This window comes from Melanostigma gelatinosum, assembly GCF_949748355.1.
Source record: "Melanostigma gelatinosum genome assembly, chromosome: 10".
In the NCBI taxonomy this organism is placed as follows: domain Eukaryota; kingdom Metazoa; phylum Chordata; class Actinopteri; order Perciformes; family Zoarcidae; genus Melanostigma; species Melanostigma gelatinosum.
Genome location: NC_136643.1, coordinates 17,606,863 through 17,678,740, shown reverse-complemented (window position 1 = coordinate 17,678,740; position 71,878 = coordinate 17,606,863). Strand labels below are relative to the sequence as shown.

At 43.3% G+C, this 71,878-nt stretch overlaps 4 protein-coding genes across 5 annotated transcripts; 1 reads left to right on the top strand and 3 right to left on the bottom strand.

Moving 5' to 3' along the window:
* Positions 1-442: 442 nt before the first annotated feature.
* Positions 443-11,210, bottom strand: LOC306783847 (UPF0524 protein C3orf70 homolog B). Its single transcript, XM_079277665.1, has 2 exons — positions 10,699-11,210; positions 443-2,907 (listed from the first exon to the last, which is right to left on the bottom strand). Exons 1-2 carry the CDS (start codon positions 10,880-10,882, stop codon positions 2,216-2,218), a joined length of 876 nt encoding a protein of 291 aa, XP_079133791.1. The 5' UTR covers positions 10,883-11,210; the 3' UTR covers positions 443-2,215.
* Positions 11,211-11,731: 521 nt separating this feature from the next.
* On the bottom strand, positions 11,732-19,754 carry ehhadh (enoyl-CoA, hydratase/3-hydroxyacyl CoA dehydrogenase). Its single transcript, XM_079277726.1, has 7 exons — positions 19,572-19,754; positions 18,798-18,901; positions 17,360-17,529; positions 16,974-17,085; positions 16,317-16,421; positions 13,763-14,104; positions 11,732-13,421 (listed from the first exon to the last, which is right to left on the bottom strand). Exons 1-7 carry the CDS (start codon positions 19,643-19,645, stop codon positions 12,169-12,171), a joined length of 2,160 nt encoding a protein of 719 aa, XP_079133852.1. The 5' UTR covers positions 19,646-19,754; the 3' UTR covers positions 11,732-12,168.
* Positions 19,755-21,136: 1,382 nt separating this feature from the next.
* On the top strand, positions 21,137-27,592 carry tmem41aa (transmembrane protein 41aa). Its single transcript, XM_079276554.1, has 5 exons — positions 21,137-21,350; positions 21,964-22,114; positions 22,585-22,746; positions 22,863-23,001; positions 23,291-27,592. Exons 1-5 carry the CDS (start codon positions 21,175-21,177, stop codon positions 23,509-23,511), a joined length of 849 nt encoding a protein of 282 aa, XP_079132680.1. The 5' UTR covers positions 21,137-21,174; the 3' UTR covers positions 23,512-27,592.
* A 115-nt stretch (positions 27,593-27,707) lies between these two features.
* On the bottom strand, positions 27,708-71,463 carry igf2bp2a (insulin-like growth factor 2 mRNA binding protein 2a). Of its 2 annotated transcripts, XM_079276388.1 has the most exons (16): positions 71,103-71,463; positions 69,887-69,947; positions 42,688-42,736; positions 41,380-41,431; positions 38,958-39,021; positions 38,390-38,680; positions 37,874-38,008; positions 35,544-35,666; positions 34,027-34,162; positions 32,262-32,399; positions 31,649-31,717; positions 30,815-30,937; positions 30,347-30,421; positions 30,012-30,143; positions 29,680-29,793; positions 27,708-29,122 (listed from the first exon to the last, which is right to left on the bottom strand). In XM_079276388.1, exons 1-16 carry the CDS (start codon positions 71,275-71,277, stop codon positions 29,024-29,026), a joined length of 1,836 nt encoding a protein of 611 aa, XP_079132514.1. In that variant the 5' UTR covers positions 71,278-71,463; the 3' UTR covers positions 27,708-29,023. The 2 variants fall into 2 exon arrangements, with proteins under 2 accessions (XP_079132514.1, XP_079132515.1); XM_079276389.1 differs by lacking the exon at positions 31,649-31,717 and having other exon boundaries at positions 30,815-30,931.
* Positions 71,464-71,878: the final 415 nt, after the last annotated feature.

The window sequence follows — 71,878 nt, the reverse complement described above, 5'->3', positions numbered from 1 at the left end:
ATTGTGGGTCAGAGGTGGAGGGGCTCGATTCTAACCGGCATTGTATTTCTTACACCGTAATATATACACCATAAAATTGAGGCACAGGTTATCTTAACTCCACCACCTCCACTCTTCCTCTCACTTCAGTTTTGTTTTTCTCTTGCTCTGTTGTGATTTTTCTACGCCAGCGCAGTGCAAGAAAGTAAAGGTTACAAAGGAGGGAATGTGCGAAACAAGAACAAAGAACATTCGTCGAGACATTTCAAAAGCAGGAAAAGCAACCACAGCTAAAGTAATGACTCAATTTTAGTGCATCTCTCACTTTGTTTTGCTATTACACTCAATCTCTGGAGAGCATTCGTCATCTGTGTGTCAGGAGAAGGAAGTTATTCAAAGAAGATTTAAACTTTCTCCACACTGACTACAAAAGACAAGTTGAGGGAGAGAAAGTGTGTCTCATTTGGATTTATTCATATGAAAATAATATAACAATAATAAGAGCATAACATGAGTTTCAGATGCATTAAGAGGGATTGTGTTCAGTGTCAAGGTTCCTGAATAAGAGAAAAACATTTGAATGACAGATATGATTTGTTCACTTTTTTGAACACTCTGAACCACAAATTTGTTAAATTGTGTTTTTTACTCGAGGGACTTCTGCAAAGGAATGCAGTCATGCAAAATGACTCCTTTTGAAAAAGAATGTGTTTACATCTAGCATATTGTAGCAATACATATTTGTGAAGATTTTAGTGATTTTTGCAGATAACTCTCCAGGAAATAACACTTGAAACATTAAAATGTTTTTTTTTTTTTTTAAAGAACAAGCCCATCTTCATTTTACTAACTGACTAATAAGGGTCTGTCTCACAAACATTATATCTCAGTGCTTTTCTTATAACATCACAACACACTCAGCAAGCTATTCCATACTTCTCCATTAAAGGCGCATTAAGTGACATTTTTCTGCCCCATAACACAACATAGCTTTACCAGACTCCCTTTCAGCTGGCTTCACGGCACATTTCACCGTCAAGCCCAAAAAGCAAATAACAATTCAGTTTTATTGTTGTATAAGGTTATATGTATACATATATTAGATATATTCCCTCATCCCGAGGTGCTCTTTGCTAGTTTCTGCTGTAACAACGTGACTCCTTCTTTTGCCACTGTAGCTCTGCCAGAGACACGTCTGTGCTATTTCATTTCTTGGCTGCTAATAGAGGGCAATACAAGTCATGTTGTGCTTAACGCCCCATTTAACCCAGACCAGGTTGACCAGAATATGTGGTCAGAACAATGCGTTAATGTCTGATAAATGCTTTGATAAGAGTAGCCTTGCCCCTCGCTGGCAGGAACAGTGTAGCAATGTGCTTCTTGATTGTCAAACACTGACCGACCTACCTACCTACCTACCGGCTGCTGTTGGTGTCAGTAAAGTGCACACAAACTGTCGGCCCGGAATCTTTTTATTAACGGGACGGAAGCGGTCGTGTCCCAGGAGCCCGGAGCTGAGTGGTTAACGGGCTGATGTGCTTTAGGCCCATGAGAGGTAGCTGGCCTTGTAGCTATTATGCTGAAGTGTCAGAATTACTAATACGTGTGGGTGGAGTCACTGACCAGAGAAACTAGAAATGGGACACATACGTATCTGCCTCTTAAAAGCTGAATTAGAATAAAGTCTGTCTGGCAGCCTGACGACTGGAGAACACTAAGCATGGCCTAACTGCTCATTATCATCAGGAAACCTACTGATACCAACTATGTTCATACAAAGTTTAGCTCCAGTAATATATTCTAAAATCACAGAGAAAAGTCTCACTTTTTCTCTTACTTTCCTCTGACTGAAGTGCACCTACGATTGAGTCCTTGTGTATTTGAATCTTTTCAGTGCGTATGTACCACGTACAGGAGGTCTATATTTGGTCCACTGTGCATGTGCTTAATATTCTTGTGCTTGTGGCGTTCTTCTGTGTTGTAATAAACTCGAGAAATTCACTCCATGCAGGGGATGTGGACAGATTACGTGATGTGTGTGCGAGCGCGGACGCAGTCCTCGACCACCTGCCGGAAAACTAATTCAACCAAACAACCGAGCAAAGCCCAGCTGAAGCATCAGAGAGGGGTTTGTGTCCTATTAGTCTTTGTAGAATAAATCCTTAAGTGTTATTCTCATTAATTCTGCTCTGTAGCTCTCGCTCCCTCACAGCTGGTGTCCATGTCGATTGTGTTGTTACACAGTTGTTTCAATCTTTTCGATGATCTCTATCAAAGACTTGGAGGGGGAGAGCAGAGAACAGTCGTCCTGATCCCAGAAGCTGCCGGGGCTGGAGTTCCCATCTGTTCTCAACTCGTCATCCTCCTCCTCCTCCTCCGTCTCCTCCTCGCACGACTCCAGGTAGTGCAGACCCAACGCGTTGATGCCGGAGTCCTCGGAGCTGGACGGAGAGGAGCAGTGGTCCATTTTGGGGCCTTTTATCTTATCCACAGTGGTAGGATGTTTGTGTTCACTGTGCACTTGCTGGACCGGCTGCAAAGGCGCAGGTCCGTGTTGGGTTGGTGGTGCAGGCTTCACTGGTTTCCGAGGCTGAGCGGGGTTTTGGGGCTTCTGAGGCGTAGAGGGAGCAGGTGGGGAAGGGGTGGGAGGATGAGGAGGTTCTGGTAAGGGAGGCGGAGGGCGCTGCACGTAGCACATCTTTCCGTTGATGCGTTTGACAATGTAGTCATCCACAAACAGATCGGCAATGACGCAGTACTTGGGCGACTCCAGGTGAGGCGGGGACTGGAAGCTTGGGGCGAGTTTCAGGAAGCGCTCGGCCAGAGAGACGGACAGGTCCATGGTGTTTCTGTAGTCCGTCTCAACAGCTGGCACGCTTGTACTGGGCAGCTGGCACACGTTGGTCATGGGCTGGTACACATACTTGCCTAAAGGGCGGGAAAAAAAATGAAAGGATCTGATTAATTCACTGTACGCTTCCCTCTCAACACCAAACAGCAAGCCGACATATTTCTGGAGTTGTTAGACACCAAAACAAAGCTAAAAGAAGAATGAATATTGGATCTATTATGCCTAATAATATGTTCACCACATCAACTTAAAAGGTGATTATATGTCAGTGTTGTGTTTCCAGCTTGTTTTCCCACTGCCCCAAAGCAACTAAAAAACACTTAATGCAGGTTTTAATCAATAAAAGAGTAAACTCCAAACTGGCACCATGTGGAGACATTTGGCAGGAATCGCGACAGCAACAAGAAAATGCACTGAGAAAATGTTAATTAAAGCAAGCTTTGTTTTAGAAGGCACAGCGTAATAAAAATACATTTTACAAGTGGTTATCCTGAGTCTCAGCCTCAACTGTTCTGTTCACTGCACCAAATACATGTCCCAAACTAAGTATTTTTGAGTCATCTGGAAACGGATAGGCCAAATAGATGACACTTGAGGGCGTATACAGCCATCCATCCAATCAAGTGTAAAGCCACAATGTAAAACTGCACTTGACCCCTCAGCTCACACAGCGTTCGTTGTAGCAAAGAAATATAATTGTAATATATTAGTAGTGAATAAACATGTGTTTTCAGTCAGGTTCGATCAAGGACAACGTTTTTTGATGTCAAGAAGTGTGGGAGACATAAGCGTGTCTGTGATAACCTATCATCTGTCCTTTCTTAAAGTGGTAGCGGTAGCAATTATCACATCACAAAGGATGTTGTGCTGCCAAGGGCAGAAATACCTGCCTTGCAGGTATTTCTGCCACAGGCTCAATTACCATTGTGTTACCTCTTTCAGCTATAGACAGTGACTAAACAGACATTTATTGAAATGAAAATCTTCAAGATTGCCGCTTAAATCTTTATTTACTGCCCACAAGAATGGTTAAATTAATTCAGGTGACCACATCTTTATTAAGGACACAAAACTGCATCATCCACCCATGTGAAACCATTAAAAGAGGCTTAATGTCTGTATTCTTTGTAAACACAGGAGCTTAGAACGATACAGACAAAAGAGGAGGAACAGTAGCAGTCCTCTGTTTAATGAGACAAACTCAATGGTCCATGCTCGGAGTGAGATGAGGCCATTCAGGCAGACACGATAGCGGCAACAAATGAGAGCTAAAGCTGTAGATGGCAATGTGTACGGCATTTAGTTTTTAGCATATTACATCTAATTGCATTCATCCATCTGGAGTTGCAGATACCAAGAGCAATACTGGGGGAGAGACAGACGCATGGGCAGACAACAATACAAGACATACGGGGCAACACAACACCAACGCCGGTTGTCCTCAACAGCCTTGCAGAAGGAACACAGCCTGTCTGTAGATTTGTGTGTAGAATGCCCAATTAGTTTGCAATAAATTGCAAATATGACTGTTTTAAACAGCCCCAGAGGACTTTGCTTGATGTGTGAGAGTAATCTTAGTCTAGCAAAAAGGAGAAGAGGAGGATCATCATGTTAACCAAAATACAACTTTCTGATTCCAAATACTTGAACTGCATGCTCTAAGATACTCCGAGTTAGATTCTTACAAATGCTGCACATTAACAAATACTAGTATTATAACAAATAGTGGTAGTTACTTAAAAGATGCTTTGTTTTCAGTCTCTATTAAGAAGAATCAATCGTGAAAACATTTGTTTGTTTTAACCCTAATGGGATTATTTTCTTTCACACTCTGACTATGATCATTTAAAGGTACCGTGTGAAGTTTTGACCACTAGTAGCGCTACAGAGCAATGTTTTTACAGGTGGGTTCCGGCATGCTAACATGATCAATGCAGCCACAACGGCAGAGAAGAAGACTGCAAGCTGGCATACATTAATGAACAAGGTGCACAATTTACACTTTGCAAATGTTGAATGAGGGAGAAAATGCAGCACGTTTGTCAGGCCTTAAGGCTGTATGCACGATACATTTTGGTGAGTTATAATGGTTTGTTTACAAGTAAACTCAAAAGGGCACCTTTCATTTAAAATTCCTTTTAAAATGTTGGTTGCTACAAGTATACAAACACTGACCGACAGCCAGTGAACACTGTCCATGCAGCTTGAATGATATTCAGTTGTACTCTATCCTGTGTTTCCCAGTGCTGGAGCCCCCGCATTACAATGTCGGTTGTTAAGCGGCCTCTGCCCTGTGTGTGTGTGTGTGTGTGTGGTGTGTGCGTGTGTGTGCGTGTGTGTGTGTGGTGTGTGTGTGTGTGTGTGTGTGTGTGTGTGTGTGTGTGTGTGTGTGTATTTCTATACCAACAAAGACCAGATGTCCTCACAAAGAAAGAAAAAAAGGCTCAATCCACAACACTGAGGACATTTTGCCACCTCTCACTTAGTTTAGGTTCAAGACATGAAAGGTGAGGCTGGAGTTATACTCGTTCATATCGCCAACCAATTCCATAAAAAAGTAAAAGTAACATGGGTGGATGGATCTCAGCCACCCACCCATTTGATTTTCTAAGACGAGAATTGTTGAGCTCAATTTAAAAAAAGAAGGTAAATTATTTTCTAAAACAGCTGGGCAACATGGCTTTAAGCAAATGTTGCTTAAGGGCAATAAGAGGCGGTGGCAGATTTGTAGGGGACTATTCTCTGTGGATTAATACACATTTAGTGGGCTGAGAATGTATGGCAGTAGGACAGTGTGTGTGGGATTGAATCAAAATGAACATAAAAACTTTTATTTTTTATTTTTTTAAAACCTTTATTTAACCAGGTAGTCCCATTGAGATTAAAAATCTCTTTTGCAAGATGTAAGCAAGATGTAAGTAACAATACTACATGACATTAAGGAGCAGGTTTTGTTTTTTATGCTTGTGTTGCTAAGAAGACACCCCAGAAGACGGGTCTCTCAGGTATCGTTCCATCATTGTTCAAAGTCAAAGAATAACTTCATGATGTTAGTTGTAATGAATAAATATATTTTAAAATAAAGTACATTTCTCTGGCATTTATAGTTTTCTACTGTACCGAAACGTACCGAACCGTGGCTCCACTGTATCGTACCGAACCCAACCGTGAATTTTGTGAACCGTTACACCCCTACTGGTGATATATCTTATATTTGTTGTGTTTATAGTTTTCTTCCTGAAAGATAACTGGCCACAGACAGACAACATGCCGTCACGAGACATTTCTAACCCTGCTGCAATGAAGACTGATAGAATAAAAGAAACACATCAACAGACACGTTTTCTCTGCAGACCCGGCACTTTACAACTACAATCTTGCTCTGAAAAATCAACTGCAGAGGAAACACAGGCACAATGTCTGACTGCAGCAACAATAGACCAGAATAATATGCAGCCTCAGGGCATTTTGCACTTTGAGTAAAGCAAATGACTCCTTACTTGTTTTCTCGACTGGAAAGCTTTTCATCACATTATAATTAAGAGCCGCTGAAAGCAAGAAGTTCACCAGAGACTGATGAAAGGCATTCTGGGGGATGTAGGAGATCACGGACTAGACGGGATGTAAATGAGGCTGTAGGGTACATCAAAAGGGGAAGCAGCAGCTCTTTGTTATAAAAATGTAATTATAATTTCAGGCGCTTTTTTAAAGCAGTGGAGGTGACTCTTTCCCCTGCTTTCACAGTTAGGGAGTGAACTTCGTCAGTGGAAATACAAATAAAAGTGTCTAAAGATAGCAAAATATCATAAAATGTCTATAATAAAAATGAGGGAAATTTGAGATTAATTATTCAAGCGTAGGAATCACTTAGTTTAATTTAAGTGAATGTTATATACAGCCAAAAGGGTTTTATAAAAATATTAATTGGTAAAGATGAAGAGTTCAAGAGGTTAATGAGACGGCGGGTGGAGGAGCTGAAGTATGAGTAGCTCCAACTCCTCTGCCTCCATCTTGCATGCCTTTCTCTGCCCTCTCTCTCTCTGTGGCCTGTGGCTGGCCGACTCCTGCACAGTCTAGTTTAATACAGGAGATCGTCTCTCTGAATAATGCAGCATGTAGCTCCTCAATGTCTCTCTCTCTACTTAAGGTTTTTTATTATCGACAAATTCCACATGTAGTGAAAATGAATTGGCATGACACACAGATTATTTCATGTCAATAACAGATTATATCAAAGCCTCAGTAGTAACTGAGTCCTTAACAACCCCCTCTATTTGAGCGAAAGCCAGAAGTCTTCATGTGCAGTCGGAGCAAATCTTAATCTGAGCAAAATGCAACACACCAGTTTAAAGCAATGTGTCGGCAAAATCAGGTGAACAAAATCATTTTAGCAGATTGTTTTCATTCATCAACAGCTGCTGCACCCATTTGGCCGGTGGATACGGCCCGCGCACACATCCGCTGCGTTACATCTGTCCAAGAGGCTGCAGGCGGCCGAGGCAACAACATAAGTTTCAGGTTTCAGAGAAGGGGATGGACTGACCCAGCATCATGGGAAACTCCTTTCCTGTTTCATGCCTCCAGAGGCAAACGGCTGTTCCTGACTTGCAGCCAGTTTGAAATTCACTCTTAAATCTGTCATCATGGTGAAGAAATGCAACTCTGTGGACTGTTTTTCCTGTGCAGGGTGAGCATTACGCTATAACTCCTGTGAAGGCCTTAAAGGATAGGTTCGGATTTCTTGAAGTCTGTCTCAAGGAAATACTCACATGCCCAAATGTACTTTTAAAGAATGCACTTCCTTCACAGCGATCTGCTCTAAGGATCTAACAATAACAATAACATCAACAATGGCTCTGTTCTGTTCGTGTCCCAATATGCCCTGACAGAGAGCCAGCAGGCACAGAAGACCCTGAAACTGAGGAAGCTAATTGGAATTCAGCCATCATTATGTCTCTATCATTTACACCTGTGCTTCTCCAACTGTGACATGTCTAAATGTCCTCCTGCGTAAATTGTTGTTCTCTTGGTTAATGTGTGATGAGCATATACACCAAACCACTTGGGTTCAGCACTATTGCATGGCGAGAGAGAGCATCGTGGATAAAGGTGGTGTTGTTTGCTGCCTTTTAAAAAAAAGACATGACCACAACAACAAGGCTTTAGTCACCTGTTAGCTTGTCACAGTGAGGTAACCAGGATTAATGAAACAATAATAATGCTACGTGGGTTTTAATATTCAAATCAAGTCGATTTCTTTGAAGAAGTGACCTTGTTGCAATGAGAATATGCGTTCTAAAGCTCTGCTCAGATACTATGAGGCTATGTGAGAGACATTAGGTGGGTATCTTTTATGTTGCAGTCTTTTTTCTACATTTCTTCCACTTTGAGTGCTTCCATTTGCTGAGGCGCAATGAGGGGATACTAAGACAAACAAATCACAAAAAGTGATGACAGACCTGAAAACACTCTACAATAATCCTTTAAAAACGTGTTGAACTTTAGTTTGGAGCTGCCCTGTTTCCAGCATTGACAGACCAGCAGTTCAAAGTTAAAGTGGTTCCCAAACATGAACAACCAATCAATCCCCTTTGGCCTGTGCTAACAATGTATCGACCCTTTAATAATAGCTGAAGCTTTTTATGATTCAGCACTGCAGCTAATTTTGAATTGGTCAGCAAATCAATCAATGTAAGGCAGAGCTTTATCCAACAACCCTCCATTTTCCCTTTAGAAATGCACCTACAAGAGAAGTACCGGTACACTTTGTAATGTACAAAATTGGAACTGGCAGAGAACAAGCAGACTGACAACCGTTCGGGACTCGGTTAGACTTTCTTAATGAGTAATTCATTGGTCTGCCTGGTGATTGTAATCAGTTCGTAAAGGATAAAAAAAGAGAGAAAACATATTCAGACCAGGTGGTTCCAGCGTTGCTGTGAGCAGAAGCTCTCACCAGACATGACATATTGGCGGTGACACTAAACATAGCTAATTACCACTGAGAGGTTTGGACTGATGTTGTCACCAGCTGGGAACACTGCCTCCACATACATCCAATTCAAGTTTTCCCAATTTCCTCAGCCAAAAGGTTTAACAAAGCTACAACTGAGTGGAAACCACTGGAAGGCCGCCAAAGCATCACTTTCTAGACAAAAAGTGAAGTCTGGAAGCAGCAAATGAGAGGAAGACCACATGAAAATGGTTTGCTTGCAACGGCACAAGGACGGAGGAAAAGCCAGAAATGAAGTCACAGGTAATCGCTGCTCCACAAGTACGATAATGGAAATAATTTGAGTTTGACAATTCAAATGCTGTGTCAAAGTCTCACTACGCATTGACCTTTTGTACTTGTTTGCCTGGAAACCTATTAAAAATGTCATTAAAAAAAAAAGCAGTCTAGCAAGGCTCCCAGTGGTGAATGCACAATTATCAGCCTCAGAACAAGCTTATACTCCGGACGACAGTCAAAGCAGCATTGAAAATGAAAAACTGACGAGATTATGGGGCGTTACAACATTTCACTCTTTTGCATCCAGCGCCATTAGCTAGAAAGGAGGGTGTGAGCTGTAGGGACAGCGGGTGGGCATTGCATGCGGAAGCACGCTGCTATACTTTTCTCACTGCCCGGTTTCTGCCTGATTCAGCAGTCTAAGCTGGTTTATTCTCCCTGTGGTGCATGAGTGTCCTGTGAGGGGAACCTGCAAATTGCAGTGGACAGAGATGTGAAGGTGAGAATCTCCTTCATGACATTGCTGGCTTTTTCTAGCCTGAAACCAAAAATATTTTCCAAAACAGCTGGGCACTGTAGTTTTTAGCAAACATTACTCAAACAGGAATACATATTGCATTTGTTGGGGACTATTTTCAGCCGTGGATTAATACACATTTGGTGCTGTCGTGTATTCACTTTGTGTATGTGGGATTGGCTCAAAATAAACTCCATGTTCATAGTGATGTGAAAGGATGTGCTTAAAATAGGAGAGGCATACGATACGTCAGGTTTTGGCAACACAAACAACATTTCTGAGTAGAAAAAAAAGAATTATTGGTTTTTGGTCTTTTACTGTATTTGAGACATTCGGAAATATATCACAAGACATATCCTTAAAAGCAGAAATGAAAGTGATGAAGTGTGATGTCACTTGTTCAAGTATCTCCATGAACAGTGAAGTAAAGGAAGGCTGATTATGTCCGTGCACTCCTTTTGATGGTTTTACATCATATACTCTGTCTCATATTTAAGATGCAAGACAGACAGATGCAGTCATAACAGGCTAGCATATGCTACAGTATCAGCCAAAGGCCTACTTGGGAGTTCAATACCGTTCAATTGGAAGACACTGGAATACCAAAAGCATTAAGATTATTTTACTTGTTCAAGTGTTTCCCACTCCTAAATACCTTTAAAATTGAATACGTTATCATTAACAGGATACATGCGCTTCCAGAAAGACAATTCAACTCAACAGCATCATAATAATCTGTGCTCTTTAACTTTAACACAACATTACAACTGACAGCTCAAGATTCAAACATTATGGCTGCATGAATGAAATCTGTTTTAGTCACGATACATTGTCCTGGCCTGCACTGAACAGCATACTGTATCACGGCAGTTTGGGTTGTAAATAAAAGATGAACACAAATAAAATAGTCAAAATAAAACCAGTGGAATATAATTAAACACCAGGACGTTGAAACATATATTTCCCTGCTTCTGCATTTTTGCAGCCTCCACTGTTTAAACTATTGAATACTCGGGCGTCTCTTCGAAGGTCTCTGATCAAAGATAGTTTAGCAACCACAGTGACCGCGAGAGTCCTGGCAACACAGAAAAGCTATTCAAACCACGTAAACAAACTTACAGTGACACCAGCCCAAGTGGCAGCACCAGTGCAGCTTGAAGCACTTCCCGTGGCTGTGGGTAGCGCAGATGGAGAGCCCATCGCAAGGCAGGAAGTCTGGTCTCCCCGCGCAGCTCTTGGCCAAAGCCTGCGCCTCGTCCAACTTCTCACTCTTGTGAGACTTCTGTGCTCGCGAGGCGGCCATGCCAACATTTCCTGTATCCCAAAAAAAGTAGAAGCTTCGTCCGAGTGAACTACAATACCACGGCGAGGGACCGAGTCACGTTGTGTTTTTTTTGTACCGTCCACGCAGCCCAGGAAGCCTCTCAACTCGGGGGCGGACGTGAAAGGCGGTGCTGGATCTCTGAATCCAGAGCAGCCGGGTCACTGCTCATGCAAAGCGTCGAAACATGACCTCGTAAAAGTGAAAGGGCGTCAATTAGCTTCGTGTAATGTGACATTCAAAGCCTCCCGTGGTCGCGAGCAGCACGTCTCTCCATCCTCCCCTCGCGTCGGGAAGCTCCTCTGTGCAAAGCTGGTGACGCGCGTATGGAACTACGGCGCGCGTGTGAACTTCATCACACGACGGGAGGAGTCCACCAACACAAAGCCAGCTGCTCTGCGCACTGCAAGCACACATCCAGGCTTCACAACAGCAGGCTCGTGATCTGACAGAAATACTCCAGTCCATCTGAATACTATTCTCAAATAGGTTACAATACCTGAATGGGTGCTTATTAAACAATCTATTTCACAATCATATCGATTCATTAATCCGGACGTTTTTTTTGGTCATGCATTGACCTGCTTTTAAACAACGAAAGGTTCAGAAATAGTGTATTTGCAGACAAAATGGAGCATCATAATGTTTAATCCAGCTGCTGAGTTTGGGGCCGCTAGATGGCAACCTCAACATTGCTGAGGTGTGACACTACTTTGGGAGTGAGCCAATCATTTATATAAAAGCAGTTTAGCTTTTAAGTGTCTCCCTCAGCTCTTCTCTGTCACCACTCCAGCTGAGTCAGTAGAAAAACAACAGAAACCCGAGACCACACAAAGCAGAAGTTTTAATTTATTCTTCTCTACAACAGATTGTTTGACTGATGAAACAGATCAAATGAAACAGCACACACGTGCACCTGAATAACAAGCCAACATGTGTACCAGATTCACACAAATAGGACTGTATAAATCACACAAAAGACAAAAAACAGGTGTTTATCGAGGCATCAGGCGGTAGAGATTATCATTCTAATTCACTCCGATATAATGCAACACATCCAATCGTTGTAAAGCTTATCATGTTGAAGTATATTATAAGGTGTGTATTATTTCGAGCACCCACCCTTTACATACAGGAGGATACATTAAGAAACAGATAAGACAGAAGAGACAATTTTATCCACAATCACAGTTCATTACCCGCTCATCATCACAGTATAAGGCCCTCATTAAAGTGAATAAAGAGATTAAAGCTGACATCTTTGAGATTCAAAGCTGGCTATGGAGTTTCTTGATGACTTCCCTCCACATGTGGACAGGTGGGCTGCCACTGGCCACCAGCCTCCTGAGGAGGCTGCAGGGCTGCAGGTAGGGCACATCAGGGTGAGCCTGGTGGTAATGCTCCAGCCTCTCCAGGACCTTTGCCAGCCCCACCATGCTGGCGTAGAACATGGGACCTCCCCGGTGCCTGGGCCAGCCGTAGCCAAACACATAGATGACATCGATGTCTTCGGGTCCTGCAGCTATTCCGTCCTCCAGGATGCGGAAGCCTTCGTTGATCAGGGAATAGAGGCAGCGCTCCAGCACCTCCTGGTGGTCTATGCTGCGTGCCACCAGGCCGTGGCGGGCTCGGTACTGCTCCAGAAAGCCGTGCATCCAGGGGTCGGACCTGGCCACCCGACTGCCGGGTTTCTCATACTGGTACCATCCCCGGCCTGTTTTTTGGCCAAACCGTCCCTGCTCACAGACCAGGTCTCCAATGGGGCTGTACCTGTAGCCTTTTCGGATTCTAGCTGATTGCCCGGATGCCTCTCCAGGCTCCGCTAGCCCGTCTGCCTTCCTGATTCTCCAGCCCACGTCGAGCCCAGAGAGGTCGGACATTCTGAACACACCCATGGGGAAACCAAACTCCTCCAGCGCTCGATCTACCAACTCAGGTGTAGCTCCCTCCTCCAACAGGAAGGAAGCTTGTTCGAGGTATAGCTTCAGCATGCGGTTCCCCACAAAGCCGCTGCAGTTGCCAACTGCCACACTGGCTTTGCCCATTTTCTTTCCCAGTTGCATGGCAGTGGCCACAGCTTGGGGAGAGGACCGTGGCCCATACACCACCTCCAGCAGCTTCATGACATGGGCCGGGGCAAAGAAGTGCATCCCGACCACCATCTCCGGGTTCGGGGTTTCAGAGGCCAGCTGGTCCACATCTAGTCCAGAAGTGTTGGTGCACAGGAGAGTTCCTGGTTTGCAAACAGCAGTCAGCTGCTTGAATACTTCTATCTTCAGGGCCATGTCCTCAAACACAGCCTCGATGACCAGGTCGACGTCCGCTGCAGCCTGGATGCTCTGGCTATAACTGATCCTACCAAGCGCAGGAACCCCCCCACGTCTCTTAGCTCCTCGCTCCAACATGCTAGACACCGCCTGCTTTGCCTCCATCAACTGCTTCTCCTGGGTCTCAACGGCAACCACAGACAACCCTGTCTGAGCCAGGGCCACTGCTATGCCTCTGCCCATGGTGCCGAGACCTTTGAAGACAAAATCACATGGCGGCGACAGAAATATTGCCTCAGAATCATCAGTTGCACATAACACAGATACAATGACAGTGTATACAAGTTTATCTCACAGAAATAGACTGTAAATAGTTTTAGCCTGGGGGCATGAAGTTTTTCCAAAGCATGCAATATTAATGCACAAGCTGCAGAGCTTCACATATCCAGGTTGTCATGCAGCCAATCCTCCCTGCATGGAAGAGCTATAAACCAGGGCTTACTTTCCAGAGGCCACACAGATAGCTTGACGAGTGAACGTGCTGGTGCTTATTGAAAGCTCGGACAAACAGAGATTACAAGTCCAAAGCTCTTACCAATGACAGCTGCTTTAGTTACGGGCCTGGGCTTGCTTGTGTCCCAGCTGGCTCCACTGGGCATCCTCCACCTGCCAACGGCTCTCTGAGCAAAGAAAATGTACTGCATGGCACGGGCCTGGCCTGAGGTGAAGAGAGTGGCCATCAGCTCTTTCTCCCGCTCCATGCCCTGAGCGTACGGCAGGGTGGCAGCCGCCCGCACCGCCTGGACACATGCAACTGGCGCTATAGCTCCACGGGCACTCTGACGCACCTTCTGCATCACCTCCTCAAACAGAGCATCCAAATCAGACGGCCGTGGACACGGGTAAGTACTTATACGACGGGCATCCAGTGACTGACCTGAAATAGAAACATGGAAGAAACATGACTCCAGAGGAATTGCCTTTTTACTTACAGTCCTCTGAATTTTGCTAAAAGTAAATCACAAAATGAACTCTGTACCGACATTTTTTATACACGCTCACCTGCATAATTGTATTTTCTAAAATACAAAAGCGCTTCCTAGTTTCCATTAGTACAGCTTTTTTCCCCACTTTCCCCAATTTGTCGGACAACACTCAGTCTGCAAATAATTGGCCACTCAATCACAAAACACCCGCAGCTTATAAGAGCAGAAAGACCAGCAGCATAATTGGAAGGACTCCAGTGCCAGTGCACTGTTACAGTTCACTTTGAATAACACCGATCTATAACTGAATGAAAAGCAACAATTTGGTTCTGGGCAAAATAGTTGGCAAAATGTCTAACTCTGAGAGCAGGGGGGGGGGGGGGGTTTGTGATTCTCAAGCCTGTGAGCAATCATACACTACTGGAGCAATAGATGAAAATACATGAGAGGATTTAATATTAGATCTAAACACTTTACAACACGAACTTCCTGTTTGCTGGGATTTAACAATGAGAATGAAAAAGAAGGTGACTCTGCTAAAACCTTATTAAAAGCATCTTAACACCCATTTCTGCCTCCCCTGATGATTACATGGGACAGTAGTCAGAATCCTTCACAGCTCCACTGAATTACTCAGCTGAGGGTCTAGGCCAGAATCTGGGTCACCGTGGCAAAGCTTAAAGGGAAGAGCAGCCGTATCTGATCTGTTGTCTCCAATTACTTACAATTGTGCCTTATAAAGTCAGTGTCAATATATCCGGAAGAAAAATGAATGGTCAGTTAAAAGTACATTCTGGAAAGTCAATGAGATGCGGTGTGGCAGAGCAACGTGATACCGATGTACTTCAGGAGGGCATTATTGCAGCGGTTGATCTGTAAACGGTTGAGCTGTGTCGATGGATTTGTTGTGCATCGGGTAGAAAGCCTGGTCGTCCTGGCAGATGTAGCGGGCAGATGTTGCCACTATACTGGGGCACAAATGTTAATCTCGTCACCAGCAGACTTGAATCTGTGCATGTGTGGCGTGTGTGTATCAGCCCACACATACGTCAGTTCAAATGTGTTTTTTGCCTCCATACACCCATACACCAGCTTTACTGCTGTGTTTTACGAATTGCATGTATGGATGTAACGGACTAAATTGTTCTGTGCTGGTTGACTCACCAGCCGTGCATCTCAATGTCACTAACATTCACACGATTTATTTGTATATTTAGACACACATTTCCTGTCCCAATTCAACACGCCTGCTGATCAGTATTGGAGTATCTGCCGCAGATTTCAGTCTTATCGCCTCAAATCTCCCATCGTGGATACCGTTGGCTTCTCTGTGTGACTCACTCTAAGCCTCAGCGTTACAAACACTCACTCGCTCACCCACTCAAAGTCATCTTGGCAGTGTCGAGTCGGGAGGAAAGCATTTGTAAAAAGCACAAGCCTTCAATCATCTTTTGATTGTGAAATGTTTTACAGGCAATCCTGGAGACTGCTGTTGCCATTGAGTGAGATAATTAGCTGTTAGGCACACGCTAACAGGTTTCATACCAACTTAAATGTCTGAGTAGTGAGCTGTCATTTCCAAGTAAGCTGCAAACAGTAAAAGATGACAGGAAGCTTAAAAAAAATCAAAAATGTAATCTTAAACGTTTTATTTTTCATTTCAATTAAACCTACTAGCGTAATCTGTCAGTATTATAATGTGGCATGTAGCAGATCTCAATGGGTTAGTCTTCACACAGACTGTGAAATCATCCCTGGTAAACTGTAGGGACATGGCACACTTTAGCGATCCATTCAGTGGGTAAATGAGTCTGAACCTCGTGCACGGAGAAATCTTCATCCCCCTAAATGAATGGCGAGGGCCTGTTATTAATATTCTAGGAAAGTATGTCCCTTTTCGCCCTTCTGAATAACACAGCAAAAGCAGTGAAGACATCAGAGCACATCTGACAGGGCCATGAAACATTGATGTCTTCTGCGGTGGAGGATCTGTCTGCCGTGTTCTCTGCTTCCTTTAACTTCCACAAACCTACAAGTTGACACTTCTTGATGTCGGACCAAAATAACTGCACTGGGAAGATTTTCTCTTCCTTTCACTCAGTCCAATTTGTAAACTGAAGAGAGAGCGAGTGGATTTTATACCTTGTGCTCTCCGTTTCCTACCTGCAACACTCAGGGCAAACTTCACAGCAGCGTCAACAGTGTTGTGATCTGTAACCTGATCCACGATGCCAAGTTGCAGCGCCTCAGCGGCAGTCACATGGCGGCCTGTGGGAGACATGAAGGGCATCAAAGGTCTATCTGGGTGACATGTGACATTTCAAATTATTAGATAAGGAATAACGAGCCATCCAGTCACTGTAAAATCCCTTGTTAGACTCTGACATTTATCAAACAATGACACAAAAATAATCTTAAAAATTATGAAAAACTACAATCTGAATTCATGTATTAGGAACATATTGAATCACAGAAATGGCTTCTGTAGCGTGAGCACGGTAAAACTAAACACATGCTGCCCTCTGCTGGTCATCAGAGTAAGCAACCAATCTCTACATAATAGCAGCTGGACTCTTGTGTACATGGTTCATGTACAACCAACAGTTCAGTTGTTGTTAATAATTGTGTCGTCTGCACGAAGTACAACTGAAACACGACAAAATGTGGGTGCACAAACAGAACCCTGGAAGAAAAAACAGACCAAGATATATCTTTATATTTACTGATACTTCCATTTACCTGATTTGGTACTTTAAAAACGGTCTAAACTTCTAGCATCAACTCTGTATTCGTGAGGCAAGGTTAACCTGACTTTGCTACCTGTGGTGATGAGGTTTAAGGCCGCTGGGACCCCGATGAGCCTTGGCAGCCGTTGGGATCCTCCTGCAGCTGGCAGCAGACCCAGAGTCACTTCTGGAAGACCCAGTCTGGCCTGAAAGGACACAAAGTTTGTCGAATGTCCTGATCAGTGTGGGTTTATCAAGACATTCATAGAGACAGCTTTAGTAAATACATTACATTGGTTATTACATGGAAAATATCCTTTTACATCACAAAAATGTAAACGGGGCTGTGTTTTGAACTGGTTTTATTTCTAATGACTCTGGAAACATAATTAAATGAACACAGTCACTCTGTAACATGCAAGACAACACTGTCAGTTTGACACTGACCCGAAGAGACAGACAGAGAAATGAAGGACTAACTTTAGAGTGCGCAATTCGATAATGACAGCCGAGTGCCAGCTCAAGGCCTCCGCCTAACGCGCTCCCCTCGATGGCTGCCACCACCGGCTTGTTCGCAGCCTCGATGGAGTGGATCATCGGTATCAGCGGAGGTCCGAACATTTTTGTCCCGAACTCCTTGATGTCCGCCCCTGTTTTGCAAAAATTGAATTCATGCTGTTACCAGGGGTTCAAACTTTAAGACATAAACAAAGCATTGTAATAAGAAGTGCATCTGATTCCACAAAGATGTTTGCTTCTGGATGTTGATTTTGAGAGACATTTTCTTCAATACTTCATGTTTATCGAGTAAATAACACAAATATGCACATTTTATTTCATAAACACAAACTATTGAAGGTTATTTAAACAAGCCTCCTCATTATTTACTTTTCATTTCGTCATACGATTATTGCTCTAATCAGCACCTGTGAATGTATCCATGTAAATGCTGTGCTCGCATGTTTTTGATTAAATCCTGTGCAAATGTATGTGAAACAAGGGTAATAATATCCTCTCTCTTTTCTTCCCTCCATGATTGCTTCCAGGCTGAAGTGTATCCCATAAATCACCACAAAAATCTGTAGTGGTAGTCAAAACAAAAGCCCGAAAGCATTTGCATTAGTTTAATTCGGGACATTTGTTATATTACAATTGAAAGCAGGACAGAAAAACACAATTTAACATTTTTGTCTCCCCAAATACTGTGTTTTAAATGTAATAGACGCTGATATTAAAATTCAATCAAATTCAAGATTATTACCTGGAATAGCATGAATGTGTATTGCTTGAGAGGGCAATTGGAATATCTTCAAATGCTCTTGCTTATTGTAGATTGTAAAAAATCAGTGAAGGGAGGATATCAAGTGTGTGGTGTGGGACCAATGAACGCCATTATTTGCAAACAGCAGAATGTCATGGAGTTTTGCCATTTGAAACGATTTTTAAAACTCTTATCTTTGTCAAATATTTAAAGGCTCACTGACATCTGGATGTAACAATAAGCCTGTAACAAACTCGTGCTACCACTGTGGGCCCTGGGAGCACACAGACGCCAGCACACGGTCAAATAGTGTTCTCAAACGTTCTTTATTCGGTTACAATGTCAGGCTGGACTGGGCCGTGCGCTCTGCTGCCTTCCTCCGAGCGCACGCCGCGTGGGTTTGCTGAAGTCTGCCGACTTCTCTGTCACACTGCCAGTCTGTGTCTCTCGCGCCTCCGTCACTACTAGTGTTTTTATATCAGAGCGAGAGAGACACAACTCAAGATGGGTTTCAGCTGCACCTATAAGCCTCTTCCCAGCACCGTTCCCTGAACCACTCCGTCCCCTCTGCAGCTGAGCCCGAACACGCCCCACCACCACAAAGCCTTATTTTCCTTATTAACAGGAAATAGAAGAAAAAGATAAAATTGCCCATACCTCCACAGAAGTTTCCATTCTGGCCACAGATGACCACAGACTTCACCTTTGGGTCACTGAGTGCTGTCTCCACCTTGTCAACAATGCCCTGCCTCACCGCTGCACTGCATATCAAAAAAGAGACACATTTTTACATGATACTGGGCGTACCATGTTGCTGACGTTTACCTGGGTGTTACCCTTTCAATTGTTGTTATAGCTAGGCTTAAGGGACAATATAGATTTTTGTTACAGCCCTTCTTCCCAAAATAACGTGCATTATCTCGAACATGACATACATTTTATATGGAATATGTTTCTGTGAAATGGGGCAGTGGCAGGCTAATTACATTTTTATTGAGAAAAACAACTGAGGTGCCTTTTAAACCTTTAACCCCCTAACTGCTGCAGTAGATCATTTACCAGGAGATCAGACTTTGCTCGCAAACCATAATACTACAAGCACAATGCCTGCAGAAGTATTCTCAGCAAAGTGTACTTAAAGTAGTAAAGGTTAAAGTACTCATTATTTGTCAGTGTCATAATAGTATGACTAATAATAGTAACAGTACAAATGCAGTTACATTCCACAATTGATCAAAGAAAAGTCTTTAGATTAGATTGTTTTTCTCATGTGTTTACAAATCATGTTATTTTCTTTCGCAGACAGTAATATGTGCACCTTTTCGTGCGCAAGTCTGGAAAAGTGATTGCATCCCTGACACCCAACATATGGATTTGCGGTAAATCGTGTATTAATTCAGCTATGCAGGCTTGTTTTTGACTTCAGCTCACCTGAGTGCGTTGACAGGCGGATTCTGGAGAGTAATTAAGCCAACAACCCCCGAAACGCGAGTATATTGAGCCATCGAGCCTGTCGAACAAATACTACAAGCTACTGCACTTCTTTTAGGTTTGCAGAACGAACTTTGTAACTCCGCTCCCGCTGACAAGATTGAACTGCCTTTATCAAACTTGTATCACATGAGGTCGTGAATGCATCATCAGAACGATTTACAGCGTCGGAGGCGGCGCCACGTTCACTCCTATGAAAGTTGCTCAATGGCGCCTGGAACAAACCAAGTTCGACTTGCGTGTATGGAAGTCATACGATGCCGACCAAAGAGCAAGCGCACGAGCGTTCCCCTTAACCCCGCCTCCCAGCCGTCGATCCAGCCTCGTTTCTCGGACACATTCACATGAACGGAGGAAGGAAAGTTTTGATTCGGCTTCGTGCATTTTACAACGTTTAGGGCCTTATGATTTAAATGTGGATCATTTAAGTGCTCGTACTGGGAAGTTGATTTACCTTTTCTTTTTTTAATTGCTCAGTGTCAGACTTCTTTTTCCCAATGTAAGTCTATGAGGAAACGTCATTTTGGATCACATGGCATCACGTGATCAATTCCACTGTTTGGACACCATGTCAAATTTGCTCATTTCTTTTTTTTTTAGCAATTTACACACATACATATTGTGAGGCAACAGCCAACTCTTGTACAGATCATTGTACAGTTATATCATTTAAAGATAGGGACTTGTGACTACAACATTTGGTTTGTGCTATTCAACAGAGAGTGAGCATAATAATAGAACAATTGGGGCTTCATTGCAAAAAGATTGAGTCACAATTCTATAAATAATCCTATTTTTGAAACGGTACAATATAAACAGTGTGTTGTTCGATTTTAAGATAGAAAGTGATGGAAAATATATGATAAATATTGTATTTTACTCACAAAATACCACATCAACAAAGGCAAATTCAATTTTAAGATTGAACTCAATGAATATGTAGATTCCATAAAATATTCAAAGAACTCGCAGGACTGATGGACTTTGACTTAAATTGGTGCGATGATTTGTACTTTTGAATAAAAAAACCTTGTTGCCCTTGATTACTTTAGCCTGTACTTATGGGCTCTGTGTTGTTGTATGTATTGTATATAGTATATGTGTTGTATATTATTTTCTTTAATAAAGTGTTTAAAATATGAGATACGGTCTTCTTCGTTGTATCTTTTTCTGGTTGCTACTGGCCGTTGATGGCCGCATTACCGCCCCCATCTGGGCTGGAGCCAACCAGAAAACTAAATTCTGTCTTTTCATTATTCCCTTGTTTTACCAAACTTTCTCGATGTATTATACTATCATAGATTCATAGTGTACTATAATTCAATTTAAATATTATTATAACCCCAGACAGCCGTTAACCGGACACTGTAGGAGCTAGTTCTTATTACTTCCGGAAGATGGCAGTACCGCAACACCAAAGATGCCAGTTGCCGGTTTACTTCAAAGAAGAAGAAGAAGAAGAAGAAGCAGCACAGGTTGGCCATTGCTTCGCTCGCTGTCAACAAGGAGGTGAAGCCGTGTCCCGGCTGACCAAGTGAGGAATATGCGCTCACTTGTCGGACTAATCGCGGTGGTGGCTGCAGCCAGCTTGTACCTGTATTCCCTGTCGTTGTACCTGCCTGCGGCTCCGCGGCGACGTCCTCATCCGACTGCCGAGGGAAGTCATGCGGAGACAGCGGAGTCCGAGCAGCCCGCTGACAGCTCCGAGGAACCCAGCAGGTGACTGACGCTAGTAGCTTTCAGCCGGAGAAGATAATGTAACGTTTCATCTCTAGGTTATTAAAAGAGGTATTTGACTTTAACGGGGCTAGTGTGTGTGTGTGTGTGCGTGTGAGAGAGAGTGAGTGAGTGTGGTGTGAGAGAGAGTGAGAGTGTGTGTGTGTGTGAGAGAGAGAGAGTGAGTGAGAGTGAGTGAGTGAGCTTGTTTACCAATAAGCAAAATTACATAAGTAGAAGGCGGAGGAGCTGCAAATATGATTTACTTTCTTTAAATCATTAAGCCTATAAAATGATGGGAATTCTTTTTTTTTTTTGCTCTAAAATAACTTAAGCAATTAATTGATTACTAGATAAACTGACGATTAATTGTCTATTTATTAATCAATTTATTAATAAACTAGTGTTATCATCAGTAAACAATGAGATCTAAACAAATATGTCAGAACTACTTTTAAAATCAGGTCACCAGTTCAACAATGCTCACAATGTATGTGCTAACAGATATACTGTCATTGAAATATTGTTGATCCCAATGATATCTTTTGTCCATATTTTCCATCCCTGTCTGTCAACATGAAGAAGAGTTGATGATGAGACTGACTTGTTCTTACAGGTTGAAGTTCCCCTCCGACTTGGAGGAGCTGAGGGAACTGGCTGAGCTCCTGCAGTTTTACAAGACGGAGCACACTGGATATGTTCTGCTGCTCTTCTGCAGTGCATATCTCTACAAGCAGTCCTTTGCCATTCCTGGATCCTCGTTCCTGGTAAGGTTAAAAATGCTTTCTGGTTTGCTGGATAACAAGGCAGACAATCTGAACAAGGCAAAAACAGTTGATTTTGACATTTCTAATGTTAGATAAAATATGAGTGTCTGGTCTGCGTAAAAGAAAGTAGGCTTGCATGGAAGGCCCACTAAAACAACTGGTTCTCTCTTCTCTAAAGATGCTGCAGAGGTTAAAATATCCTGCTAGCTCAAACAACAAAGGGATGCCAGACTTCCCTTTGTGTGTCTGCAATCTTAGGCTTTCATGACAGTTTTTCTTCCCCGCTTACATTAATTAAAGCTTGGCGTGCAGCACGGTGAAGAGAACTCAACCACACTGCTGATCAACGTGACACCCAACGTCTTACACTTATAAACACTGTTAGTATAGATGTGCGTGTCAGAGCTGATCAGTACACTTGCATTGTTGATGATGTCTAACCCAGGTCCTCTCCACGTGTCGTTGTGCAGAACATTTTAGCAGGAGCTATATTTGGACCATATCAAGGACTGCTGCTAGCCTCTGCGCTCACCACTGTGGGCTCCACCATGTGCTACCTCCTGTCCAAGGCCTTCGGAAAGCGCTACATCAGCAACCTCTTCCCCGATAAAGTCTCCATGCTGCAGAGGAAGGTAAAATCTATGACCCCATGTAAATGACTCACGCACAACTTGCTCAAGTGTATCTGCTGTCCCTTCATAGATTGTTACATCATCTTACAGCCTCTCCTCTCGTCTTCATCTCCCAGGTTGAGGAGAACCAGGACTGTTTGTTTTTCTTCCTGCTCTTCCTGAGATTCTTTCCCATGACTCCCAACTGGTTCCTGAACATGTCTGCCCCTATCGTCAACATCCCCATCACCTTCTTCTTCGGCTCAGTCTTCATTGGTAAGCACACACGGTCACCTGACTAGCAAACGATGTGACGACACATTCGTCATGCTGTAGGTCATGAAGCTCGCGCACTAAAGCAAAACAACACGGACCATTTTCCATTGTTATAATGTAAACACTCAGAGAAAAGGGACTTCACATTCAGCGAGAGACATGTTTTTATGACGTGCCTTTTTTAGATTTAAAAGCATTCATCGAGCATTTCTGCAACTGCACATTCTGCATTAAAGCTTTGCATTGACGTCTTAACCACAGTTTTTGTTCTGCTTTCTGTGTTTGGTAGGCCTCCTGCCGTACAACTTCATCTGTGTCCAGACGGGCGTCATGCTGTCTGAGGTGGCGTCGTTGGATGACTTGTTCTCCTGGGTGAGGCTACTGCAGCTGCTGGCCATCGCCTGCATGGCTCTGCTGCCCGGCGCACTTATCCGCCGATTCAGTCAGAAGCGGCTCAAGCTGGATGTCCAGCCGCAGAACGGGCTCATCTCAGAGAAGAAGGTTCAGTGATTGGTTGTCTGGCGCTTTGATGCCCTCTACCCTTGACAGTGAATGCATTTAAAGTGGTGGTTGGCCCACACATACACGGCGAAAGGTTTCTGTTATCTGGGGTGCTTCTAGGGAAATAAGACTGGCGCAATGGGAGTTTGAAGCCAAGTATTTTGTGGAACCAAATGTTGGTGTTTCTGTGCCACAACTTCTAAGGGCACAGTATATGTGTGTATATAGGTGTACGAATGTACAGTAATCATGTGGAGACTTTGCTCTTGCACTATCATCAACAGCTAGTGTTTTAAGTGCCTGTTGTGCAGTGATTGTTCCAAACTTCTACCTCCAGCATGGACTCAACGTGACCGACTACCGGTACTCATGTTTAATGTGGCTGGATGGTTCAGATGATTGTTGTTTTAGGTTTGTTTGTATAATTTGATTTGTAACTGAAATATGTATGATGTTTGCAGCATATATTATACAACTTGAAGTTTGTATTTTTCTTGTTTGACAATCACATTTTGCAATTTCAGCACAAATTGTAATAGTGTGTTGGACAATTTTTACTCTTTTTAAACTCCGAACTCAAAGTTTTTCAAATTGTGTAATTTGGCCTCCGAGTCTTTTTGAGTAAACAACTGAATTGCATCATTATTTTTTTAGACCAAATGTCATGATACCTAACTAGCTGGATTTCTTTCTGTGCAGTTAGTTCAGGCAGTGCTGCCTCTGTTCACAGCTGTGTGTGTGTTTTGTACAGTACTGGTTATATTTTCAACTCTTTCATCATGTGGGTTAAGAAGTAACATCTTATGTCAGATTTCTGTAAATTATTTTGAGTGGAATGCACATTTATAGCGTCTCAGATTACAAATGACGTGCCATATTTTATTTTAGAGGGGAAAAAAACCACCAATAAAACGGTAATCATGAAGAAAAAGCAGTTTTCTTTTTTCAAATATTCTTTATTGCTCAGATCCAGGTTGCTCAGCAATACAGTCCACTCACAACTCAAAACAACAGCGTGACTGTTTCCAGAAAGGCATGTATCCACAAGATGGATTCAAAATGGATCATCCGTCTGTCCAGCGCACAGTCACCGATCACCTTGAGGTGTGTGGGACCTTCAGGCCCGTGGGAAATGTAGGACTTGAGGGTTGTAATAAAATGAATCTCCCAAACGGTGAAATGCAGTTAAGAAATGGATCCATGTAAAACCACGACTGAAAGTCCGGTGCTGTATGAAGTGTACATACTGGACCGCCGACAACAGTCACATGCAATACTTTGTGTTTTCCCATTTAACAAGACAAAACAAAAACACTGCTGTGGTTCTGCATACATCCAACCAGACTTTACTAAATTCTTCCTCAGCTGTGATTTTTGGATGGTTGTTGAATGCCCTCTTTTTTCTGTTTAGTTTAAAAAGGCAGAACACAATTTTATCAGACTTCTTTGCATGTCACAGATTCATTTATTTTGCCATTCTGATTCTCAAATATGTGAGAACTCCTAGCTAGGATATGTTTCAACCACAATTTAACAACTAGTATTATTGGTAGTGATCTATAAGGAATGAATATTAAAGCAAAGACTCGCAGCTACTGCTCCGGACTACGTTATTAAATCAGTGTAAATGACGAGAAAACCAGATCAACAGAAAAAAAAAACCTAAACTATCAAACCATGTGATATGACTAACAACACAGTACAGTGATGTGTGTATTTGTATTTTCTGGTACTGAATATTTATGTCTAGCAACACCCCACAAAACCTAGGAACACCAATCCTTGGAAGTAAAATGAAAAAAACAAACAAAGGTTACTGTCATCTTGACAAGTTTCGCCTCAGATTGCGGTCGGCTTGCAGATGCCTTAACCACCAGGACACTGTGCCGACAGCACCACAGTGAAACCAAAAAACACAAGAGCGCCAGAGGTCTGAAGAGTCCTCTGCAATGCAAGAAAAGAGCCTCAACTTCAAAACTGCTCTTAAAAAGTTTGACAAGTCAAACGAAACACGTGGGACAAACTACAATTTCCAGTGCTACCGCGAAAAAAGCCGTTTTCTCCTCGACATGCCCTCCTACGGTGAACCACGACCACTACAGGGGTCGCACGTTCCAGTAGAAGCACCGCACTGCATTCGTGTGTCTGCAGTCAGGGTATTTGAACCAGGTCTGGTGAGCTATCATAAGTATGAGGTACTGTGCCGGCTGTGGGGAGGCTTGCTGAAACAGCCTCAGGCATTGTGTGAGTTTGATAGACCTTTTATGTTTATTTTAGCACTGCTAGTCTGTGTTCACTGGGACGAAAAGGATCCGACTCATCTGATGACAAAAGTCTGCCCTTCAAAAAAAAGGTCAAAATCATCTCTCGACAGGTAAAAGGACTCCAAAGACAAACACTAACTTTTACTATATCATTCATTGTATTTAATTATTTTGCCCTACATCGTTTTTAGTAGCTAAAGTCAGCCGTGGATTCTGAGAGGTAATTTTGAAATGTACAGCACAACAAAATCCCAGTTTTGAGGAAAGCTGTGACGCTCGAAAATTCTCCCACCATCTCTCACAACGCAGGTGCAGACTGATAAGTGTTATAGAGAGACGAAAACGATGCATTTATGTGTGACTCTATTGTACATGTTTACAGACATACAGTTATCTTGTCGTACACAGTGACATATTAACGACTAGAGTTGTTCTACATTCTACACAGGAGACTAGGGTTTGTACACCATGTTCAAGAGTCCCGTCAGTGTATTTTTTGTAAGCTTCGTGTTTTCGTCAAATCAACCCCAGAGTATGCTGTTATCAAAAAGAGCTGGTAAGATTTTTTTTTTTTTTTCACAAGTGAATAAACTTCATTGTTTTGTTTAAAAGTCTAAAAACAAAAACCTGGAGGTACAGTTGGGATAAACAGGAGGTACAGTTGGTTGGTTTCGGTTTCTATCAACTGATTTGTACCTTTTTTTGTTTTTCTTTGATGGTGAAATCAGTACACAACATCCACATTCAGAACCACTTCGGCGGGCAGGTATGTACCCCTTACATCCTGCTCTTCATTCCTTTCTAGCAAAAATGTACCGGTACTTGGAAATCCTTTTGACGTATATCATTAAGAGGTTGTATGGCGTCCAGGCAAAGACAGTCCAACGGAGTTGACTACGGTTTACAAAGTTTCACTAGTTGGCTGAACCTGAAGAGTTTAGTGATTAGCCTACTGTAGATCTTTTGTCTTGTTCTTTTTTTTTCATTAAAAAAGAAAATTAAAAACGCTCAAATGATCAGTTGACAAGGCATATAAAATGTGGAAAAAGGGGGAAATGAAAGGACTGAGGTACCCTGAAGCCTGAGGTAGATCACAATACTGACATGCGCACTGTTCACATCCTGACCAAAGTTAACGTGGTGGTTCACTTTACTGTTCTCCTATTTTTTCAGGTTTTTATTTATATTATTCATAGTCTAGTTTTCAAGAAAATAAACACTTCCCTTCAAAATAATATGGCAGTGTCCCACTGAGGAAAAAAAGAAAAGGACTTTGTCTTCTTTTTGTTTCTTATCAATAGCTCTCATCACAAAATAGGAAAAAAAATAGATTCATAAATATTACTCTCTCTTTTTATATATATATACACACACACACACACATGTGCACACACACATGGAGGAAGCTGTGCGTATTGGCAATAACCTTGCGTCTGGAAGATGCAGCTGATGGGGTGATGTCTGAAAGGTGACAAAGTAAGGCAACAAGCTTCCATGATCTCCAAAGTAAAGCACAAAGGGAGACCAGGACCTGCGTGTCCAGCTCCAGCTCGCCAAAAGAAAAAGAAACACAAAAGAAAAGTAAACAGAAAAGAGAGCGAGAGTGAGAATGACAATCTGTGCCTCTGTGCCGGCCTGCTGAACACGGCAGGGGTGATATTTCTAATAAGGCTGCATGTCGTACATTCACAGCTGTCATGCCGTTTTAGAAAGCTCCCTGACAAGAGAGGGTTGAAGCCAAACGTGGCCGCGGTCATGTTTGCGGTTGTGTGTGTACCACAGGTCATACAGTTGCTCCCGGTGCCTCCCCAACCCCAACCACCACCCACCCTCTACCCAAAACCATTTCCGCACTGCCACCCCACACACCTTGAGTCTGCACCCTCCCACCCCACACACCTTGAGTCTGCACCCTCCCACCCCAGCTCCCCTTAAGCCCACGTCCCCTCTCTGGGCCCTCAGCTGATATTTTACGTCGGCCCTCGAGACGTCCTCATAAGGCAGAGCGTGTGGCGGTACACATTCAAAATGACTCGTCGCCTGTTAGCAAGCAAAGGTGCATACAAGACGTACATCTTTGCTCTGATCACTGAGGAGAATGCCTTTAGAGACACCATTTTCACAATAATTTTTTTTTTATCAGGACAAGCATGAATGTAGATATAGTCTACTGCACAGGATGGAAGAGTGATAAAAACACCTCTGTTGTATTTAAACTTTGTTGAGTGAAAGTGGCAGTCAGTTCAATGTTCAATTCAAAAGGCTATGGGGGGGGGGGGGGGGGGCGGGGGACAAAAAGTGTTTCTTGACAACTATTTTCATCCTATTAAAAAAAAAACATGCCAAATGAGAGAGAGTGATGAGAAAGTGAAGCAGAAATTTGCAGAAAAGAAAGAAACAAAAAAAAAAGCAGTAAAGCATCAGATACGAATGGTGAGAGACATTTCAAAGGGACGTTATCTTTTACGTTGGCACACACAGGCTTGTTACAAAGATCCATTCACCATATTTACTTTTATAGGGGTTTTTCTTCTTTTTGATTTCAGTGGCCTATATTGTGAACAAACACGGGAAACTGCTTCATGTGGCTGTCACAGCCCAATCAATCTCTAGAACAAGTTAAACATATTAAAATCCACACCCAGTTGTACTGCCATTTTGATAGAAAAATAACAGTGCATACTCTCAGTGTGCATCAATATATCTACGCTGTGTTAATACTGCTAACGATATTTTAGTTTTGCAATCTTAATATCTCAAACTCTTGTGAGAGAAGGTGTCCATTGTCACTCGCTCTCGTCCTAACCCACAATAATAATCACAATACCTTATATGCTCATGTTAATACCAATGCTTTATCCGTTTGCTAGGCCTATGTTAGTCCAACTAAAGAGATAACGTTATGCAGGGCAACATACTATTTCCTGTTTACCTTTTTAACTGTGAGAGCAACAGGTGCCAAATTCTCTGTCGTTTCCACCTTTCTTGTCGATTTTTTTTTTGGTCTTTTCTTGTTATATTATATCAGTACGGTTTTCTCCCACTCTATCTGCTCTCACAGGGCTGGCAGTGCACACAATGCCCTCAGCCTTTGGCTCTCACTTGTTTTCCCCCTCGTGAAGTTCTTTGGTTTTGATCCCGGTGCTGCTGGTCTGCCCTGCATGTCCCCCTTGGCCTTGGCCTTTGTCTGGGTAGTTCTCTGTTTCTTTAGGAGGGCTACATTCATTGGCAGGCGCCCGCTGGAGCCACCCCGCTGGTCACTTGGAGTGGTGCGGTGACACGGCGCCACCCTGCTGGTGCTTCTGTTCCTGCTGTTTGACCTGCTGAATGATCTCCCTGATCTTCCTCTGTGCAGTCTGTTGGAGAGACATCACATGTGGGACGAGGCGTTAATTGATATCTGACAAGGTGTCCGTGTTCCAAAAAAAAGAGAGGAATAAAAAAGACTGACTTAATTATTACCCATATGAAAATTGATTTCGTTAAACCCTAGATATAGACTGTTTTTGATGTGCAGATCAAGTTTCAATGAATTACAAAGCATCAAAAGAGGCAGGTTGGAATGTGTGGGCGAATGAATTGTATTGTAGTATTTTTGTCGTGTTTTTTTCTGCATATATATATATATATATATATATATATATATATATATATATATATATATATATATGGAAATGTTTGGGAAGAGCATACGACTGGATTGCTTTCCTCTATTTATTGCAGAGTACATGATGCCTTTTGTACTTTTAGGGACCGTCCCTCTGCATGCGGCACCTACATGCTACATGGTGGCCACTGCGTTAATAACAGCCATTCTTTCGTAACAGGTATTTGAAATGAACAAACTAATCAGCCCAATTGACTGACGACACCTGTGTCAGATTGCAGGGCCTTTAAACCTGGTTGTGCGTACCTGGCTGGCAAAGAAATGCCCGCTGATTTTCACAAAGACCTCGTCGTTCTCGTCTGGAGTTTGGTCCCGCGGTACGATGACCTCAGCACTCGTAAGGTTCTGCAGCTCGTTTACCTGAAAACAAAAACCCGACTCCAGCGATCATTATCTCGGTTTGAATTTCACCTCCAGCCTCACTTACAAAACACAGATTACTCACTAAGGTAAACTGAAACACCCTTTAAAGCAAATCAGAAAATCGGGTGCTATTTGATGCTTCTGTTAAAGTAACGGAAGTAAATGCAACTTTCTTTTCCATCCTCGACCACAACTCAGTTCAAGCATCAACTCACCGTTTTGCCGCCTTTACCGATGACCCTGCCGGCTGCAGTTGAGGGAACCTTGATGTGCGTCTCCAGTTTGACCTCCTCCTTCGCTGAGAAGAAGTTCTCCTCTTTCAGCTTCCTATGTATCTGCCCTTGGGCCTGGAATACAGAGAAGGGAATGAGGCAACGAGAGACTGGGGGAAATGGGGATCCACAGTGATCCACCGCTGTTTACTTTAATACAGGACCATTTAAATAATAACTGAAGTAGCTATTTTATCCTCAAAATGGATGCATACACTTTTAGTGTTAAATAATCAAATTTGAATGCATATTCATACACACATTCATTGTGCTCTTACCTTAAACTGAGCCTCTGCGGTTCCACTAATGATAACCATTCTTAGAGGGACATCTGGACCCTCAGCTGGGGCAATCTGAGAAACACACACACACACACACACACACACACGGGTTATGGAGACAAATATGGAGAAAATGCGGACAAACGCTGGTGATTTTGCGCTGCGGTCACTCAGTGCTTGTAACCACTGAATCATCTGAGAAGTCTGCAAATTCCTACGAATATATAGCTTTAGCTTAAAATATGAGAATTCATTGACCAGCTGTTCAATCTCTCCAGATCGAGATGCTCAGCTTACTAGTCATCTCCTCTTTTGACCACACTGAACTAACATCCTCGGCTGCTGACTCAGCCCGCACTGACTGCCAGCTTCACCCTAACGCTTCCAACAATGTGTAGCATGTTGATTTAGACACGGCTTGACCTCCTCTCTCCCCGAATCGAAGTCTGCGCTCTATTAACCCACCTTGATGGAAGCTCCAGCGAAGTGGGCGAGTTGTTTGATGTGCTGGCCCTTCTTGCCAATCAAGGCCCCGACTGCCTGAGTTGGAATAAAGAGGTAGACGACCTCCTGTTCTGGAGCCTGTTGCTTAAAAAAAGATCACACAGAGAAAAGCATTTCACAACACGTTTGCTGTACTCTGCTGCTGTTTGTGGCAGAGACAAACATTTCAAAACCGCTTTAAACAGTTACAAAATGTTTTATTTAATACTGAAAGCGATGACACCACATGCAAGGAAAGCTAAACTGTGCTCTCTTTGAGGGTTTTCTCTTCGGGTAAACATCCCGCCGGGTCGAAGCGGAATATTTCCTATTCGAGCCGAGGGTTGCCCTATGTTTTTGTTTTTCTTAGCATGGTAACACTCATGTACTCAAAGGTTTATGAAGTGATTTTTTTTATGAGCCAGAGGACAACTCTGGGCTGAAAAGTCTCCTTCCAGAAATATTTGTGGTGTTCTGGTGACTGGGTGATGCAGGAATGCCAGACTCACTCATCATAGCCGCTGACTGAGAGGTTCTCATGGTCTGTTATTTATGTCCCCCTGTCCATTAGTCTTATACCGTCCTCTTTTTCTCCACACTGTGGCAGTCCTTCCCATGTAGTCACTTGCAAAGAGAGACTATATGCTTCGAAAACATCCTAGGCGTGAGGCTTTTTTTTAAAGCCTTTTGTGTGCAAAAAAACATGCTTTCAACTATTAAAATATGTATCTAGCTTCACACAAACCAAGTAATTAGTGGTTAAATCTCTGATCGCAAAGGCAACATTGACTGTCGTGCAGATTTTAGGGAACATACTGAGTGCTGGTGGCTGATGGCACTTGCTGGAGGAACCCCGTACAGGCCACTGAGATGTGAAGAGTGACTCTAAAAGTGAAGTGACAAGCAGACCGTTCAGATGGCGCACAAACACTCACATTTACAGACACATGCACATACCCTGCTCAAGCTCTTACAAGGGGGATTTCAGGGCATTAACTCACAGTGACTCAGATATTAACATTCTTGACTACGAAGCACGCAAATACATTCTCACACACTGTGTCACACCACTTTGGCTTGACCTCGTCAGGCAATGAGTGGATACTTTGTTTTACAGACAAACTGACTCATCTCTGGAAAAGATGGGGGAATTCTGGTCGTTTCTAACTGTGTTGTGTACATCATGCAGGAAGACCTGAGTCAACACTGTGTTGTTTTTTTCAAAAAGCACTCCAGGGGGAACCTGGTTTTTACCATGTGTTGGAAACAAATTGCTTTATCAAGTCAAAACTATTCCCTGGAGGAGCTGTGCAACGCTGAGCTGGGCGGGCATAGCCAACAGCGGTAAAGTCATTCTAAAAGAAGCGTTTCAAAATATTTTTCACCACCTTTTATGTCTGTGTTCAGAGGTTGAAAAGAGCATACTCACTAAGAATGGGTTGTATCCTGCTGGTGCCATAGAGGGCATTGCACCACGTGGTCCAGCAGCAGAGGGCAGAACCGGCAGACCAGAGGAGAAGATTCCCAGAGCGTTCAGGTTCAAGCCTGGGATCAGGTTGGCCTGTTGCTGTGCAGAAGAAGAGAGGCAGATTGTAACCACAAGTTGAAAGCCACAAGAAAGACGATACGTTAGAATTTAATTGAGGAACATTTGTCACAAAGAAATAGTTTGCCGATACGCTGAGGAGCAGATCAATCGAAACAGAATTGTTGTGTTTCCTTCTGCAAGAGGATGCTGACTAACACAGTTCAAACATTAAAAAAAAATCATTCTACAGTGAGGACAACTTCGTCCAATAAATGGTAAAAGAGAAACCACAAGAGCAAATGTCTCTTATTAGTGTCAGTAAGTAAATCTTATTTTATTTAAAGAAACAAAAAACGAAGCTGAGGTCCTGAAATCAATCTACGGTAACTGTTCTTTTTCATGTCGTCTCTTCATCACCTGTAAGAAAAGAAATATGTCGTGCATAAAGTGATGTGACAAGAGACGTGGACAGCAACAATCCTGATCATCAAATAATGTCAAAATGATTTGTCCAGCAAAAATAGAAAATGGTTCCAGTTTCTTAAATAGAAGCAAATGCTGCTTTTCTTTGTTTTCTGTTACACTAAATTAAATTTTTTGGGATTTGACAAGCTATTCTTTTTAACTGATTCATTGAGAAAATAATCAGCCGATTAATTAACAATGAAAAAAAAGCTAATAACAACAGCTTCACTACTACTGACTCAATTACATATACCCATCAATCATGTAAAGTGTGTTTTATTTGTGTATCTTTTCACTGTCCTGAGACAACCATGTATCAGGTACAGTGAAGGATCAAGTGGTCTTTAATGGGTGGAGAAAACAATCCCACTTCTTAAGATGAATAAAGCATTTTAAAAAGACACAGAATGCGTTGTCACAACATCAAAAACAGGGCTGTTTGCTAAAAAATATTTCTTCCTCAAAGTCAACTCAGCGATTCTGGTTTCATGTCCGTGAAGAGACACGCGGCCTCGATTCACTTCCTTGTTCCCAGTGTCGCTTTGTGTAATATCCACAGTGCCTCACTAGATGGCCCTCACCGCTTACTGCAGAGTCCACGCTGAGCCCGACAGGTGCCGGATCTGCTCTCCCCTGCCAGTACAATTTAACCGCATGCTGCGTGACACTTCTCGATGATTATTGCTGAGCCGATAATTGTCAAAACGTAGGAGAGCAAAAACAGATATCAATTCTGAGTAACTGCTGCTCGGCGTGGAGAGCGTGGAGAGCGATGGCATCGAGGCAGTGTGAGAGAGGAGCAGGGTGAGAGAGCGGCCTGCGGATATCAGGTGGATGCTGGGAAAAGCAGTGTGTTACAGCAGGAACACAGACACACACACACAGCGGGGGAAGTGAGTCAGAGGCTGCGTGGAACAGGCACACACACACACACACACAAGTACGTTGTAGACAAACACTCACTGATGAGCTATTCAGCTATCGTTTACTGTTATCCATTTACCAAGCAGACAACAACGGGTATGACTAATGCCGGTGGTAATGTGTACTGAAAGGGGAGGCGATATCATCCCGCTGTACATCATCACTCCGTTGTTCACCTGTCAGCCTATGTGAGTCAACCTGAGATCATAACCACACACGCACACACGCGGTGAGCGTTCAAGAGGCCCGCAGATGGTAACCTTTAAGCTCAGCTTACGTTTATAGCAGCAACGTCGTTCTCGTAGGCTTCCCTCAGTTTCTTCATGATCTCCACCTCGGCTTTACAACTCTCCTCCAAGCTGCCCCTCACCATGATGGTCCTCTCGGGGTTGTAAATGGTTAAGTCTTTTAACCTGCAAGAGAGATCACACAAACACAAACATCAATATGTACGTGGAACTACAAACACAGAGGACAGGAACACTCACATTCTGCTCACTATTTCCTCAGAGGGTGGATATGACTGAGCTGATTTCAATTGTATTTCCTGTCTTTGTGCTTATCTAACTTAAGTGTTGTTAAAGGCTGCGTCATCACCATCAAGGACTGACATTCAAATGTTTTGCCCCGAAGAAGACACAGAATGATGAAAACTGAGGCAGCAGAGATCGTGTGACAGTCTGACTTTAAGTTCCCTAACGTGGCTCCGAATCACTTCCCATAATGCAGCTCGATAGCGTTTCAAAGCACCTCTTTCACATCACGTCATCATCACAGCATTCAGAAAAATGTGACTATCCCAGTCGTAACTAACAACTTGGATGTTGACACAACTTACAAGTTGGAAACTCGTAATTACTTCCGTGGTTAAATAAATATCCTTCCTTACTGGGAAACAGACATCTTTTGAACCCTACGTCATCAATTTGTAGTTTCCTTGCCCAGACTAAGATGACAATACTCCTCCAGAGACACAGATGGATTGAATACATAATACAACTCTCTTCACAGTTTTAGTACTGTACTCCTGATAACTTCTTTTTCTCACCTTTACAAGACACTTATTCAGCAGGTGAGGTGACTGCATCACAACTGAGCAAATAGCACAGCAGTCACAGCGAAACGTGAATCAAATAAATGATTGCTCCATAAAGCCTGGAAGATGTGCGAACGATAACAACTGCGTGCCTCTGAAGCAGAAGCAATCTATCCTCTCATCGGTGTCATTGGACGTGGAGGACGCCAATAATCACATCACATAACCGATAATATTGAATGTGCCGTTTGCCTCTTTTCAAAAGGAACCTCTCCTTCTCTCTCCTCATGTCCGTCTCCTTCTCGAGGCTCATTATGTCCTCAGAGCTCAGAGACGGAGCAATTCATTAGCCCTAAATGAACACGGGTCGGTGAGCACAGCCTGTCAAACAGGGTTTAATCACCGCCTCTCTAATATCATGTTCTGGAGTGTAAGCAACTCTTCACATTTGGTCTCTAACAACTCAGTCAAGTGAAATCACATGCCAAGTGGCGAATGAGCACGATTGTAGAAAGGTGTGGCGCCAAGAAGCTGGAATCGCTGCTTGTAATTTCTGCTTTGGTTAAATTGATAGCAGTCAAAATTGCTGCTGTGCCAAAATGCCACAATCACACAAGCTCTCACATCAAAGTGTCTGTGTGTGTGTGTGTGTGTGTGTGTGTTTTCCTGAAGGTGCTAGTATGGCTACCAGCGTAGCAGCAGACTGCCGTAGGCGTGTGTGAAAGCGGAAGGCGGGAGCAGTGGAAGAGGCGACTTACGAGGAGATGGCAATCTTGGTCCCTGTGTCCTCCTCGATCTTCTTCAAGTTGCGGCCCTCCTTCCCAATCAGCCGGCCCACCAGGCTGTTGTGGGCGAGGATCTTCAGAGGGATGTCCTCCGTCCTACATATACAAACACACACACACACACACTAAGGTTAGATAATGGAAGATAAGCGCCGCTGAGTGTCACTGATATGTCATGGTGTGATGGGGATGAACAGGAATCTGCACAGCTGACCAGCTGGCTAAAGCACGGGGCACAATGTTAAGACGTGAGCTATTTATTTAGTAATGTGTGAACAATTATTCCTTTTTGTCTTTTATAGATTTTCACAGAAAAATGACCAGATTTTCTTTTACAAGAACAAAGATCAGTTTAACACATTTCTTTCTGGGTCCACATGCAACCAAACGTTTCCTGCATCAAGAAGACACTGTTCACTGCGGTTTACAGTCAACAAAGTACTGCTGCAACAACCACAGCTTCAGGTAATAGGAGGAGAAGAGAAGAACAGGCTAGAAACAAAAATGATCTGCTGATAATGTGCTGCAGTCCTGATAAATGATTTAGTTTAATTCCTCATTATTTCCTAATATGTTCTGAGGACGTTTCCTGGAAAGAACCAGTAAATATTGGTTCAATTGTGACAGTGTTCAATTGGTACACTTCCAAATTAATTGAAGTTTTAAATCTGGGCAAGCATGCAACAAAAAACAATGCTGCTCGTCAAATCCAATGTTAAGGACTTTTCTGTGGTATCGAAGGATAATCTTCAGAGTCACAGTTGAGAACTGGTATTCTTCCTCTTGCTGTTGATGTTGGTAGACATAAAATATATGCAGGAGAACGACAGATGGTGTAAACTGTGTAATTTAGGTGAAGTGGAAAGTGAGCTCCATTTTCTTTTGTGTCACACAGATTATGATGATTTACCAGTTTATTTTCTATAAAATGGCTCGACAAAACACTATTTATTTCTTTGGTGCACTGATGTGTGTAGATGGGGATATGATATTGGGACAGGATGAGCTTACTTTCTGTATGATCTATATTTCTGTTCTGTGGGTTAATTGTGGGGCGTTGGTGTGAATTAAGGTTATGGTGAGGTGGAGGGTAACCAGAAGCTGGGGGTTTCTTTTGGGCTGGTTCACAGACTTGGCAGTGTGTGTGTGTGTGTGTGTGTGTTTTGTGTGCATATGTTCAGGAGGAGGGGGTGGCAGGTTGGGGCATGTAATAATCTGTAAGTGTTGATCTTTGCTGTTAGTTTAGGGTGAACTGGGGGGCAAGTAAGGAGAGATGACAGTGTTGTGCATTTAGAGACAAAGTTTTAGGGGTTTGGGTTTCACTGGGTGTTGGGCCTCCATACGCTCGGCGAAATTATAGGGTGTGAGGCAGCCGAGGTGACATGTTCATTTCTAAATGTGTGGCATCTCGCTAAGAATCAAATGAGAAGATCGATACCACTCTGTGCAGTAAACAGGGAGCTACAGCCAGCAGTCGGTTAGTTTAGCGTAGCATACAAGCTCTGTCCAAAAGTAAACAAAATCCACCTGAAAGCTCACTGATTGAAACAGTGAATTGTATTTCAGTTTTGTGCAGGTGAAACAAATGCGATATCGGCAGACGAGCTGTTTCCCCAGGTTTCCCTCTTATATTTCCCAAAATGTCGAACTGTTCCTATAACGGAATGAAACCTGGCTTGGATGTCTTCCCAGCAAACAAAAGAAGAAGACCACAGATGTGATCACAAAGATTTAAGATCTAACTTCCTCGAGATGTCAGGAGATTGGCAGGAAGCACAGTCTGAAATGTGTGTCTATGCTTAATGCTCGGCTGTTCTCTGATTCAACAGGAGCCCACGCTGATACAAAACACGGCATGAGAAACAACCTCGAAAATAAATAGCCTTTAACGAAGCTAATTTAAGCGTAAACTTTCCTAGAATGCAAGAATAGAACGTTTTGGTTTCAATGAATGCAAATGTCTTTTTCTGAACGCACTTCAAAACAAATATGGACATACGCACAAGCTGGGTGTTGATGCTAAGATCCAGCAGACGCTCAGAGTTGAAAAGGTGCAGTGTCTTGTTAAAAGTGTCACGCACAATGAGACAAGTTGGCCTCGTTTCTTAAATGCTAAGCTGCGATCACGTGTTTGCCGATGTGAGTGTGTCGTGTGCTTACTGTGCTTACTGTGTGAGTGTTTCAAGCGAGAGAATGCACAGTGAGATTAAAAGGTGTGCAGGCAGGTTAAAGGATAAGATTACAGCCCTGACATCTGAGTGCATTTATGCGTTTTTTTTGTGTGTGTCAAAGTGAAGACTCACGTCTTGGTCTCGCTGGCTTCCTTCTGCATGATGTCCAGGATCATGCGACAGGCGGAGGAGCAGCCATCGGGAGTTGAGTGGATGGTGATGGGCTTTTCTGCCGCACCTGCGTTTTCCTTCCGATGAATGTCCACTCTGAGAGAGGGAGAGACAGACAGTCAGAGTCAAATCTACTTGCATTGTGTATAAATGAATAATTAGGTTGGTGATGAATGAATGTAATGAAAAGAAGATAAAAAAGCCAACAATTTAAGGTTTTCAAAAAATATACGGTGAATTATTTGGGTTTCTCATTTCCAAAATCGGACAATTTATTTTATTGCGTGCTATCTTGCGTCAAATCTCAGACTATTGGTTTTCAAATGCAAGCTTCGATAAACAGTGCCAAAATGCCCAATATATTCAAGCCTCAGCAAAATAAGAGCAGAGCTGTTTGAGAAGTTGATAAAATCATTAAAAAAAACAGGAAAGCCAAAAAATAGCAGCAACCACGCAAGGTCATGAGAGTACGCTTACTTGGACTGTGTCTGTTTGGTGACATTCTTGATGGTGAGGCCCTCTTTGCCAATGATGGCTCCCACAAACTGGGTAGGCACGAGCATGCGCAAGGGGAAGTCGTGTTGTCTGTTGCGTGGAGCGCCAAAGTCTCCCGAGGGCCCGGGCTGAGAGGTGCCCTGGTCCCGGGACGACCGACCCCCGCGCCGCGTGCGGGGAGCCTGGTCGGGCGGAGCAGCATCCATGTCCACAATATATGACAGCTTGAAAGAGTAGTCTTCAAACTGGTGTTCCGTTAACTTCTCAATAGCTCTGGGGGGAAGGAACAGGCAATATGAGGCAATGACAATAAAATGATGGGGCCAATTGTCCATATGGAGTTTGCAAAAGTTATTTACACCGTGTTTGATTACACACGGAATGATTCGGCCTTGCTCCTTGTGGATGTACTTTTTAATCCTCCAGGTACACAGACATGTAGGTAAACAATGCTGCTTGTCTGTGCATAGGTTAAAAAAAAAAAAAAAAAGGTACATCACAAGCCTTACTTTTAGTACTTAGAATTAGAGTCAATATTTGTGCTGCTTACTCTTTAGCTTCGTCCTTGGTTGCGTACGTAACATTCACCACCGCTGTTTCTGTATCCGTGTTCACTGTGAGACAAGACAGAGGGAGAGAAAAAAGCACAAGATAAAGTTAACAAATGTTGGGGCCACATTTACGCATGCCAACAGTAGGTCTTTGTTGTTGCTGCAGGTGAGTCAGACACGTGTCCCGGTTCTCGAGGTGACCCAAAGAGCCTCTTCTCTGTGTGAATCCATTACAGCCATCACCACACTGGCTTCCCTCCAGACCAGGCAGCTGCCTCTACAGACAGGAGCTGCCAAACACACTAGCCTCTCTGCCACTTGCACAACAACGGATTTAAGTCCGACACGACAGCCTGAAGAAAACAAGTTGTCGGTGATAAAGTGCAACCACGGGGTCACACCTTGGCAAGACTATTGGTTCTGCACTGCTGCTCAGCGCGAACTCTGCCACAGTTATGGGTTTGATTCCCACTGCGACCATGCATGCTTTAAATGATTGAACTGCGGGCTGACTTCGACTCAGCACATGCAATGTTGAAATAAGCTCACGATGAGTCAAATCATGAATTAGTTGATTGACAGAAAAATAATTTGCAACTATTTTGATGATCAATTCATAATTGAAATACATTTGCACGCCGAAATGACAAACATTTCCCAGTTTCAGCTTCTCAGTTGGGAGAATTTCCAGCTCTTTGTTCGCTTGTGATATACTAAATGGGATATCATTAGACTGTGGACTACTAATAACTAAAAGTTGTGTAGTGTGGCAAAATAAGCACCAGCCATCATATTGAATGCTTTTTAGGGATATTTTTTCTATGTAATTCAAATGTGTATGTAAGTGTAACACAGTATGTCTTATTCATGAAATGCCTTTTGGTCTACCAAGTCCTCTGTCAGAAGAGACAACGGCATCTCTGCTATGTCAACCAAGGATCTGTTTGTGTAACTGTAAAATGTCAAAATGATGAGTCAACAAATAAGCCACTGCTCTTTGATGGCCAGGGAGGATGCAAACGCCTGCTAAAAAAAACATCCGATGCAGATGCTTTAGATTTCTCAGAAAATATAGACATGTGAGTCATAGAAATAGTGAAACAAATGTTTTAAAGTGGACTTTATTTTTTTTGAAAAGTGGCGGAAATAAAAATAGGCATCAGATCTAACGTCTCTGTCAGTGAAAACGAAAACTTCCAAACCTTTGAGAGCGCTGCGGACAGCAGGTTTGGAAGGGTAAAAATCAGAGAGACTGCCCGGCTGGCTTAGAGAGGGTGAGTGGGCAGAGCATGGCATGGTGCCCGGCCCCAGTGTTCACAGCCAGCTCTGCCCCGCCCCACCCGCCACGGGCAGCCTTCACCATGCCACAGAAGACCACGTGACTCCTCCAAAACCTCCCCTCGTAACCAGAGCGCACGGACGTGGGCAGAGAAGAAGTGACAGACAGACAGGAAGTTGGACAGAGACACAGAAGGCTAACACGGGGACAGAAACATGAGCGAGCTGGCTCTCTTGAAAAGGGTTGATCATACACGGCTACTGGGCTGACGCTTGTGGAGCCGGGCTGAAAGAGAAAGAGGAAATGCCGCGCCGGTGTCTGCCACAGATGAAGTCTGGGAAACTCTGAGTGGAGTAATTTCTCTGCTGGTTTTTCTTTTAGCACCTGTCATGACTAGAGTGGGCGGTAGTTGGTGTTGGCTGCTTTGACACATGCTGAGACACTGTGTGTGTGTGTGTGTGTGTGTGTGTGTGTGTGTGTGTGTGTGTAGGTTAGTCAGCCCTATGAACTTTTAGCTGTCTACACACACACGCACGAGTAGTAGACGAGCACACACAGGGACAAATAAACACACACACAGACAAACACACACACACTTATACACACAAACTCCATCAGACAGTGCAAAAGCCTCACCACAGGCGCCTACAGTGTCCTCCCACATTACCCCGACGCCCCTCAACAAAACACGCGCTCAAGCAAACACGTACAGGCATAAACACACACACATATATAGACACATTACTGCTGGATGTCTGCCATGTCTGCCCACTTCAATCCATACACTGAGACCAAGGGGACCCGTGGCAACACACAGTGCTCATTATAGAGGCTGCATGTAATTGAAAAGCTGCTCTCCCTGGATCCAATTGAGATGACACACGTGCGCACAGACAGAAAAGATGATAAAGGCTGATTTATATGCAAAGATGGGTTATGTTTAGATAATCGGTGTGTGGGATGGTGGTAACGAGGAAGTCAAGTCACACAAGAGACTTGACTCACTGGGAGGTCTGTGTGTGTGTGTGTGTGTGTGTGTGTGTGTGTGTGTGTGTGTTGCTAAATAGGCACATGTGCATTGTAAAGCTGGAGCCAGATGATGATGTGATGTGAAGAAAACAGGGAGGAGAAGAGTTCTGTACCTTGTTCCACATTTTCTACAGTACCATACTGAGCGAGAAGGCCGTCCAAAACCTGAGGGAGAAATGAGAGCGTGGGTTAGAGAACGACAGCCACTGAAAACACGCAAGGATACACACACACACACACACACACACACACACACACACACACACACACACACACACACACACACACACACACACACACACACACACACACACACACACACACACACACACACACACACACACACACACACACACACACACACACACACACACACACACACACACACACACGTCTGGTGCTCCTGGTGTTTATGTGGGCCAATGATCAAGTAACAATGTAGCGAGTGGAAGCAAACAGAACTTAAGAAGCTCGTTCAAATTCCCTTTGACATTTGTAATGTATGATAATGTTTATACAGTTGATTGCTTGTGATTGGACGTCTCTCCAGCTGTTTCCTAGCAACCAATTTACACAAACTCGGATTTTACTATTTGAGGCATATATATATGAGTTCATAAAACCTGATTCAGTAAGTTTGAAAGTTACTAAGAATGTATTGAGGGCATGGTAAATGCTTTTTAAAGGTACCAACTACAAATGTTAAATTCAGAGAACATTAAAGAATTGATATAACTCACAGAATGATGTTTTAATACACGGACAACACACAAAACTATAGTTAAATTATGAATGTTTTCTAGTGCCGTTGAAGGTTGTTTACATTAGTAATGTAATGTTGCTGTTTTATTCTGTTTTATTCCAAATGATGATCTATAAAGGCCACAAAGATTATATTATATTTGAGATTTGTAAATATATATTCATTTATAGATGTCTGCCTGGATAGAGTATCTGAAATTAGGGAAGGGTTTACTTCCCATTTTATTAATACTGCACGTACATATATATATATGACTACATTTTATATCTGTCAAACAAAGAGTGAGAGTCCGTGAATGATATTTTTAAATTCCTTAGTGATCTGAGGAGTTTTGTGAGTTTTCTCAGAGAGCAGATAATCTGGATACATATATAGTTATAATCCTGAGAAATCATCAGGCATGACGACAGACACACTCTCACAGAAAAAAAAAACCACGTGGACCCCAGCGAGGTCGCATATATTGACGCACAGAAACAGTGTCATTCACAAAGTAACTGACGAAGATATAAGTGTACACAAGCACCCGAATGCTCAAGTCTACGGATAACAAAGTATAAAAGCTGGTGACTCATGGTTGGGAGACCAGTTTATGTGCTACCTGGTGCTTCACTGCATCACTCTCACACACACACACACAAACAAACAAACAACTGACCTCCCACTGTAGATGAGGGGGAATGTTCCGGATCTGGATCTTCCGACTCCTGCAGAGATGAGAGACACAGACGGAGTGGATTTAACAGACCTGAACCACACACACACGCACACACTTGGGAGTTACAGTTATCTGTTGTGTTGGGTACAGAAAAGCCAAACTCATGAACAGTGTGGACATTGAACAGCTGAGAAGCAGGGACGTAATGCAGAGTCAAAGCTGTGCACTAACAGTCGGTGTCATCTTTGCTGTGTAAAACACCCACAGCTCATCAGACAGGGTCATGAATCAAAAGAATGTCGTAGAGCTGCTGAACGATATGTAGGTTTGTAGGTGAAGATGTGTATTAGACTGCAGCTAGTGACTCTCCTACAAGTTCTGAACACTCTCACTACGCGACGTTGAAGTGACACAAAAGACGTGAAAAAGCAGATTTGAATGAAAATGGCTGTAATTAATACAAGAAGAATGATGAAGCATAATATGTTAGAGATTATTGGAGAAAAAATAACCGTACATTTCTGCATCTATTAGTTCTTTATCAAAACACGTCGGTCAGAAGGCAGGAATATGGACGTACAGATGCAACAGCGTCCCTCTCTGGGCGGTCATTTTTGTAGCCACACAGGCTTCCACTCTCTCTCGTGAGCGTGTCGGCTCAAACAGCACAGCCACACGAACCGCCTGCTGACCACAGGCTGTTAACAGCTACATTAACGTGAGAGAGTCCAGCTCCGCAATGAGAGCTGCTGATTTAAGAAGAGAGGCTGGGGGAGAAAAAGCCACACTGCTGAGCAACCGTATCCCCCCCAAAACATAATTTAAGGACAATTAGGAGGCACAGAGTACAGAAATAAAGTGGAGGAGGAAAGGTTCCTAAAAAATGATATAAAAGAGGTCGATCTAAGTTCAGCAGGATTCTCTACCGGAGACAAAGACGCACGGACGCAAGCAGAAAACACTTCGTTCATTCCTGCATCTTCGCTCTGCATTGAATGCATGTGCTCACACACTAAGACACATTTCTCTATCTAGGCGTTGCATCTTTCTCTCCGTATACGTCTGGGCAGCTGGACATGAATGGATGACTCTTTCTGATTGTGCTACTCGAGGGAAAAAAAAGAAACTCAGCGAAACACAGCCACATGGATTTAGGAGAGCCCTCTTCTCTCCTCTCCTAAACTAAACTAACCATCCAACTGAACTATTGTTAAAACATCGAGTAACAGAATAGACTGCTCTCATTGATTAGAAGGTAAGCAATGACAAAAAAGTGGACACAAACAGTGTAAAATGTTCAATTTATCATATAAATCGCATTCATATTAATAACTCTCCATGAATAAAATAGAGGGAAAAATGAGTTCCATCTGTTTTTTCCTCTGTCATGTGTGTCCGACAACAAAAATTAACAGCGGACATAAAACAAAAACTGCTCCCTGCGTTTGCGGTGTCCTGCACGCCTTCTGTCACTGATGGTGGTTTAAAGCGAGTGGCTCGATGAACGATCTCTCTTGGCAACCGGTATCCAAACAAGGGTAAACCAATACAAATCAGCCTGTACCACAAAAGCACATCACCTTTTAGTTAACGTAGTAAACAACCTCCTGCTGTCCAAAAGCAGCCAACAGCTGAAAAGCGTTCGGCCAACTCCAAACCTCAAAACAGCCCCAAACTCCGGCCTCCGCGAGCCGCCCAATAAAGAAACTAAAAGATCCTCTCATTCAGCATCCTCTGCTTAAATAGCCGTGTGGAACCTTAGGGCTCAGCTGCCTATTGTGTTTTTGCTAATTGATTTTCCAATTGATGTAATGTTAGACGATAGACGTTGAACCGCAGCACAGTGACGACCTCCTCCGTGCTCTGAAAGAATGTGAGAGGTTTCGCTGTCAGGGGAGGCCAACTCCTGGAGGAAAAAACTGTGGGAGGTTTTCTTTTATCAATATTGTCTCATCTATCTATCTATCTAGCTATCAGCAAGACCTTTGTGCCTTTAGTTTCTTCTCTGTGGCTTGAAAATGTTTAAAGGCCACTCGCTCGTCTCTCATCCTGAAATATGCAGGGCTAGCTCCCCGAATGGACATTTCTCGGAAAAAGTGACAGTGTCTCCCGACAGTTCTTCAAGGTCTCATTTTCTGCATGCCTGTGGCCGCTGGCTAACCATAGGATCACTGCTTTCTATCAGTCTGACTCCAGGGTAGGGAGAGGCCCATGCCACCCTGCAAAATATACTATTGTGTGTCTGCCGTGTTTAGGTCTAGCTACAGACATCGACTGTCCTCAGGTTATGTGTGTTGCTTTATAATCCGGGAATAACCCGATGGCATTATATGAAGCAGCGGGCTTCTGCGAATATCTGTCTGTTTGCATTAAAGGTGAACCCAGCGCCGTTTCTCAGCTCCTCCTTTCCCAAAGTCCAAAATGAGCTGCAGTAGAAGATTGAAGTCAACGGTTAGTTAATGTGTGTTGAATGTGACCAAGCCGTCTTCTGTTGGTTTGGAGCAGACTGCCAAGAGAAAAAAGAGAAAGAGAAAGCCTCTCAAGTTCAGCCTTTATATATCTGAGGGCGGCCATGTTCATTTGAAAAGCTAATATTTACTGCGCCCACCTGCATGAGGTAAGAAACTGTGAGTGCGAACACGCGTATGTACTAATACACACACATGCATAATAGGAATTTAACCTCTGAGAGGGCGGGTGGACAGAGCGGTGAGAAAGAGGGTATTCATCCCTCGCCAGAATTTTGCAGTGTTCCTAAAAATAAACATCGGATGTGAGTGAGATAAGTGCTGAATTATACATTGAAAAACTATTTTTCTAAACTTTTGTTTTCTGCAGTTTTTTTACTTTTGCCTTTTGATGAACATTACACACATTAAGACAAAGTAAGCCCCGTCGCCTCACAGCAATAGGTCAACGACCGGCAATCGAATTGACGAAGCACTTTGGGCTTTAGGATATTGTGACGCCCTTTTTTCACTGTGCTCTAATGTGTTCTTCAAACAATTAAGCAAGTAAATGAACAGCTGATTAATCAGTGAGTAAATGAATCGCTATAGCTGCAGCCCTGTAGTAAGGAACAGTGACCTCTCCGTATTCATATGACCTGATAGAATTAGCAACTTCAAGAGTTTTGAATCATTTTCACATCATCTACAACGGGAGTCCATCGTACATGAGTCACATGGCTACATGTGGACAGAGATCATTGAGTAAAAAGCATGTGTCTGCCTTTGAAACCATCTTTGGTGGAGGCAAAGAAAAGTGGTGGGATGAGACGTCAACAGCTAAGGACAGTCTGGGGAAAAATCCCACAACGAATGATAGACATAAAACAGAACACAATCTAAAATATAGGACGTATTTGCAAAATACTGTGAGGTTTTGGGAGATATGATCTAATTAAATGTAGACTACAAACTACCACAAATGACAAGTTGTTATAATGTGACCTACACGTATACATCCAGCAGCAGAAGATGTATTGAGATATTTTACTTGAATTGAAGTAGCAACATTATAAAACCAACTAAAAGTCCAGCATTTAAAATCTGCCTTAACCTTGCATTCTTTCAGTTGAGATCGACTCCTCTGGTTGCAAAAAGAAGTCCGATTGTATAGAAGTCTGTGAGAAAATAACCCTGCTGCTCGCTTGATTTATTATTTGTGATTCATCACATTTTTCCTTCTGTGATAGTGAAAGGGAAAAAATCTCAGTCGGTATTAACAGTACAAAATTGCTATTAAAGCCCCCTAAAACTCTAAGTCACTTACATCTTTCGATCACTTACATCTTTACATCACAAAAAAAGTCAGAGCACTTTTTCTGATACCTTCTATAGTTCCTTGATTGAGGGAAAAATCTTTTCTTCTTTTTTTAACAGAAACTACCAGGAGTGAATGATTAAACATTTCCTTCTCCGCTCAAGAATTCGGTCTAATGAGGCCTTTAAAAGCCTTGTTTACGTTTCCCTCCCTGCTCTGTGCGGATGTACCCATGCTGTCGCACATCGGCTCATAAGGCACGCTGTCCTGTTCCCAGCGGGGAAGCTCTATCTCTGGATGAATAAAAAAGGCATCCTAAATAGTCTTTCAGTCTGCGAGCGCTGTCCAGAGCACACTGCCTCACAAACACTTCTGCACACGCACACAGTCACCTCCGATAGAAAGCTCACACCTAATTGTTTCTACATGGAGCCATGGACCGACGATGCTTTTTCTCCATTTAACTGTCATTTTCCTTTCTCCTGTTTTCCATTTAGCTGTCAACGCTCTCACCCACTGACACTGCAAAAGCCTCTAATTAAAACCTGCCTCGCCGTTGTTTCACACCAGCCACATATTTGCTGCTTAATGCTTAACGAGATTATTCATTCCTGGTGGTAAAATGGCGAGCGATGTCGCCAAAGCGGTTTGCTCTTGCTAAAAGCCACATTTGACGACAGACAAATGAAGTCCGCATCCGTCCCGAAACAGTCCGATGAAAGACTCAATATCACACGCAAGATAATTGATGTTCAAACTGAAAGATGATCTGGCATTCATCACGGCCATATGTGAAGGTAAAATAGGAAATGAAAACGTCCGTGGTCATAAATCACACTGGAGGCATGCGATTATGCACCTATTATATGATCATATTACAAATCCTGTAACATGCACTGTCCAAGCAACACTAATGTGTCTGCCTCTTTTATGTGTGGCGGTCCAACGTTTCCGTGCTGAGTGCAGTATAATGTGATCGTCTGACAATCAGCTGCATTTACAGCTACATGTGCATGTATGTGAGCTCTCACCTCATCAGCACTGTAAAGACTTAAAGCTCAACACTGACGAATACTTCTTATTCCTTTACATCTTACGGCAACAAGCACTGATAAAAGGTTTCATTTATACCCAGTCTAGACGTGAAACAGCACTATCTTATATGGGTCAGATTGAGTGGTTTTGGTCAAATAGCCTGGTGGTCTTTATACACCAACCACAGACTCGTCTAATCTGAATTAACCCAATTTCTAGCTTTGACCCTTAAGCTCTTAAGCGCTCTTAAGCACAACTGAAATCTCAGAGAGAAAGCAACAAGTCAGCAATATTCAGAAGACCCATACTGTCCCTCTGCTCCTCTTTTCAAACTCCGGCGGCACTCCCACTGTGTCCCACTCGGGTTGTTGGATTAAGACAGAGCTCGGGCCATTTCTTTTGTGATGCTCCTATAAGCACTTCTCTTCGGCCCATCCAATTGTTGTGGAGCATAGATAACAGGATTTGTATGCGAGAAGTGTCTATGCATTGCTATTGTCCTTCAGCCACAAAGATGTGTTGCTTTTTGTCCTCCGGGAGGACAAACACACCCTGAAGCGATTCCTTAGCTCACATGTTACCATAGGCTGTATGTAAAGGTGCATAACATTTGGTATGTGGGAATCATTCGGAAAATAACAATTCCAACAGTAAACTATTAGTAACCTGGGTTTCAATAGTGCTTCAGGAACTCTGGGGGAGCCGGCGGTCGAAGCAGGAACCTTCTGATTACTTGATGACCGCTCTTCTGTCTGAGCCATGCCACCCCATACAGATGGTCCATTAACTATGTTTTAAATAATTTACCCTCAGGACTGAAATAGAGATTGAATGTTCATTCTTGACCTTGGAAACAGTCGTTGGCAAAGCAATATCAGCTGCTGAGACTCCACAATGTATTCAACTTTGGTAAAAGCTCTGCTGGTGATGAAGGCACCAACCCATGGCACAACCCTTAACCGTGTTCACCTGAAGAATTGTACAGTAGAAGACTTTTGCAGTCTTTGCTTGCCAGTGAGTCGAGTATCATTATAATTGTCATACTTACAATAAACATAGTGTGAAACAATTATTAGGCCGAAACAGAAAGAAAGAGAGATGCAGCAAACTATTTTGATGAAACATATCACATCATATTTGTATTTAAGGGTGAATGAGAATCTTCAGAGACAGAAAATTGCTTATTTCTCTTTAAAGGAGCAGTGTGTAAGATTTAGTGGCATCTGGTGGTAAAGCTGCAGATCGCCTCCAACTGAATACCCCTATGCTCACGCCTCCTTTTCCAAGCACGTCAGAGAACTACGGTGGCCTCCAGGTGACATAAAGACGGTAAAAGCCCTCTCTAGAGAACAGTGTTTGGTTTGTCCGTTCTGGGCTACTGCAGAAGCGGTGCAACGTGGCGGACTTCCAAGGACCCGCTCTGTATCTAGATAGAAACTACTCATTCTAAGGTATCACAAACACAAAGATTGTTAGTTTCAGGTGATTATACAGAGTTCTGAATATTATATTATATTTCTGCCAATAAATCCCCCGTAATCCTTCACACTGCTCCTTCAAATTGCAGAGATACCCTTGAGACAAAACAAATAGGCTAAAATAGGCTCATCTAAAAGAATACATCGACTGTACTGATATTTACAAAGTAGTAAAAATTGTTCCCGGTGACAGCTTCCTTCATTCTCATTAAATCCTTTCATTCCTCCAGGCATTCATCAAGGATCCCCGCCCCATCATCTCACTAAGACAACAGCCATTGTATCTTCTCTTCTTCATTGTTCCCCAACCACACATTTTTCACACCGATACTGCAGAATGAACAAAGCTGCCGCTCCACGGTGCCGCTAACCATCTCGTCTCAGCGTGTATAGCGCTCAGGTGCCTGCTTCTGTTTCCCCTTCCAGCCCTCAGCGGGTGAGAACTCATCAGAATTCAGCAGGCTCACCTGGCTGCCTGTTTCTCGTCACACATTAGTTTTTCTCTGTGGCACCGAGGCAGGGAGGCACATGGAGGTCTAACGGAAGCCACGGCCTTCCCGCTGACGCTCACTCGGCTGCTTCATAGAAAGATGTAGATGGAGAGACTCCACGTCGTTGCTTCATCCATCTCGTGTGGTACAAAGTTCATTGGTACGCAGGGAAATTTCAAGTCGATTAATATTTTGTAACAGGGAATGATTCAGTGTCGCATGATGGAGATAATTACAAGTGACTCAACAGATTTTCAATGACCCAGGTGAAGCAAGACAATCATGTTTGAGATCTACCAGCATGACAAAATGTTTTACTCTGATTCCGACAGTATTTTATCATTGTTAACTGCATGTGTCAAAATAATCGTTTGTAGACGCTGATTTTCACGACACGTCAGCTCAAAGATATGCAGATAATGTCATAAAGAAACGAAGAAAACAAACTATTCTCTAACTTATTTTATCTTGAAGTGTCAAAATTACATTTGCATACTGCTGCTGCTGCAGATATGAAATTATGTCCAGTCCTCAGGTGTAATCACAACAAATATATTTCCAGTCAGTGCTAAAATGCCACGGGGGGGGGCAGCTGACACAAAACAAATGTTCTCCTGTCACGCCTACTAAGCCTGTGAAATGAGTATTTTAATTTTTAAAGTGTTCCATGTGCCTATCACTGCATCAAAATGCATTTCTATGTAACTGAAAATGGTTTGCTCCAACACAGCAGCTGCCGCCCCTCAGTATGGCTGATATAAATCAAATCCTTCTCGCTCGGTGAAAAATCCAGAAACTATGAATATGCAAACATTGTTCGTTTCAAAGTTGAATTGCTGCACACAAGAGTCCACAAAAGCCCATTCTCAGTGTAAGTGCGCCGGAGGTTTCCACATCAAGCAAGCGTGTTTTAAGCATCATATTGGATCGTGATCGGTTTCCAAACTAGCTGTGATATTAAAAAACAACAACATGCTTGTACGTAACTCACATTTTTTTTTTTGAGAAATGTTTTTTATTGGCTTTTCCACAATACACAAACAAGACAAAACAAGGCACAACAAAAGGCACTTGCCGAAATTTCAAATAAAGTTTCTCAGCAGAAACAAACATTTTAAATAACAGTAGAGGGTGACAGATATGTACATGCACAGGTAGATACATATTATACCCCACAAATAGAATGCTCCCACATAACTCACATTCAAGGTGTGAAAACAACCTTCGTATGTCAAACTGCACATAAATCATTCTGTACAATTAAGGTCAAATATCCAAGTGAAGAAACAATAAGCAAAATACATATTTGAGTGGAAGGGGACTTTAAAAATAGTTACCACACACGCACACATATACCAACAACCAACCTTCCAACAGCCCTCAAAAAGAAACACCTAAAACATATAAATGTGATGAACAGGAAACATTATGTGCATTCCTGTTCAGAGGTAATTCCTGCTAACCATGCACAATGCAGCAAACATCATTCAACGAGCTGCAATTACAGCATTTAGTTCAATTCACTGGTGCTAAAACCACTTCCCTTGCCACTGAGCCACAAGCGTCAGACTGAATAAATAAATAAACAAACAAGCAGAGAGATGATTCACGAGGACTTGCAGTCATGTGGCACGCTGCTCTGTCCTGTCCTGCGCACATCAAACGCTCGCCTGCTCCTCCACATTGCTACTTCACTAACTGAGGACTCCTCTGGGTCCCCCGTCACAAAGCACGAGGTCAGCACTGTCACTGACAGGCACGCAGCGAGCACGCAGGGACACAGCTGACACGCAATCACACACACACACACACACACACACACACACACACACACTAATGTACAGCTGACCGGTGTGTGCCTACACACACACACACACTGATGTATTTTCTGTGTCGCTCTCACACACCTCCGTGCTAAGAGCTACTGACCGCTGAATACCAGCTCATACTGCGTCGGTGCAGTGTGGGTCCGCTGTTAGCTGCTCCTCATGGCTGCTTCTGTTGCTTTAAGTTGAGTTGTGCGGCTTGCTCCTTAGGTCTCATCCTTTAATCTGCCGACCATGAGGTATTATACTGTAGCCGGGAGGGGTGGGAATCACCAGAGATCCCGCGATACGATATTATCACGATACTTAGGTCACGGTGCGATATTATCACGATACATAGGTCACGATGCGATATTATCACGATACTTAGGTCACGATGCTATATTATCACGATACTTAGGTCACGGTGCGATATTATCACGATACTTAGGTCACGATGCAATATTATCACGATACTTAGGTCACGGTGCGATATTATCACGATACTTAGGTCACGATGCGATATTATCACGATACTTAGGTCACGATGCGATATTATCACGATACTTAGGTCACGATGCGATATTATCACGGTACTTAGGTCACGATGCGATATTATCACGATACTTAGGTCACGATGCGATATTATCACGGTACTTAGGTCACGATGCGATATTATCACGATACTTAGGTCACGATGCGATATTATCACGATACTTATGTCACGATGCGATATTATCACGATACTTAGGTCACGGTGCGATATTATCACGGTACTTAGGTCACGATGCGATATTATCACGATACTTATGTCACGATGCGATATTATCACGATACTTAGGTCACGGTGCGATATTATCACGATACTTAGGTCACGATGCAATATTATCACGATACTTAGGTCACGGTGCGATATTATCACGATACTTAGGTCACGATGCGATATTATCACGATACTTAGGTCACGATGCGATATTATCACGATACTTAGGTCACGATGCGATATTATCACGGTACTTAGGTCACGATGCGATATTATCACGATACTTAGGTCACGATGCGATATTATCACGGTACTTAGGTCACGATGCGATATTATCACGATACTTAGGTCACGATGCGATATTATCACGATACTTATGTCACGATGCGATATTATCACGATACTTAGGTCACGGTGCGATATTATCACGATACTTGGGTCACGATGCGATATTATCACGATACTTAGGTCACGGTGCGATATTATCACGATACTTAGGTCACGATGCGATATTATCACGATACTTAGGCCACGATGCGATATTATCACGATACTTAGGCCACGATGCGATATTATCACGATACTTAGGTCACGATGCGATATTATCACGATACTTAGGTCACGGTGCGATATTATCACGATACTTAGGTCACGATGCGATATTATCACGATACTTAGGTCACGATGCGATATTATCACGATACTTAGGTCACGATGCGATATTATCACGATACTTAGGTCACGATGCGATATTATCACGATACTTAGGTCACGATGCGATATTATCACGATACTTAGGTCACGATGCGATATTATCACGATACTTAGGTCACGATGCGATATTATCACGATACTTAGGTCACGATGCAATATTATCACGATACTTAGGTCACGATACGATATTATCACGATATGATATTATCACGATACTTAGGTCACGATGCGATATTATCACGATACTTAGGTCACGGTGCAATATTATCACGATACTTAGGTCACGATACGATATTATCACGATATGATATTATCACGATACTTAGGTCACGATGCGATATTATCACGATACTTAGGTCACGATGCGATATTATCACGATACTTAGGTCACGATGCTATATTACTCACGATACTGCGATATTATCACAATACTGCGATATTATCACGATACTGCGATATTATCACGATATTGCGATATTATCACGATACTGCGATATTATCACGGTACTGCGATATTATCACGATACTGCGATATTCTGAGTATTGCAATAACATAGGCCTATATTGCAATTTATTACTTTTTTCAATTCCAAATGATGTCCCCAAAGGAAAACTGTGTCAACATGTTTTATCGAATAAGATAAAGTTTTCAGTCTGTTCATCTCACTTCAATCATTTTTATTGCAGCAGAATAGGATTGTCAAGCAAGACAGACTGACCAACAATGTCATAAATGTTGCATGCACCTGACAAACTGAACAGTTTGTATTACTACATAGTCCAACTTAACTAAATACAAACGTGTGGACTCAGTATATGAACTATAACTTATATAAGTAGGATATAAGAATTATATAACTCAGTATAACTTGCGATGCGTGGACGTCGAGGGCAGAGAGCCAGTTATGCGCTGCACTCTCCCCATGACCCGGCTACTGTTGGCAGATTTAACCCCGTTGTGATGCCAGATGTCTCTGTCTTTGTTTTGACCAACTTCCCACCAATCACACTGACCCGGGACCTTTGCTGACCTCACCAGAAAACAACTCAGCACCATCTAGTGGAATGAAAAAGTAATTGATTTGATTTTTCTAAAAAATAAAAATATATATTTTCATAGTTTATATAATAAAAGATCAATACTTTGCATCCGTGTATCGATACAATATCGCCACGCAAAATATCGCGATACTATGCTGTATCGATTTTTTCCCCCACCCCTAGTAGCCGGGAGGGTGAGCCCGTCTGCCATAGGTGCAGGTCCCGGCAGGGTTAACCAGGATCAATAGCTCATGCACACCACTCAACATTACGAAAGCCCTCAAACTGTTTCCCTGCCTGCTTTCCTCCCTGTCTCCGGCAAGTCTCCAGTCTGTCTCTCGGCGTCCCTCTCTCTGCCCGTCTCACTACTCCCTCCAGCTCCCTCTGGAGAGCGAGCTTTAATGAACGCACTACCTCTGCTCTTTTCTCCTCCCCCTGCCTGCGGGGAGCTTCTCACAGAGTGAGGGAAAGCGTGTGAAGCAGCTAGCGGGAGGTGACTGAAGATTCATCCTCTGAGGATCAGAAACAGTGACAAACCTGGTCAATAAGCAGCATTTTTTCAAAACAGCCCTGCCAGTCACTGCTGCTGTCACCGAGGAGTCCTCGCTCTCCAAACAGCGGCAGAACAGAGCTTTCGGAAACAGCGAAACACAGACCGTGTTTCTCAAACACAGGGTCGAGGACCGGTGCCAGGCCGGGTGGCACCGGCTGACACAGGCATGTAATGGAGCATGAGTTTAATTATAGCTGTGTGTTCGCTTTTGATAATTTAAGTTCTAAAAGATCTAAAATAATACCACTGTTAAAAATACCATTTTCTTTACTTTATTTATTTTATTGGATCATATAGCCAATACTCTTATGGAGTGTGTTACAGTTGTTTTAGCCTTTTTATGTTTGTAATTATGTATTTAGAAATGTATTTAAATCTCAAACAGGCTCATTTTCTGAGATTTGACAAGCCAAATAATGAATGATTTATACAGGAAAATAACCGACAAATTGGTAATGAAAAGTTGAGGTGCAGTCCTGAAATATTTATTCGAATTCTTCAGCACTCCTAATAAATATAGAGACCTGGTGGTTATTAATAATTAATCTGAAAAACAAAATAAATCAACCATACATCAACAGTTATCTATGTATTTATCAGTTTACAATCGCAAGTAAAGGAAAACAGAACCTGCGATAGATGAGACCAGATAAAGAGATTCAATAAATTGCAGTGTAGCAGTGATTTTACACAAGTGAAGTGTAGTAAAGTAAATAAAGTGCCGTTTAACCCGATAAATCATCAAGAGATTAACAAAGCGGTGGGATTATCTATATAGGTCGCACTTGTTGGGAGGACAGCACAAACTGGTTTAAGGTTAAAATTGCATCAAGAACAGCTGCATTAGAGCGACTGGATTATATTTACTGACTGCAGAGGGTGGAAAAACAACACGCCACTGTTTTCCTCACTGTAAAAGAGCCGTTTTTATTGATTATGGGTGACCAGCTCTACTACGAGTGGAGTCAAATGGATAAGGGCCTCCGATACATTAATTACACACGTAGTGCTCCTCCCAAAACCTTGAATCATCTTATGTCACGTGACTCACAAGTGGCTGAAGTGGCATTAACCCTGTCTGACTTTAATCCTGCAGCTAAAATGGCTACAAATCCTGACCTACTCTCTGAAATGAAGCAGTGGGCTTTATAGGAAGTTGATGCTGAGGATGGTTCAGACAAAGAGCTGTGTGTGTGTGTGTGTGTGTGTGTTTTGATGACAAGTTTGGAGGACGCCTGTATGCTGTGTGGGAATGTAATATAGACTCATTAAATTATCGGAGAAACTCACAGGGTTTCAAGCCCTGATCAATATGCGATAAATACTTGAGTAAAGATCCTGAGTTGACGTCGATATCTTAAGTTAGGAAACCTGAGCTCCACTGCAGAGAAGAGCTGGTGGAAATGCCTGTTGTGTGTTGTGTGGGCAGCATTTAAAGTGAGACGGAGAAGGCGAGGGAGAATTATTGGCGATTGTAGAGAAAGCCTGAGGGGAAGGTTTGTTGTTGGTGCCTCTTGTATATGTGTGACTATAAGGCACTCAGTAAATGCCTGGCGAGCCGGAGCCATTCTTTAACTCACAAAAGCTGCAGCATCCGTGACGGGTTACGTTTGTTTATTGTCTGTCTTCTAGGTTTTGATTTTTAGACAAAATACAACAACATGAATGCAACGATACACAAGCACAGTAAGGTCAAAAACAAAGCACATGTCAGGGTACCACCTGGGGCTCAACATCAAAGGATTAATAACAATTCGAGACGGTCTATGTTTTGCTTGAAAGGATATTTAAGGGTGCAGTCCACTAATTCAACAACTATTTCCAGCTTGCGACTCTCCTTCGCACAGAAACACCAAAACAAATCTGCAAGCATTTACGGGCTGGTTCCCCTCTTTAACAAACACCGTGTCTAACTTAAAGGGGCTATTAGGAGTGAGGGCTGACCTGAAAACCTGGCCGCTCATTCCATAAGACAGCCACAGCACAACTGCTCTGAAAAGCAATAGGCAGTGTTATGAAAAGCTGCGTTTTATCTGGTGGCATTTCTGTTATTTGGACAGACATTTTGTGATCAAATCCGAGCCCGTGTGCGTGTGGACCTGGGTTGTGAAACATGTGCCTTGAGCGTAGGGGATGCGCCAGCTTTGATGATGTGCGGTGATGGGGAGGAAGCAGCAATACTGTAAATGCTCTTCAAATGCCTGAGGTGGCTGGGCATCCATTAAAGGGTGCAACAACTAAACTTGAAACGGGGAGAACAAACACAAGTCCTGTTAACTGTTAATATTCTTTAAGTGTAGCATATTTAATGCATCATCTTCAGCGTCTCCACGTCCACACCACTGTCTCTTTGACATCAAACATTCTATGTCTCTGTAATTTATTCTCCCGCAACGTCAAGCGTCCGGAAACCGGCATGCCTGGAGTCACTTCTCACACCACTTAAAACAAAACCATCTGAGCAACCATCTCCGAAATGAACTGATGCCTCCCACTCAGGGGAATGGCAGGAACACAGAGGCACTGTACAAACACACACATTATGCATTACACATCATGGCATGGACACACACGCACACACACACACACACACGTCTACTGTTGTCAAAGAATGCCTCTTGTGGTAATACGACTCTCCTAAGAATAAACTGCCTGTCTCGGTTACTCTATCTGATAGGGTGGCTCACATTCAGTTTACAGTACACAACGTAGAGTTGTAGGCTACGCTATTTACACGCGGTCATGCTAGCACACAGCCGGCTTCATTCTGCACTGCCACGATGTGCCAGGGGAGCTGTGACATTGTGGCGCTGGAAGGAGGCGGTGAGAGACGGCGCACGCACTCTAGGTGGTTCACAAGACACGGTACGCTGACACCAAACATGCGCATGCAGGGAAAAGGAGGAGGAGGAGGAGGATGGAGGGAAGACGAGCGCCAAATGCTGCAGTGTAAAGAGTGTGACTCTCCCTGGAGCGAGGAGGCAAACTACAGCTGCATCTTGTGGAATTCAGCATCAACTGACAAAGGAAATCACCTGAATATGCACATAATGAGCATGTTGAGGTTCAGTAAACATGGGGGGGGGGGGGGCATCTTACAAGACCCTCCAAGACCACTTTTGCAACCCTCCAACAAGAACTCATGCATTGCTGCATCGGCATCAAATATTTAAAATCCTGGTGAGCAGAAGATCAGTGCTGTTGCCGTTGTTGTTTTTTAATCAGGTTCGTGCTCTGCTATATAGGGGCACTCCTCAATTTTAATTGGATTTGTGTCAGCGTGTGCTTCATTTAACCTGACAGGGACGGCAATTCATCAGTCAGCGTCATGACGTTTGCATGCATGTGTTGGCAGTTCACTGTGCACCCGTTAATAACCGTAACAATCCCTTGCTCACATTAAGTAAATAACACCACTGGGTGTCCCCACTTACTAAAAGTAAAACGTGCAACCAGAAACCCAGTTTAGGAGCATGAAGCTCAACAGGAGTCAGACAACCCGGTATTACAAGATGCAGTTGCTGGCCCCCTCAGTTGCTACCATGTTGTGCAGCAGGACACAACTGCCCTGCCACAAGAAGCCCGGGTCGCTCGAACAGAGCTGGACCAGCTGCAGAAGAGCTATTAAGCTCATCATGGTCCCCAAAGCGAAAACCTCTAAAGTTTTAGAGAGTAACACCCTGAGTGCACAACTCCAGGCTTCTCAGAGAAGCACTAAGACCTGGCATGAAGAACCTCAGGGGGGTCAGGTAAGTATTGCTGTCGCAATCCCCAACCCCATGATAGACCTCCTCCCTGACATAGTCAGACAAGTCCTGCCCCAAAGGCTTGATGAGGCTCGACTGAGTGGACAAGCCGCTACAGTCACCTTGAAGACCACTGCTAGGAGCTTAGCAGTGACTAGTGGTGTAGTTCTTCATCACACCACCAAGGACAGCGACCGAGCACCCCAGTCTGCTCGCGTGCTTAATCCAGGTGTCTCACCCCCACCACGTGTTCTGACAGAAGGAGGCGGGACCACTCCCAGGCCCCGAGTGGCATTAGTGGTTCCAAACCCACATCCACAGGTGAACAAAACATCCCGTGTAGTCCATGCATGCACCTGAAACGGAGCCCCTCCCCCACACGTCGAGAGGTTAGTCGTCCTCACCGTTATGTCGTCTTAAACGACTGTGCTAATTCAGACCACTCTGATGATCCAGGCCCTCTCTGCGCGCAGGGTCTGCCTATCCATCAGCTTGAGTCTCTTGCGAACGACATAGAACGCGTTGATCCAGAAAATCATGAGTCATGGCATCAGAAGACATTTCACTCTAAAAAGAGAATTAGGTTCAAACGAAATCTTAAGTCCCAAACCCACTCCGGAAGAGCAAGTTTAGACCCAGAGATCAAGAGTCTTAGACACCAACGTGTGACGGAGGCGGTAAAGCGCTTTACCACACTCCAGACACTGGTGGATGACCCGAAGCCACTAAACCTTGCCAGCCGTGGGTCAGTTCCAGACGGACAAGTCGCCGTCACCCAGGAACATAGACAACCGATGCCAATGCCCCTGCCAGAGCCTGCTCCTGACTTTAGTCCACCCAGTCCGCCTGCATGCTTACAACCGCCAACATTTTCCACCCAAAACCATGTCCCAAACCAGAAGTCTTCACTTTGTTCGCTGAAAAACGCTGAGAACAAAGACGCACGACACTCTGACCTCTCCCTTGCAGTCAACCAGCCTGCAACGGAACAGGGGACACCCTGGGTACCCCAGAACAATTGGCCCCCAATTTTACAACCTTGCGCTGTGAATAATAGAGCAGATTTGACCACCCAGCAAGCACGAGATCCAGCCCTTCCAACCATTCGACAGCCGAAGTTGAAACCCACGCGAAAAGGGTCCCGACAACTACCGCTGTTCGAATCGGAAGCGCTGCGAGCTCCCCATTATGTACAACCAAACTGTAAAATGAAAAAGGGTTTATTGGTACACACCTCTAGGGGACAGGAACCGGTCCGTTGGGCCATCCCAGCAGACCCAGGGGGGTGATAGGTAAATCCAAATCTAGAGTTAGGTAGACCATGACACAACCATCACACTAACCTACCTAACCACCTTTCCGTTTTGTTTTGTTTGTTTTCATTTCTCTGCTTTCATTTCGTTTTTGTTTTTCACATACTATGCTACAGTGCAGACGTTATCACAAGATCATGATGTAGCAATTGAGTGTATTAGAAATAATGCCTTGCTTACCTATGATTTGTGTATATGTTTAATGTAGTTTAGTTAGTCATCTGCCCAGATGCCGCTTTAGTGTCTGCCCAGACATCTTAAGCCTCTGAACTATGAACACTGACTGTTAAACCACCCCTTTCTTCCCAAAACTACATGGACTGTATGACACCACATGGAAGCCCACGTCAGTCCTTGGTTTGCCCTAAAGACCGTGGCCAGCACCTCACTCTTCAGGCCAAAGGGGGGATGTTGGGATCTGACCATATGGCTTCGACATGTGCTGTGGAACAAAGAGAGAGTCAGGCCTTCCCTTTTGCAAGCAAAGGTTTCATCCTGATTGTAGTTTGATGAGCACGAAGCGAACCCTTATATTCCTGCAGAAGTGAAGAAGCAAGACTCCTTCAGAAAGAGAGAGAGAACTTCCACTCTCCACCAAGCGCCTCGTTTGCTCCGGTGATAAGGACGCGAAAATCCCTTATCCAGACGACAGCGATTCTCTCCCACCGAGAGAATACCTCCCACGGCCCGCAGCCGCGCTGCCTGAGCCCATCGAAGCTCAGAAGAACCCCCCTCAATCACCACGATTGCATCGTACCGTAAGGCGAAATAGATTCTGGGCAGAGTTAGAGAGAGTTTAATTTGTGTTTATTTTATCTTGTTTATGTGCTTAAAGTACTGTTCATTTTTATAACGTGGTGTATGTTTAATAATCGCCGACACTAACGGTCGCTGAGATCGTTGGGGTTGTGGAGAAGTTGGTGTATTTCATGCTACCGTGATTTGTGTTGAGACAGCCGCCTCGTGAGGTCGAAGTTGCTTCTCATCAGTTCAGGAGGTCAAAACCGCCGGCTGAGACAAAGAGTCGCGGTTCTTGCTCCCCTGGCTGAGAGAGCAATCTTCCGTACTCCCGCGCGGCGTGGAGGATCTTAATCTTTTGTTTTATTTCATCTTGTTTTGTTCCTTTCCCTTCTCTTTTACTAATCCACACACATAGCTTTGAGCTAATGTAGCTACGTGCTAAACGGCTACCGGCACTAGACGCCGGATCTCCTGTTGGCTATCCGCCATTTTGAGTCTCGCGCATGAGCGACGTCACCACGTCCCAACTACATCACACGTCGCTGAGCTGTTCCCTCGCTCCTCCCCCTATGCACACACACACACACACACACACTACATACACACACACACACACACTCCCCCCCAGAGCAGCTGTCTGTGATTACTTTGTGCATGTACTGTGATAATAGCTGTATATGTGGTCTGTGCTCGAACTTAAACCTTCACTTTCACTCTGAATGTGTAATAGTACTCAGACTATTGATATTGTGAGTGAACACTAATTATGAGACTTAGTTTATCGTTTGGTTATTGGTCCCTGTCCACAGGGTGGTGCCCCGTTATTAATAATCATTAATAATTGTTACTGACATTGATAAATCTATTGATGTCAAGAATTTAGTTTCTTAGATGCTGATTAGCCAAACACGCTCCTTTACGTTCCCAACACATGACAGAGGTGCTGCATTGCTGGCTGTGCAACCAGTGTGTGTAGGCTACAGCTCATTCCTGAACACAAACGCTCAATCAACCTCACGTGCATTTTGTCAGTTTCAGTTTCGTGATGTTTTACTCGTAAAAACAGCGCATTTAAAATGGATACATCTTTAAAAAAAAGACCTCAGAATTGCCATCTCACTCCTCGTGTAGGCTAAAGTAGAGCTACCGCAGCAGCTATACTGCAGCCGTGGAAAACCCTGAGTATATGTTTCGTGAGATGCACGCAGATTGAACACGATAAAACATTCTGCGGCTCCAAGGAAATATTAGCCGAGGGTCAGGAAGACAACAACTATTTACAAACAGTTTCTTCCTTATTCCGCCCGTGTGTGTGCAGCGGCTGTACGAGAACACTCTGCTACAACCTGACGTTTGGTGTGATGCAATCAAAGGGACTCCCATGGGGTCTTGCCTTCTTTCTTTTTTTTACCCTGCAACCCGGTTCTTCCCTTTCTGCCTTTCCATCGTTCTCTCACTATCGCTCTCGTTCACATACATGCTCTGTCTTTCTCTCACACTACGACTGACTGGGTATTGGCATCGACTGGGTCACTTGGCAGGGAGGCAGATGGCGCTGTACTCTCTAGCACCTGCCTGGCCCATATTACCCGACCCATCTCTGGCTCAGCAAATCATAGCCACGATCAAGCACAGCTGTGTAAAACAACAGGCTCTGTGGCATATCACAATTTGCCAAATGCTAAAAACTACTTCTGCTGAAACTAAACTGCCGCAGCCCAGTTCTTAAAAAAACATGCGGGTCGCAGGTGGTGGATGTTCAAAAACGTGGACAAATAGATTTAAAATAATGACAAGAGCGCAATTTAAAAAGAGATTTACATGTTTCCACTTGACAAGAATAATCTAAATCGTAATAGGAATAGCTCAACAGTTATGCTACACTAATTCCCTTTCTTGCCGTGAGTTAGATGAAAAGATAATACCACTCTCATGTCTGCATGCTAAATACCGGTACACATGAGAGTGGTATGCTCGGTTAACTCATCCGAGCAGGAAGACCAGAAACAGGGAGAAAGAGATAGCATGTCTGTATGCTAAGCTAACCTCTTCATCGACCCAATGGGAGACAACTTCAGCATCATCCAGACGAGAGCTCGCCAAAAACGATTATTTTTAAGACAGATAAGAAAAGTAATGTGTCAAAGGTTGCAATGTTACAGTTCTACAGAGCAGTAATAGAATGCGTGCTCACTTTCTCATGTATGGTATGGCCATTATACAGCCCAGGAGAAAAAACCTGATGGCTTCAAAAGTTATCTGAACTATACCACCTCCGAATCCAGCAGCAAGGTTTGTAAATGTTAAAGGACTCCTCACACCTCACCATTCCAGTGTTTCCCAAATACATTTTTAAAAAAACACAAAAAACATGGCAACCCAATTCACATTAAGACTGAATTGTGCGTAAATCATCGTTACTGACCATTTTTACTTCAGACAAATAAATGTGTTCAGTCTGCAAATACATTTTAAGTTTTCTTCTATTTTAGCGTAATAATAAAATGTTCTAACAAATGCAAAAAAAGAGCACAACACATAATACATTCACATAAACACATATGCTATATACGCTATATGACCAACAGGCCTGTGATTTAATGCAGCGAACCTGACACCTAAAATAAAAATGTCTCCCTCTAAAACTAAAACAAAGCTTCACCACAGTTTCAAGACAGAGTGGAGTTTAATGGGACTGGACAATGCTGGGATATCCCTTTAATAAGTTATATCTATATCCAGCAGGTGGCTGGATATCTATTAGGATACAAACTCATTGAGGGAAACTAAATCAGTTGATAAGAAGGTAAGACTCGATGTGACAATATACACACTGTCACTCTCAAATAAATCCTCCTGTTTATGAACAGACCCATCACAGTCTGTTAAGCGAGGCCAAAAGCCCAAACAAGGGGGGAGGGGGGGGGGGAATACTGCCCTCTGTCAGCAGTGCTCATTTCTCCCCCACGCAGAAGCAAACACACTCTCTCACTCACACACACACACACACACACACACACACACACACAGGAAAGCATGCGTGTGGGTCATGCGCACGTCTTTGACTCGGAAGTCTTTTGCATGTCTTCCTCTTCCGTCAGAGACAGCGTGAAATAGAGGAAACACAATGGACAGACTGTGCTCCAGGTTGTGTTGGAGGCTCAGCTGCGTGTGGACCATACTGTAGAAGACTTGTTCTGTTGGGGGGGGGGGGGGGTTTCCCAACTTCCGTTGGATACATATGGAAAAGGATGGAAATGGTGGCTCCAAGTGGGTTTATGAATAAGAAGGGTCACAAAAGGGCTGCTGCGGCGGTGACATAGACGGACAGCCCACTCAGCAGTTTCCCCTGCAGCACTTGTGAGAAGACAATGAGCACATGATGGTTTCTATGAAGCAATAGCTGTATACACACCATATTTTTAAGGCACCTTACCAGGCTATAGCGTGAGCCACCAACACACAGCTGAACATGCCGTTATAACCGGTAGGCATGTTTCCACCCTCTTGGGAAACGGGTGAAAATGATAGGGTCCCAAAACTGACGGCACTTCGTAACAAATTGAAGGCGTAATCACGGGATTCAGACAGCGACATCAAAAGACCGTATAATGAATCTTAGGGCGCTGCATGCAGTATACACTCAACTTTTGCATGGTGTTCTGTACACTGGAGGTCATTGGGTTCATTTCTAAAACCTTCATCGTTAGAGCTCTCCTCCTATAACCAAGCAAAACACTCAAAAACTGGTTCCCATGGCAACGTGGAGAACCTAACCTGGATCAGTCGGGCAACTGAATACAGTGCTACCTGTAAACACACAGGGACACACATATTCACGAGAACAATGCGGCAGTTTTGCTCCAAAGTCAAGGTGCTGTAAATGTCAGACGTCTGTATCTCTTTCTGCCGTATCTATTTTGACATTTGCCGCTGCACAGAGAGCCGACACAATAAATCAAATAAAAAAAATCCCACCTCTACATGGGAGGAATGGTGTATACAAAACAATCCATGCGTATTGTTTTATATTATTATTACACCCTTATACAGATGTTCCTGGAACCAGGGGCAGGTTTAAAAAGAGATCCGGACTGAGGCATTGTTTTAAAGAAAGAGGACACATTTGTAAAGAGAGTAAAAATGTCAGGCGTGCAAACTCCAGTGGAATAAGAAAGGTGACAGCTCTGTGAATAAGACTTTGCTTTGCAACAAATCCCTTTAAGCATGTTGCCGTTGGGCCAAACAAAGCTAAAGCAGTTGAGGAGGAACTACACATTAAGTTATCTCACTGTACACGTCATCACGTAGATTGTTGTTGGCATATGTTAATACAGGTGATTATTTCACACAAATTCATACTGTGTAAAAATGTCAGGTTACTTTGTTTGAGAACAACTATGAAGTCAAGCAGGGTCCCGGGTGAAGCTTCAGGCCAACAGCATTCCCTTCCTGAGGCTCTAAGTCAGTGTAACAGAGCCTCTTCACGGGCCTCCATCTATACCACTCAACCTGCTTATACGATTGGCTGCATGTAAGCATTGCGGCCCGTGGCTCACTCTGATTGGCTGCTGGGAGTTTTCGCCATATTCATTTCACCTGCTCGAGACCCATCAGAGCTATAATGTTCCAGCGGGGTTATGTGGTGTTGATATGGGACAAGGACGGGGTCTGGCTGTGTGAGAAATGCCACCTGCTGTGCGCCTCAGCTGCCCATCCTTCCATGGAAACCACACCCTCGAGTGCACACAGGGAACACCGAGAGGTGAGTCACACTAAAGTTCACATCCGGCATTTAGCATTCAGGTTGGATATTACTGTTTTTTCTGTTTCTTCAGTGTTGAACACACACACACACACACACACAGAGTGAGCAACAGAGGGATATAGAAAAGGAAGGAGAGACAGAACAGCTGTTACATCTTCAAATGACTTCCCCAAATGAGAACTTGGGTACAAACTGCGACACTCATAATCATCATTTGTAATTCATTAAATATTCACATGAAGCCCATTTAAGATTTCAGCAATTCATCAAACCCTGCTTAGCTCAAACAGCATCCTCAAACATCTGCTCAAACCAAATGTCGACTGGGACGGTTATCACAGACAGACAGGTATGTACGAAGGCATCAGAGTCAGCACTGAAAACAAGTGCAGAATTGGAAACTTTATATTTTATTTTCTAGCCGACTTCAACAAGCCAATGAGAACGAAGGAAAATGGTCTCAGTGGTTCAATTCAAGTAGGCTTCATGCCTCTCATCTTTAATCATTGGGCATTTATTGTAGCTCTTGGGGCTCTTCTTTACTCTCCTAATTCAATACTGAGAGGTAATGCGTAATGGTCAGGTCACAAATACAAAAACAGGCAGAGGAAGCCTCCCCTCCATCTCGTGATTTAGGTATTAACAGAAAAATACGAAACTTGGGACGGTCAGTTGGAGAAATCCTCCTCATCTCAGCCACACCTTCCACAGCTCCTCGCCGCTGCTCCTGAGAGTCCCCTCGCTGATTGCTTTACTCCTGGTTGTAATGAGTGTAATTCTGCAGTGAGGTATTACTCATGCAACAGGTTGGAGGGGAATATGAATGACAGCTGAGAACAATTAAAAAAATTGTCCCTACAGTTGCTGCTGTGATGCACATGCAAGCGTCATGTTCAAAGACGGAGCTAAAACAGCGATCCACAGCTATCCCTGAGCTAATACAGCAGAGAAATATACTCCACTTTCATGAATAAAGTCAATAATTGCTATACAAATCTAGTGGAAGGGCTCAAATTAAAATGCAGTAGCTTGAACAAACTCAAAATAAAAGGTTTCAGGCAATACCTGACAAGTAGATCATTATTTTTTCCACACTTCATGAGCATTATTTAAGACACTAAGGGCTCAGTCAAAGATAATTTCTTCTGCAATAGGACGTCTGCTTCACTCTTATGGAGACAGACAAACCGTAAGTCAGAGACACCGGCATGCTCTTTGAGGCATAAAATCCTGGTGAAGAGACAACTCGTGGATGTGCTCCCCTCACTCCGCGAAACGGATTGCTTTGCGCGATCCCCTCCTCGCAGGCAGGTGAAGGGGAGGCGTGAGGAGTTAGGAGGGGGATGCAGCGGATGTGGCTTTAGAGGGGAGCAGTGCAGTGCCTCCTGCCATCGCTCCGGACAAAACCAGAGTCTGAATTGGAGAGCTTCCCCTACACCCAGGATCAACTGGGGAGTATTAATGGATTCAGAGTGGATCAACTGATGGCTATCATATTTCGCTGTTTTGACCCAGTGTGGACTGACGACCCGGCTCACACATGTGCATGTGCCCCACTGTGGTGCATTGCAGATGTTTACACCCATGTCTTGGTTTGTCTCCTTTTGCGAGAAAAAGGGGTCTGGCGATCAATTTATCTTCCTCAAACAACATTAAGCAGCAATCTTGGATTTATATGAACACAAATAATTCAACCTGCATTTATTGGATGCAGCAGAATGGAGAGTAACACACGCGTTGGCACTCAATCTGAAATTCAGCACCTGTATATTTGAACACATTTTCAGTGCCGGTAAAGTCAAAGATGTAAAAGAGATAATCAGAAGGAGAAAGCTCTGGTTTTGTTACAATCACGGGCAAAACAAGCAAGTAAACAAACTTGTATACTTTTCAGGAAGACAGCTTTAAATGTGCTAACCCCACAACAACAAGGCCGTCTTCACATGCTTGACGGTACTCATTGATCAGGCTCACAGAGAGGGATCACGTTGGTCGCTTTGTCCATACCTTCAGCACCTTGTCTATTTGATTGTCAAACAACACCGCATATTGTTTATGTAGCACCAGTATCAATAAACACCAAGCCACACTCTGTTTCCTGGTGTTGCAGAGACTCAGCCACATGCTTTGTAGGAAGGAAACTGAACAAGGGTGAGAAAAATTATAATGTAAAAGATTGTAATGTAAAGATTTTTAGGTTTGAGCAAACAAATTGAATTATCTTATCAAACTATGAGTGATTCTTCCAATCAAACATAGATGATATAAATTAAAGAACCTACAATCTACACCTATTATATACATAATCTGAATTCTACATGAAGCTACTTATTTTGGTTATTTCACCATCAAATTATTTAACAGTTCTTATTTCAGACAGAAATTAAATAACATGTATACAAAAAATGAACTCACTGATAATAAACGAAAAATAATTGATTCATTTTGAATAACAGCTGTCTCAGCAATGAAATACATTGCATTTGACATATAGCCTACATTATTACAACAAATCAAATCAATTACGATCGAAACAATCATTTTTGTAAAAATAACCCTGATTATTTAAAGATATCTATTTGAAATACTACTGAAAAAGTACAACCAATTATTCTGCTTCCATGACCAGAAGTTTGAACGAATAAAATCAAAAAGATAGTTTACTTCTGCTTAAATTACTTATATCAAAATAATATGAAAGCTGACACTTTCAAACCAATTTGGAATATCAAAATATAAATTGTATCTAAGTGAAATAACATATAAAATATATATAGGACATCAAAACTTCAACAATTCAAAGTTGCATTTAAAAAAGGCCCAATATTTTAATAAACCCATTCAAAAACTAAACGCTATGACAAATTAAGTATAAGAACCAACAATCAAAGAATCAAAAGTTTTACCTTTAAAAATATACATAATTTAATGGTTAATCCCCTTATGCCGAATAGCAAACATTACACAACACAGATATAAATAAACTGTAATCACAGCAAACAGCAGCTGCAACTACAACAGTCTCACAAAACCATAACCAGCAGGCCTGAAGATGAACTCACAGGCTGCTTCCTATGACAAAACAAAAACTGGTGATTGGTTCACTCCTCAAGCCCTGTATATAGTAACCATTCATCATTTTAAAATCAAATCATAACAACACTTGTAATTATTTTATGATCTAAATCAAAGAAATACAGCTACAAAGTATTCTAAACCTGTATTATTAAATATAAAAGTTATTTCTCAAAATACCTGAGACAACCAATGGATTCAAATGATATCTCTGAGATTGAAAATTTGCATCAGTCAGCTCTATAAATTACGAATAATGAGAAAATATTGTATTTACTGCAGGAGCAAAAAAAAAAAAAGTGCTTATTAATCTTTACATTTTAAATCAATGTAACTATTTCTGCAATAATAGACAAAGGCTCCAATAATGCCTAACAATGACTAGAACACTGTAGGGGGGCTTTCACATTAAATTAAATTATCACCGTGGAAAGCATAATCACAACATGGAGTTTCACTGCCACGTGATTTCGCCCACTTTCCACGGATTCAAAATGAACACCTGTACGTGTTTTACGCTGCACTCATGTCGACCACACGGATATGGCGAAGACAAAAAGGGGCCTGTTCCGATCACGCACACGCCGTCAGCGGCTCCACGCGGTGTCGACTGGACACATGCAGGCGCATGTATGGACATTTGCTCTATCCCATTCCGCCTATAGCGCAGCGTGCAGGGGCCATCGTGGCAGCCATTATGAGGCTCTCCAACATTGCCATGGCCTACGTGCACACTCACGGTGGGGAGTGGCGCAAGCGTCTATACCGTGTTGCGCCTCGCAGCTTACGAAACGAGAATACAGCACCCCAGCTCGATCAGTGAACGTTTCAAACATACAGATGTTTCTTTAGCACAGCAAAAACAAGGCGAAAGCAGGAAAGGAAGAAGGGGGAGGACCGGTGCTGCTAGCTCATAAAGTATGGGTCACGTGTTCCTCCACGAGGGGCTTGAATATGTACCTGACTGTCACGCAATGTAGTCTTTCCTTAAAGCCAAAGGCATTGTTTTGAAAAAGGGTGGAGCTATACGTGTTGAGTGTGTAGGGCTGCAAAATCCGCCACAAACGTCAGGCGTTTACTACGCATTACGCCCAGGGGGGAGGGGAGGGGGGCATTATTATTTCCATGCAATTAAAAGCTTGTGGATTTATTTTGTTTGTACACTGCGTGGGCAAGCTGATACAACAGCACACAATATGACAGTGGTGGCGTGGAGTTCAGTGTTAACCTACAGATTTGCTCACAAAGCTTCAACTCGCCCTTTCCTTGCACACACACACACACACACACACACACACACACAAGCTGTGTTTCTCGCATACATACACACGCGTGCATATAGTAACCATAGAGGAGCCTCAGCTGAGCTGATTGGTATGCAACTCATCATGCATTGCAGTGTTGCAGTCAATAATGAAACTGAACTTTATCGCTTACATACAGGGAAACCAAATTATGCAGCTGCCATGACAGTCTGATTACAGTACATATGAGAGATTCAATTAGCATGTGATTATTACATGTATGCACTGTGTGTGTGTGTGCACGTGCATGCGTGTTACAGTGGGATAGGCCTTTCTGCAGATCACGCCTTATGGCAGCAGCCACCGTGTGTTCTGCGGATGTTGGGACTGAATTGTTTCTTTTGTCGCCGTCTTTATTTTGTTCAATCACCGTGTAAATTACATTTACATCGCCAGGGAATAAAACAGCAGCCTAAGTTTAAAAAAACCACACATAGAATCCGAGAAGAGAGGGGAAATCTGAGCGCTATATTTCACAGCGGAAGGCGACAGGTCACACGGTCTGCCATGGGGCACAGTATAGGCGTATGACACAACGTGTGAATGCGCGTGTGTGTATGTGTGTGTGTGTGTGTGTGAGAGAGAGAGTGAGCGATCGTAGGCCTACCTTAGTTTTTTGGGAACAGAGTAGTCTACCTCTATCACCTTTCCGTGTAATTCAACTTTACCTGTGGGGACGAAAATGACAATGTAACATTAGCTGTGTGCCAGGAAAGCAACAATGCAAACTGGTAGACCTACACAACAACACTTTGAATCACTTCACCAAGTAGGTGCGCCCCCATTCAAACAGCTAAAAAAAGAAAAGTACTCTGTGCGCACGGTGGCTGATAAACGGGGTATGTTTGTGTTGAAACAACCACCGTGGGACATTTCGAGCGTCACAATTGAGGGGAATCGGCGCCAAAATGAAGCATGATAAGCTTATATAGTGGGTGGGGGGGGGATAGAATGGGCAGCCATGCTTTCCACTCCCACAACCCTCACAGTGCAATGAGGGGTATTTGTTTAGGCTCTCAGTAAAAAAAAAAAAAAAAAAAAATGCAACATCAAAGAAGAGATGGTTTGAAAGGAGAATGATTTGTAGCCTACTCTTTCTATTCTAGGTACGTGCTTCTTAATTCTCTTGACCCAGCCGGGGGTGAATTTGAAGCGCTCTTCGGCGAAAGCTTGAACACGGGTTTTCGGTATTATGAGTGGCCTGGCGCAGCACGGAATTAGCGTCTCACCTCGTCCCCCCTCAGCTACCTGTTTATTAGCTCTTTCCTCCGGACCCCCATGACCCACCTCCAAGACACCTCGTAAAAACATAGCCAGACATCAGGGGAACATGGATCTGATAAGTTTTCCGCGGTCGCTTCGCTCTGCTCTCTTCAATAAAATCAAGATAAAAAATAAGTGAAAAATAATTATGCCTACCCGAACCATCAGACCATCCCATACATTCCAGCGGGTGATTGCAAAGTAGCGCACCAGACCATCGGAATCTCCAAAATATAGATTATTGTGCGCGTTTATAGCGTTACGACGGCTCGTGTTTTCTTCAGGCAAACTGGCAGTAAAGCCCCAAGTGTGTCCTGTGATCGATAAATGATCCATTTTTTTTTTGAAGCGTGCATGGCTGAGCGTTCATCTACTCTGATGGCACACGGATGTGATCGCAAACACTGTCCCGAGCAACAACAAGAACATATTAACACAATATATGATTACTATTTCGCATTTTGGACACCCTGAGCCATGGTGTTTTTTAACCTGATCTTACTGTGGATTTTTTTTCCCCCCCTGTCACCAGCAGCATCACTTATCAAATCTACACTTACCAGAAAGCGTCTCTATCGCCTTTATGGCCGAGTTCTGGTCGGGGAAGTCCACAAAAGCATAGCCGGATTTCAGTAGGACCTGGTCGGCCACTGACAGGTTCCTCTCCCCAAAGAGCTCCTTCAAGTCCTCGACAGTAACCGAAGGACTTAAATTACCAAAATGTAGTTTGTTCATGATCTGAGAGGAAAAATCTCGAAGGGGTATCAGATCTTGAGAGTGAGAGGGTGGCGATATTTAAGAGTAGAAAAATAAAAATAGAAAATAGAAAATAGAAAATCTGATGGGATTAAAAAACAACAACGCAGCAATTACCCCCCAGGAGATTACTAAACTATAGGCGACCCCCCAGCACCAACTCTGGCCCCGGTCTAACTCTTTTAACAGGGACTGGGGGAAAAAAAAAGTGTCGTTACGACGCTACTCTGGAGCCAACAAGCACCGCCTCTAAATAAAACCTCCCTCAACAAATCACAAGAAAAAATGTTTGGAGGTGCATGTGGGATCGCTCCCGGTTCTCCAGCGTAGAAAGGAGCCTACATTGGGGTATGGAAGTGGCACGATGATCACTGGGTACATTCTGCGAAGGGATGGGCTTAAAGGAGGCAGAGAGGTTATTTCATCAAATCATAATAAGGGCCGTGCCTTGGGTCCCTCCAGGCTGGGGGAGTGAAAAAAAGGCGCCACGGAAAATCAAGTCGTTGTCACTATACTTGTCGACCCAAACGATGTCACTGATCTCCACAGTTTGCCTTTTATTTATTTATGAGAGACACAG

Coding starts and splice junctions, on each gene's coding strand:
- LOC306783847 (XM_079277665.1), bottom strand. CDS start 10,882: ATGGCCGCCTCGCGAGCACAGAAGTCTCACAAGAGTGAGAAGTTGGAC. Junction 2,908..10,698: donor CCACTTGGGCTGGTGTCACT/GTAAGTTTGTTT, acceptor CCCGCCCTTTAG/GCAAGTATGTGTACCAGCCC.
- ehhadh (XM_079277726.1), bottom strand. CDS start 19,645: ATGGCTCAATATACTCGCGTTTCGGGGGTTGTTGGCTTAATTACTCTC. Junction 16,422..16,973: donor CTTAAACCTCATCACCACAG/GTAGCAAAGTCA, acceptor TGTCTCCCACAG/GCCGCCATGTGACTGCCGCT. Junction 14,105..16,316: donor GTTTGCCCTGAGTGTTGCAG/GTAGGAAACGGA, acceptor TTTCTATTTCAG/GTCAGTCACTGGATGCCCGT.
- tmem41aa (XM_079276554.1), top strand. CDS start 21,175: ATGCGCTCACTTGTCGGACTAATCGCGGTGGTGGCTGCAGCCAGCTTG. Junction 21,351..21,963: donor AGCTCCGAGGAACCCAGCAG/GTGACTGACGCT, acceptor TTGTTCTTACAG/GTTGAAGTTCCCCTCCGACT. Junction 22,747..22,862: donor TCTCCATGCTGCAGAGGAAG/GTAAAATCTATG, acceptor TTCATCTCCCAG/GTTGAGGAGAACCAGGACTG.
- igf2bp2a (XM_079276388.1), bottom strand. CDS start 71,277: ATGAACAAACTACATTTTGGTAATTTAAGTCCTTCGGTTACTGTCGAG. Junction 42,737..69,886: donor TCTGTTCCCAAAAAACTAAG/GTAGGCCTACGA, acceptor TCATCTCTGCAG/GAGTCGGAAGATCCAGATCC. Junction 38,681..38,957: donor ACCAAGGACGAAGCTAAAGA/GTAAGCAGCACA, acceptor CCTTCCCCCCAG/AGCTATTGAGAAGTTAACGG.